The 69,974-nt window shown below is 49.8% G+C and overlaps 1 protein-coding gene and 3 long non-coding RNA genes across 5 annotated transcripts in view; 2 read left to right on the top strand and 2 right to left on the bottom strand.

Annotated features, from left to right (window-relative positions):
• LOC121136114 overlaps window positions 1-4,302 on the bottom strand; it is a 6,530-nt gene extending 2,228 nt beyond the window's left edge. Inside the window, exons 1-3 of the long non-coding RNA XR_005873240.1 lie at window positions 2,526-4,302; window positions 1,913-2,002; window positions 1-108 (exon numbers count right to left, since the gene is read on the bottom strand). The exon at window positions 1-108 is cut by the window's left edge and continues 2,228 nt beyond it. This is a non-coding gene — a long non-coding RNA (uncharacterized LOC121136114). The remainder of the gene's footprint in view (window positions 109-1,912; window positions 2,003-2,525) is intronic.
• The window catches only part of LOC110341451, a 20,616-nt gene extending 9,936 nt beyond the window's left edge, over window positions 1-10,680 (top strand). The window contains exon 3 of the long non-coding RNA XR_005873246.1: window positions 10,629-10,680. This is a non-coding gene — a long non-coding RNA (uncharacterized LOC110341451). The remainder of the gene's footprint in view (window positions 1-10,628) is intronic.
• LOC121136119 lies at window positions 4,499-6,734 on the bottom strand. Its single transcript, XR_005873249.1, has 3 exons — window positions 5,989-6,734; window positions 5,383-5,516; window positions 4,499-4,990 (listed from the first exon to the last, which is right to left on the bottom strand). It is a non-coding gene; the product is annotated as an uncharacterized LOC121136119 (long non-coding RNA).
• Window positions 10,681-19,280: 8,600 nt separating the features above from the next.
• Irf8 (interferon regulatory factor 8) lies at window positions 19,281-39,627 on the top strand. Of its 2 annotated transcripts, XM_013115719.3 has the most exons (10): window positions 19,296-19,361; window positions 22,029-22,098; window positions 22,694-22,868; window positions 26,414-26,597; window positions 29,081-29,169; window positions 29,902-30,007; window positions 31,102-31,149; window positions 36,481-36,861; window positions 37,222-37,337; window positions 37,828-39,627. In XM_013115719.3, the coding sequence occupies exons 3-10, from the start codon at window positions 22,695-22,697 to the stop codon at window positions 38,002-38,004; spliced, it is 1,275 nt and encodes a 424-aa protein (XP_012971173.1). In that variant the 5' UTR covers window positions 19,296-19,361; window positions 22,029-22,098; window position 22,694; the 3' UTR covers window positions 38,005-39,627. The 2 variants fall into 2 exon arrangements, with proteins under 2 accessions (XP_005073161.1, XP_012971173.1); XM_005073104.4 differs by lacking the exon at window positions 22,029-22,098 and having other exon boundaries at window positions 19,281-19,361.
• The last annotated feature ends 30,347 nt before the right edge of the window (window positions 39,628-69,974 follow it).

The following is a 69,974-nucleotide window of genomic DNA, read 5'->3' as shown; positions in this document are numbered from 1 at the left end:
CATGGTGACACAGACAGCAGGCACACTCGGTGACACAGACTCCAGAGATTGATTGCAGGAAGCACCTGGATGCTCTTGTGAAGTCACATGACAAGGATGATCGGAATGCTGTTTATTGTAGGGAAAACCAGAAAGAACTACATTGTCTGATATTAGGGGACTTGTTAAAGAATTATGGTTTATTTACACAACAGGACAGTAAGCAGTCTCTGGGACAGTTATGTACATAGAATAGAGCATGGTCATTCGCTGTACCAAGCTACAGGCAAATGTAATCTGATTTTCCTAATGTAATAAATTTTAGTATCTCTATCATTTATCTACCATCACTTATCTACTTATCATCTATTATCATCTCTCCTCCTCTCTTTCCCACTCTCTCTCTCTCTCTCTCATTTTTTCTCTCACCCTCCCTTTCTCCCTCATCACTCAGTCTACTCTGTGTATATCCATCAGCATAGCAAGGGGTTTGGTAAACCATTATCAGTGGATTTATATTGGACAGTTGACTTTCTAGAAAAATATTCTTTGCTTCCACATGTCTGTATATGTCAGAGACATTTCCTACATTAATATTTTATTTTTATAAAAAGACCAAGCCGGGTGGTGGTGGCACATGCCTTTAATCCCAGCATTGGGGAGGCAGAGGCAGGCGGATCCTTGTGAGTTCAAGAGTTAGTGTAGTCTATAAGAGTTAGTTCCAGGACAGTCTCCAAAGCCACAGAGAAACCCTGTCTCGGAAAACAAAACAAAACAAAACAAAAAAAAGTAAGACCAATTTTACTAGGGAGCGGCTCTAAAATAAATGAGTGGTGAGGAGTAGGGGACAGTGGGGAGGAGCAGGGGACAGTGGGGAGTGTGCAGGGGACAGTGGGGAGTGAGCAGGGGACAGTGAGGAGGTGCAGGGGGCAGTGGGGAGGAGCAGGGGGCAGTGGGGAGGAGCAGGGGGCAGTGGGGAGGAGCAGGGGGCAGTGGGGAGGAGCAGGGGGCAGTGGGGAGGAGCAGGGGACAGTGGGAAGGAGCAGGGGACAGTGGGAAGGAGCAGGGGGCAGTGGGGAGGAGCAGGGGGCAGTGGGGAGGAGCAGGGGACAGTGGGGAGGAGCAGGGGACAGTGGGGAGGAGCAGGGAACAGTGGGAAGGAGCAGGGGGCAGTGGGGAGTGTGCAGGGGGCAGTGGGGAGTGTGCAGGGCCGTGTGGGACCTGACCTTGCTGTTCTCTCGGTCTCTGAGCTTTTTTTTTTTTAATTTTTTTTTTTTTTTGGCTTTTCGAGACAGGGTTTCTCTGTGGCTTGGAGTCTGTCCTGGAACTCACTTTGTAGGACCAGGCTGGCCTCGAACTCGCAGAGATCCACCTGCCTCTGCCTCCCAAGTGCTGGGATTAAAGGCGTGCGCCACCAACGCCCGGCTCGGTCTCTGAGCTTTTGACAGATGGTGCTGTCCTTCCATCCTCTAACAGAGAGGAAATACTTTTACATCTAAATGTGTCGACTTTTTTTTCACAAGTTCCAGGAAATAGTAGTTTTGCTTTCCTGTCCTGCGGTCCCTGGTGGCTGCTGACTCAGTGTTTCAGGACTGGAGGGTTCTTTTCTGTGATGTTAATGTCTGCCATTTAAACTTCACTGAGGATCTGTTCCCTTCTGTCGCTGAAGTACTTTCCGTTTTCTGGCAATGCAGACCTAACGTAGCTGTGTGATCTTAGCCATTTTCAGTTCAGTTCTGTGGCATTCACTCCACATGCTCACATTGCTGCGCCAGTGCTACCTCGTGTCTCCAGGACCCTTCGTTATACTTAACTGAAACTGCCCCCATTAAATAATACCACCCCCAGTCCTCACAGCCCTCACTGCCCTCCCAGCACCCCCCTCCAGCCCCCAGCCCTCACAGCCCCTGCTCTCTTATTTTCATGAATTCACCTGTTTCCAGTACTCGAGTCATTGCAATGGGGGTAGTATTCAGTTTTCCTTTTCCAAACAAGGTCTTGTAGCCCAGGCTGGTCTAACTCCCTGAGTAGACAATGACGACTTAGACTCTGAACACCCCTGTCCCCAGCTGGACTGTGCTGGGGTTAGAGGCATGCAAACCCAGGACACTGTGCGTGCTGGGCAGGCACCCCATCAACTGCATCGCACCCCAGCCAGCTGGACTGTGCTGGGGTTAGAGACATGCAAACCCAGGACACTGTGCGTGCTGGGCAGGCACCCCATCAACTGCATCGCACCCCAGCCAGCTGGACTGTGCTGGGGTTAGAGGCATGCAAACCCAGGACACTGTGCGTGCTGGGCAGGCACCCCATCAACTGCATCGCACCCCAGCCAGCTGGACTGTGCTGGGGTTAGAGGCATGCAAACCCAGGACACTGTGCGTGCTGGGCAGGCACCCCATCAACTGCATCGCACCCCAGCCAGCCGGGATTTGCTCTTCTGCTTGACTTATGTCATGTGGCATAATGTGCTCCTAGAATAAGTGACCCACAGTCACCCTTGCTCGTGTGACTCAGAGGAAGCCCATCTCACCGGTCATGCTCACCCTGGCCTGGGATCAGCTCCCTGCTGGAGTGCCCGTCCAAGTCAGCATCTTTGAAGCAAGAGTTTTGAGAAGCAATGAAGAGAAGCCACACGGTACTACTCAAGGCAAATAGAGTGGGTTGAAAAGCATGAGGCTGGACACACCCTGCCAGTGCACCCCGGCCTCTGGACCTGTACCCCAGGAACCACTCAAGGAGGCATGCCCAGCAGGTCATCGTGCCCTGGTGACTCACCTGGCAAGTGACAGGTTTGTTAAGGGTAAATGTGACACCTTAATCATATGACAAATGGAGGAATGTTTTTCTCAGAAACAGTGTAATCAGGTATGGCAGCATGCTGGCAGTCTTGATGCTTGGCTGGTAAAGGATGGGCCAGCCTGGTCTACAGTCAAAGTCTTGTCTCAGAAAAGCAAACAAGGAAAAACAAAGGCAAGGAACATGCATGTAGCTCAGAGTGGCACATTGGACATGTGTGAACTCAGCTGCTTGGGGACAGTGACCAGGAAGGCTGTGTCACATTTGTGACAAGCCACTTCCTGAGAAGTCATGGCCTCCTCAATGTCTCCTAGTGCTGAGGATGTGCTGTGTCTTTCAGGGTAGGGATTGTCATCCTGCTGCCTTTCTTTGAAGCCACACTGGCTGAAGGCCCCCTGTGCCCACGAGGGTCTGACTTTACCAAGGTCTTGTTTGAGGTATTTGTAGGGATGCTGGGAAGCTCAGGTAAAGACACCCTGCATGCTTTCAGCTTATCATCTGGTCATGTGTGGGGGCTTACACAACGATGTTCACCCAACCCAACACCATCGCTGTCATAACATTTCTTTGGATAGCACAGAGGAGCCTCTTAGTACAATTGTACTCCAGGGAGAGGGCAGAATCCCACCCTCTCTCTCCAAACTGTCACTCGGTGGAAAGGCCTGGTTCCCTGATGGAAAGGGGTGGGGTAAGATGCAGCAGGGATGAAGGTTTCACTGTGTGCTGGATTAGGTCCCCTTCGCCAGCACTTCCGTCTCATCCTTTAACCACTGGTTCTGCTGACAGTGGACACCGAGTGGGCAGTGCTCTGCTGTTCCTGGGGCAGGACTCCCAGGCATCCAAGGACCCAGGGCTGGACTCTGAGACCCTGGTGTCTGGCCCCAGACCTGCCTTTCTGTTTCTGGGTGACTGTGTGGTCTCCATTTTCTCACCTTCAGTACGTGGCAGTGTCTACTCCACAGGGTGGCTGCCCAGATTAGTGAGCTGACTAATATCTACACAGCTCTCCAGAAATACACATTTCCCAAAAGCCATTGTTAAAAAGAGAAAACCAAAGGGTAAAACCCACGTTAGTACCAGAGCACCGCCCAGTCTCTACTATTATTAACGTAAAGTTGTTAGCCAGCCAGTTTACACCCTGGAGAGGTTGTCTGAAGGTTCCAGTAGAGGAGCACAGCTGCCTGCTTGCCCCTTGATGGAAGATCTGTCCTCGTCTCTCAGGGAAAGTCTTCCTTCTCCACCATGCACACAGCTTCAGGAGAGACACACATGGAGCCACCTCGACGGAGGAAGCGGGTACCCTCCTAATGAGCCAGATCAGTAGCATCAACCCTGGCAGTCAGTATGGTGACACACCTCCCAGTCGGACAGTCCTCACACCCCTGTTCTAGTCCACTGTGCTGGGACCAGCTGTGCTGCCCCATCTGGCTGGAGGCTGCCATATTGGCAGGGCAGGAAGACTTTGTGCCCAGGAAGGAAGCTTAGGTCAGGAGGCCTTTTTGCTTCCTGATTACTTCCTGTTGTGCATTTGTCATCCTTGTCTTACTTGGTCATGTGTGTGTGTGTGTGTGTGTGTGTGTGTGTGTGTGTGTGTGTGTGTGTGTGTGTCCCTGTGCAGGTGTTTGAACATAGAGGCCAAGACTGATGTTGGTGTTTCCCTTAATCATGCTGTAGAGTCATGTCTCTGGGGTGGGCCCCCACATGTCAGATCTGGCAGGATGCACCTCCCTGAAAGCCTTTCTCTGCATTAAGTGACATTGGCTTGAGAATGGTGAGGGATGAGAGAAACTTATGGACTTGCTAGAAGATTCCTAATCTTTGCTGTCAAAAATGGGCATTGTCTCATACTTTTGTCTGTCTTTTCATATGTGTCTCTGTGTGTGCACATGTGCACGTGTGTATGTACGTGTGTCTGTACCTGTACATGTGCAACACAGAGGCCCGAGACTGATGTTGGTGTTTCCCTTGATAACTCTGCACCCTATATAGAGAGGCAAGGTCTCTTGACCGAAACCCCAAATCTCCAATACGGCTAGTCTTGCTTGCCAGCTCGCTCAGGCATGCTACTCTCTTTCTCTTGAGTACTGGAATTACGGGCTACCTGTGCCCATATGGCACTTACGTGGGTCTGGAGATCTGAACTCTGGTCCTCACACTTGTAGCATTTTGTCTCCTGATGCTTCTCCACACCTCCATACTTGCAAACAGAAAACTGCAAATAGAAAGGTGATCAATCCCTGCCCCTCACCCCAAGCATCAGGATTACATGACAGCAAGGATGACAGGCGCCTATCTGACTCCCAGGGATTGTATCTCAGTCAAACCCCTGGCAGGACTGATTTGACATCTGTCTTAGTGACTTTCCTGTTGCTATTATAAAACACCCCAACAAAAGTATCTTAAGGGAGAAGTGGTTTAGCCGGGCGGTGGTGGCGCACGCCTTTAACCCCAGCACTCGGGAGGCAGAGGCAGGTGGATCTCTGTGAGTTTCGAGGCTCTGGTCTACAGAACGAGTTCCAGGACAGCCTCCAAAGCCACAGAGAAACCCTGTCTCGAAAAACCAAAAAAAAAAAAAAAAAAGGAGAAGTGGTTTATTTAGCTCACAGTTCAAGGTGCAGTCCATCACGGCAGGGGCCAAGGTGAAGCAGTTGTTCTTGTTGCATCCATAGTCAGAAAGCAGAGGACAATGATTGCATGCTGCTCCTTAGCTTGCTCTCTCTAGTTTTGGGTTCCGGACCCTGGTCAGGAAAATCCCCGCCCACAGGAGGACAGTTTTCCCGCTTCAATTGATGCAACCAAGACAATGCCCACAAAGCCAGGCATGGTGGTGCCAACCTTAATCCCATCATTCAGGAGACAGAGGCAAACTGATCTCCGAGCTCTAGGCTAGTCTGGTTTTCATAGAAAGTTTCAGGATAGCTAGGTCGCTATAGAGAGACCCTGTCTCAATAAAACAAAAGACCCCCCAAATAAAACCCATGACCCCCACAAACATGCCTAGAGGCAGCTTCCAGGTAATCCTAGATGCTGTTAAGCTGCTATCGCCAATCACCACATGACCTCTCTTAGCTCTCTTAGCGACAGGTCCCTTACACAAGGTTGCTTTGGTGGGAGGAAAATCCCTTGCTGCTGGGGATGATGTCTCAAAGCTCCTCTGGGTGGTTTTGTGTGAACCACTCTCAAGCCTGACATCCCTGCCTCCACACTCACCACGTCTCCTGAGACACTGGAAGCCACTGCTGGGTCACAGCAGACAGGGACTTTGTCGCCTCCAAACCACTTTCACCCATATGCCTGATGCTGTCAGAGGTGCTGGTCCCTCAGCTGGCACAGTCCACCTCTCTCTCATCTCAGGCCTCGGCTTCCGGCCGCCTCCTCAGAGCTGCGGCCACCTGCCTATCCCAGAGGCCTGGCGTGCGCTTTTCTCCTTTTCCCTCTTTTGCTGATAGTGTCTGCGGAGTGGGGATACAGTGACCTCAGTGTTTTTCGATGACATAATCCTTAAATTTCTTCAAGTAAAAACCAGAATAGAGAAGTGGGAAGCCTTGGGTGAAGTTCTGTGTAGTTCGGTAGCTTTGGAGATGGGAAAGCAAGATTCGATTTCAGTTTGACATGCCATCATAATTTTTTCTCTCTCTGTTTTTCTGAGACAGGGTCTCATGCAGCCTAGGTTGGCCTTAGACTTCCTATGTGACCGAGGATAACCTTGAACTCCTGGCCCTATTGCATCTTCCTCCTAAGTGCTGGGATTCCAGGCATGTGTCTTACTGGCTCAATTTTAGTTTTTGAAGTGACACAGTCACCAAAAATTAACCACAATCCTGCATGCTTTTCATCGAAGAACCACAACTGCTAGTTAGAACTCACCCTGAATGACAGTCCACCTGCCACGGCATTTCCCCATCTGGAGGGCACGGCTCAGTGCCTCTCATGTAGTCATAAGGCTGACCCACATGACACCCGGAAAGCTTGGCTGTGGTGGAGACTGAGTTTTCAGGTTTTTTTTTTTCTATGTAGAATTTGTGTAGTGTTTATTGTTACAGTAAGATTGAAGCCATATAGAATTGGGGGTGTGAGAGGGAGTATTTTCTGCACTGGGGAGCTGTCCTGTGGGTGAGGATTCTGGGTGAGGCACTGCCTGATGCCATGGGCCAGGCAGAGAACTGCTTCTTTGGAAACTCCCAGGGCTGCAGTCAGGGAGAGAAACTGCCACAGGAAATTTTTCTGAATGGTATGATGCATTCATTTGTCCTATCAGCAGGCAGGGAAGACAAGCCTCGGAGAGGATTCCATGCCTTGATGTTGGTGAGGGACGCTTGCCTCTGTGACTCCCCTGATGGTTCTCATGTTCATTTGCTCTTGTGGCCTTTCTTAAAGGTCCTTCAACATTGCCCACGTGTACCCCCGAAATGGTCCTCAAGGACACCTCATTTATGTCTTCCAATTTCTGCCCCAACAGCATGCTGGAACTCAGCCTGGTGGCCAGTAGGATTCCTAAAGGGAGGCAGTAGCACAGTCAGATAATCCACAGGTCAGGCCCCCTTCAGAGTCTTCAGAGAGGAGTGGCTTCTGCTTCTCCTTCTTGGTACGCAGGCCCTCAGCCCATGGAATGCTGCTGCCCAGATCACCCTCTTTGCATCTAGAACTACAGCCCATGGGATGGTGCTCCCACATTCAGGCAGGTCTTCCCTGTTCAGGTAACCCAGTCTGATAAACCCGCCATGCGACCCCCGGGAAGGGACCCCCGACCCGCGGGGGTGAGGTGATGAGGGTCGCTACTAATTTAGTGGGCCTTCACGAGCAGATCCGATCTGGAAAGTGAACTTCAAGAGGTTAATGGAAACAGGCTCAAGACAACGTTCGCTGATCAAGAGCCTTTATTTTTTGGGGCGCGCTGGAATTTATAGAGGAAGGACCTCAGGGGGTGGTACAAGCATGTCAATCAAGTCTCAATTCAAATATACACCAAATACGGTAAAGACAAAGCTGTAATTTTCCATCAGTCATTAGTTACATTCCACAAATGCTTGTCAGTGTAAGTCAGGTGCAGGAATTAGGGAGGGGTAGGAAGTATACAACAGAACACTTTAACCTTTTGTTAACAAAGACAATTACTCTGTAAGGGTACTTCCCTCTGGCTAGGCGGGTGGGCTGCCCTGTGTAAATTTAACTTTAATGGTTAGCCTTTTCCTTTGTCTCAAGGGCATGTGTGCTCGCAGTCACGTAGGCGGAAGGCCAAGAAACGGTTGACAGACTCCATTTTGTTCAAGGTTCTAGCAGTCCCCAACACCGCCAGAGGTTTGTCTCCTTGGAAATTCTTGGTCCTGTCAAGTTGACAGTCAATATTAACCAATCACGTGTCTATGTTCCGTTTTTGCTTATTTGTCTATCATTTGTTAGGCACTGTGTTGTTTCTATTTTTTGACTATTATTTTAAAAAGTTACTGCAAGAGTCATGTATGTTCTTGTGTGTGGACACATGTGATGGTCAGTTTTCATCATCAACTTGACACAAAGTAAAATTGTCTGGGAAGACAGTTTCAGCGAGGGTAGTCTAGATTGGCTGGCCTGTGGGGGATTGTCTACGTTAACTGAAGTGGGAAGATCTGTCCACTATGGGGTGGCATTTGCATGCACACATGCTTGCGTGCACGCGCGCGCGCACACACACACACACACACACACACTAAATATAAAGATACAAATTTTTAAAGATACAAATACAAAATAGTTGCATGACTTGGCAACTTCACTCTAAGAGGAATAAAACATGCTATCTTAATTTCATTCCGGTTGCTCTCATAAAATACCCTGACAGAAGGAAAGCTATTCAAGGGGGAAGGGGGCACTATTAGCTCACAGTTCCAGGTCACAGCACATCATGGTGGGGGAGTCAGTGTGTCGGGAACTTGAAGCAGCAGGTCACATGACAGCCAAGAGAGCGCACACACACACACACACACACACACACACACACACACACACACACACACACACACACACACACACACACAGAGAGAGAGAGAGAGAGAGGTGCGCATGCTGGGTTTGTGTGCTCTTCTCTACTACAGTCTGAGACCCAAAGATAGGGAGTGGTGACAGCTCTCAGGAGTCAGTTCTCTCCTGTCACCCATGCCTATCTGGGCTTTGAATTCAGGTCATGAGGCCTGTGTGCAGTTGCCTTTAGCATCTGAGCCCTCCTGCCTGTCCTCATCTGTACTCTTTGCACGTTTGTCAAGTGAATTGTTTGACTCGTGGGAATCCTCGTACTTTTGGGATAATAGCCTGTTTATACTATTGGTTGGAAACAGCTTCCAGGTCAGGGGCTTGTTCACTTTTTTTTCTTTTTTAATAGCACAAAAGCCTTAATGTGTCACTGATTTCCCTCATGGATTATGCCACCCTGAGTGTTTCTTGTCTGAGGATGTGGTTCCTGCTTTGAAGTTCTAGAGCTGTTGGCCCATGTTCTCTCCTAAGGATGGAGACACTCTGTTGCCTGTCCTTAGAGCTTTCACTGTGCTTTTGTTGTGTAGTGTGAACTATTCTCTAAGAATCTCCCCATGAAAAGTACATGATTGATTAATTAGCCTTTCTCTCCTCTGCTGATGTCAAGCACTCCTCTGCCATGACTAATGTGGTAGGTTTTGAGCCAATTCTGCTGCTCCTTCATTTTAAGCTTTTTAAAAAGAAATTTATTTTAAATTGTTTATGTGAATATGCATGTAAGTGTAGTGCCTACAGAAGCCAGAAGAGGGTGCTGGAGTTACAGACAGTTGTGACCCACCTTCTGTGAGTGCTGGGATCTGAACTCAGGTCCTCTGCAAGAGCAGTATACACTTAACTGCTGTGCCATCTCTCCGGCTCTTGTCTTAAGCTTTGAACTTTGACTGTCCTCACAGTTTTGCTTCCAACAAACTTGTGCTAAGACTGATCTTCCATATTGTCCTTTAAAACCACTTGAGCTCTTCCCATGTCCCAAATCTACCAAAGTAACATTCTCATGTTCCCCTAGAAACACCTGCTGTATTATGTGGCAGATTGATTTTCATATGTATATATATGTATATATATTAATACATATTGTATACACACACATACACACACACACACATACACACGCATGCACAAACAGGGTCATAATGTGTGACCCAGTCTGACTTCAAACCCATGATCCTCCTGTCTCAGCCTCCTGAGTGCAGGGATGGCAGATGTGTGCCACCACCCTATGGCCGCAGGTTTCTGTTCCACCTGGTCCCACCTTCCTTCAGCCCCAAATAAGCACACAAAAACCTTTATTAAATATAAACTGTTTGGCCAATGGCTTGGGCTTCTTACTAGCTGGCTCTCTCTTAATTATTAACCCATTTCTATTAAACTATGTGGCTGTGGCTTACCTGTAATCCACATGTTACTCCTCCAGCCACTACATGGCTTCTCTCTCTGCCTCTCCCCAGAATTCTCCTCGTCTGGTAGTCCCACCTATACTTCCTGCCTGGCTACTGGCCAATCAGTGTTTTATTCATCAACCAATAAGAGAAACACATATATAGAAGGCCATCCCCCATTACCACGCCTGGTATTTCTGTAGGGTTTTGTTAGATAACTTAAATCATAGTAAGCACTTGGCTTACCACATAGGGTTTTTTTTTCAACTTACCATATTGTGTCTTGGTCACAAGTTTTCTTGTGAGACAACCTTCCTGCAGCCCACTGCAGCTTCAACCCAGTCACTCTGTAAAAGCTGGGGTGTCCAACTTGATTTTCTGATATTTTGTTATAGATTTTAAAGTTTGCATTTATAAGTGATGGTGCATAATTTTCATTCTTAAAAAATCATTTTTTTTTTTTAGGTTGGAGAGATGGCTCAGCAGTTAAGAGCACTGGCTGCTCTTCCAGAGGACCCAGGTTCAGTTCCCAGCACACGCATTGTGCGGTTACAACTGCCTATAACTCCAGCTCCAGAGGGATCTGCTGCCCTCTTACGACCTCTTTGGGCCCTGCACTCACACACAGACACATAATCAGATAGAAACTAAGCCATATTTTTAAATATAAAAGCCCTTCCCACCACCCTTTTTTGATCTGGATTAATTCAAATATGGCCTCAAGTTTCCTTTTTCTTGTTGGAGTTGGTTTTCTCCTTCCATCATGTGGGTTCAAACACGAGTCATCAGGCTTGGTGTCAATCATCTTTATACCCTTTGACTCATGGAATGAGAGTCCCACTCTGCTTTCTATAATGTAGGCTTTCTTTTTTCTTTTCTTCTTCTTTTTTTAAGAGGTCTCTTACTGTGGCCAAGGCTGACTATGAACCTGAGGCAATTCTCTTTCCTTGTTCTCTGGAATCCTGGGGTTGCAGGTTTGTGCCACCATGCCCAACAGGTTCAAGGTCCTTGAAGGTGGCTAACTGTTGTGCTACTGCAGGAAAACAGAACGGACCTTGCTCCTGACAGGTGTACAGTGAGCAATTAACAGCTGAGTGAGACGTTTATGGAAATTTATATGTTGAAATAGTTAATAATAGGGTCTGTACAATGGTGAGGTCATAAGAGCTAAGAAGAAACTGGGGGAGAAAGAAATATGAGCCTCAGAGTCATGGGCCTGACCTAGTCAGTGAAGGGCAGGTTAGCTCTGGTGAGCAGCACACATGCTCACGATCTCCCTGTGCTCACAATTCCCCTAAAGCACCAGGAGTCCCTGGCAATTGTCTTACACAGGGATCATTCTTAGCCCTTGAGATCCAAGAGAAACCCCAGAGCTGTATCAGCCCTGTGGAGCAAAGGAGCTTCCCCGTCTAACTTCTGAGCAGAGGCGAAGCAGGTGTCCTTCGAGCATGTCTCTAGCTTGGCTCCCAAGTGACCATGCACTCATTTGCATGAGCGGGTCACAGGGGTAAGAGTGAGGAGCACAGACCAAGAACACTGCCAGGAAGCAAATGACTAGCCTGTCCTTGTCAGCCATGCATGTCCTGTACCCAGCCTCTCCCTACCTGGTATCCGGTTGGCTCCTTTTCTGTTTGTAGATGTTTACATACAACCGTAGGCTTCACAAAATTGCTGTCACTATTTTGTTGTTTTGAGATGGGGCCTCAAACCTGCAGTTCTCCTGTCCCTGACTCTTGAGTGCTGAGACAATAGGTATGTGCCACCAAGCCTGAGCAGACTGACGCTTTTAGACCTGACTGGCTCAACTCTTTCACTTCATAGAAGAGGAAACAGAGGTGTGAATTACACCCCTGCACACTGGGCTGCACCTGCATCCCCTGAGTGGAACATGGCGGAGGAGCGGAGAGCTTGGGATTTGAAGGCAAGAGGCTTTAGCAAAAGTTTAACAAAAACTTGCCTAAGTTTTAAAGGCTGCTCAGCACACCACTTCTCTTTTGTCTGCACTGAGTTCTAGAATGCTCACAGCCCATGGATTCCTCACAACCTCTGAACTTGGATGTCAGCTCTGCCCTTTGAGCCCTCCTTGCAGGAGTCTTTGGCGGGAAGTCCCCGACTGCAGTGCAGCTGTCCCTGTAAGTACAGAGAAAATCATGGAGGGGACAGAAGAGCTGCCACTCGGGGTGGCCGTGCTCTGTCCTTGAAGCACTCCCTGAAGACCCGCTAGGCAACAGTAAAGTTGACCTGGGGACACAGACTTGGAGGTGATGGCTGAATCATGGCCCCTTCCCCCAGCTGACACAGGGATACCGAGGTGGCCTCTTACTGTTGCTCCAATGTGAGTTTCTGCCAGGTGTGGTGCCCCGGGGTCTCAGGCAGGAGGACTGGAAGCTGGAGGCTAGCTTGGACTGTATAACAAGTTCAAGGCCAGTCTGAGATGCATAGTGAAATCCTGACTCAAAAAACACCCTGCAATCTCAGCACTCAGGAGGCAGGGGCAGGAGGATCTCTATGAGTTCAAGTTCAGCCTGCTTCACATAGAGAGCTCCAGTACAGCTCAAAATACAAAACAAAACACCCCAAAACAAAAAACAAACAAATAACCCCTCCAACTGCCCTGAAACCTAATACTACCCCCAAACAATGTCAGACTCTCTAAAATCCTGAAAAGCAACAAAAGAGACAAAACCAAACCAAACTCAGATGCACATTTCCAGGGAACTGCAGCTGGTGTCTTCTGAAGCCAAGATCTCTTTTAAAAGAAGGGTGTTCAACCCAGCTTACCAGTAAGTATATTGGCTTAGAAACGGGGTAAGCAATTCTTATCGGACCAAGCTACCACATGCTGACAGGGTCTGGAACGAAGATTCCTGTGTCCAAGCTGTCTTCCTATGAGAGATGTAGATTTTCTGTGTGTCTGATCATTTGTGCATAGGTAGGGACACATTGTTTGGAATTAGTAGAAGTTTCTGAGTGTGTGGTTCCCAGGTCTGTCCCAAGATGTTCTAGGTCCATCCTCCTGGGGTTTTGTGCCTATGATAAGCATCCTGGTTGATTCATACATACTAAAACTTAACACAATTATGTGTTTTATATTAAACACATATACATGTATATATCTATTGTGGTGGAGACAGTGGCTCACATAGGCCAGGCTGGTCTTGAACTCCAGATCCTTCTACCTCCACCTCCCAAGTGCTGGGATTATAGGTGTGCACCATCATACCCAGCAAAATCTGTATTCAGTCAACTGGTATTTCTTGCCAATAGTTCCTAATATTGCAGATGCTTCTCATCTATGCTTACAATCCTTTTACTTGGGAGGGCTGCTCTTTACTAGACTGTTCTAGGCACTTTCACTGATAATAAATACAAGCGAACACGCCCCCCCACACACACCTCTACAGTGTTTCTTTGTGTAACAGTCCTGGCTGTTCTGGAATTTGATCTGTAGACCAGGCTGGCCTCGAACTCACGGAGATCCTCCTGCCTCTGCCTCCCGAGTGCTGGGATTAAAGGCATGGGCCACCACTGCCTGTTTTCTCCTTTTATCTTAACTCTTCATTTGCTTTGCTGCATTTTGTGGGCATGCCCTGAACATGATATCTAGCACACTTGGGGTATTTAGTAAGCATCTGATAAATGAACTAACGATGCCCTTGACAGTTGTGAATTTTTGGCTACAAATAAACACAGGCAGATCTCAGATTTGACCTGTTTCCTCTCCAGAGCGCAATGTTATCAACTAGTCAATTATCATCCAAGTACACCTTGAGCAAATAGAACAGGTGGATCCAGTAAAAAAGGACTGGGGTAAGAAAACAGGGCAAAGGTCCTCCCTGCAGCACAGGTAAGTCTCACCCCAGTTCCGAATCCCTTCTTCTAGGGCCCTTGCTAAGTCCCAGTCAGCCAGCTTGAGCAATTTCACTTTTACTGGTAGGTGCGCGCGCGTGCGTGCACACACACACACACACACACACACACACACACACACACACACACACACACACACACGTATGGTATTGAGCGCCCTGATAAGCTGTGGTCCTGTGCTCTGAGTTCAGTAGAAGAAGGAATGAATATTTCCTTATCTTTTGGGATTAACTATAAACCTTGATGTTCTCTTTGCCTTTCCCAGATGAGTCACCCGAAGCCCTGCACCTGCTGCCTGGGACTCAGGTCTCCATTCCTGTCCTAGGAATCTTCTGCCCCTGCACCTCCACCAGTGACCCTCACTGTGTTTTTATGCCCTGCCAGCTTGAGTGCACACAGAATGGCTTTCCTGTGCATGTGCACCCCTGCTTCCACACCACTCAGATGGTCATGCAGAATGTCCCGGCTCTGCACAGCACGTCCCATGTTTCCTAGTTCTGGCTTTTAGATCTGAAAGAAACATGGTATGCCCAGTGGTCTCGATTCCCCTCCATCCTCACCCCCCACCCACAGAAGCTCCCTTCTGGCCTTCACAGGAGCCTGTGTGTCACTCTGGTGCCTCTGTCTGCATCCGTCCCCCAGCCGGTGTCAGAGGTCCATCCTGTGGTTGAACGCAGTGTCTTCTCGCACGGCTGGGCCACAGTGGGGCTGCTGATGTTTGCTGTTTGTCTTAGTCTCTGTTCGATTGCTGTGGAGAAAGGCAACTCTTATAGAAGGAAGCTTGGTTATCATCATGGCGGGAAGCATGGTGGCACACGGGTAGATACTGGAGCAGTAACTGAGAGTACTACATCCTCATCTGTAGGCAGAGAGGGAGAGAGACTTTGGGCCTGGGGTGAGCTTTTGAAACCTCAAATCCACCTCCCTTGACACACTTTCTCCGGCAAGGCTACACCTCCTAATCCTTCTATTCCTTTCAAATAACCACCCCCTGGTGACCTCTGGGGGCCATTCTTATTCAAACCACCACAGTGTTTGTGCTGACTCTGATTCCAGAAACTTTTTCTCCCTAAAGACTGTGTTTTTTTTTTTTTGACAAGGTCTTGCATATAAGCCTGGCCTTGAACTCATTGATATTACTAGGTGTGACCTTGAACTTGTGATCTTCCTGCCTCTGTCGCCTGACTTCGAGGATTACAGCATGCCTGGCTTACTCGGTGCTGGGCACCAAATCCAGGACTTTGTGTGTGGGTAAGAGCTTTGCCAGCTGAGCTATGGGTTAGGGTTAGGTGTGTGAATGCAGCTGTACGCAGACTTTGTGGGCTTCCTGCCTTCACTTCTCTAGGGTGTGTCTAGAAGCTGGCTTGCCTGGAGGTTCCACCGGTGCCAAAGTGCCAGTGAGGAATGCCAGTTCTATCACTGGACACCTTCCCCAGCATCCGAGCTGTCACTTCATGATTCTAGTCCTCCTGGGGAGTGAGCAGCATCACCTTGTTTCCAGCTTTAATCTGTGCTCCACTGGGTGCAATTTTGACCATTTTCACCAGGTTTCTAGGCTATTCTTAGGACGTCGTGGCTGTTTAGCCCTTTTTCTTCCTCTCCCTTTCTCCCCTACTTCTCTTTCTCTCCTTTCCCTTTTTATCCCTCCCCCCTCTGTTCCTTCCTGCTTGCTTGCTGGAGACAAGCCTATGCATTCAGGGCTTAGAAAATAAAGCCCATTTAATGCTGAAACTCCAGTAAGAGGGATCAACACAAAATTGGCATTTGTTTTGTGTCCCTCTCCTCATGAAGATATTGGAGACCATTAATGATCCCATAGTTGGTCATCTTTATGCAAATCTTGGAAAAAAAATCCTGAACGCTTTCCTGGGCTGGAGGGGATAAACCATGGTTGCACAGTGACTGCACTAGAGACAGAAACAATGGTCACGGACTCTTCAGCAACCAATGTCAAAGAAAGCTTCTGTAGCCAGGGTGATTAATCCTGCAACAGCCTGGGCACTGCTGAGCCTACAGTGCTCTGAGGAAGGAGTGTTCAAACAAACATGAACTGGTTTCTGGGATCTGGCCAGAGAGAAGGTCCACAGAGTCAGGAATTCTTCTTGGGAAGTGGAGGAATTAGCATGTGCTGGTTAATATGGAAGTTATCATTCTTTCATGGTGCTGACTCTGGAACCCAGGGCTCTACCACAGAGCTGTATCCAAGCTCAGTTTGTCTTTTTCTTATTGATTTACAGGGATTTTGAAAAGTATTCTGAATAGAAGTCCCTTCTTGCCGGGTGTTGGTGGAGCTCACCTTTAATCCCAGCACTCAGGAGGCAGAGGCAGGCGGATCTCTGTGAGTTCGAGACAGGCCTGGTCTACAGAGCAAGTTCCAGGACAGCCTCCAAAACAGAGAGAAACCCTGTCTCGAAAAACCAAAAAAAAAAAAAAAGTCCCTTCTTTTTCTTTTTGAGACAGAGGCTCAATGTGTAGCTCAGGCTGAACATGAACTCCTGATTGTAACGCATAAAAAAAGACCCAGAAACTGATATTGGGGTTCAAGCTGAAGATCAGGAAAGCAAAGCACCGAGCCACTAGCTCTCTCCTCTAGCTCAGGCTGAAAGGGTTGATCCATGTACCAGCTCTTCACCAAGTCGCAAACTGCTGCTTCTCCTCAGTGTGACTGGAGAACAGATGCCTCATACTGAATAAAAGATCCTGCTTCTCTTATACCTCTTTAGTGCTGGGATTAAAAGTGTGTGTTCCGTTACTCTTTCAGACTGATTCAATTTCGTGTATCCCTGGGTGGCCTTGAACTCTGAGAGATCCATCTCCTCTTAATCTTGAGTCCTAGGATTAAGGGCGTGTACCACCACCTCTTAGCTTCTGGCTGCTGGGATTAAAGGTGTGTGTTACCACTGCCTGATTTCTATAGCTTGAGGCTTACTTTGTTTGTCTGACTCCTCAGGCAATCTTTAATAAATCAAAAATAATATGTCACTACACCTGATGCTCTTGCCTTAGCTTCCTGGGTGCTGAGATGTCAGGCATGCCCTACCACCTCTGACTTAGGTGCTCTTTCTTGAGCACATATTACCTCCTCAGCCTTGCCTCCTCCCACACTCTGAATTCCAGTTCATATTTTAGTATTTTTATTTAGTGTGTGTGTGTGTGTATGTGTGTGTAGAGAGAGAGAAAGACAGACAGACAGAGAGAGACAGAGACAAGAGAGACAGAGACAGAGAGACAGACAGGGAAAGACAGATTTGGTGAGAATACTCATGCCAAGGACCCTCAGAAGAGGCCTAGGTAACCTGTGTGTAGCAGGGAGAAGGTCTCACCGGGACGGTGTGCCCTCTGGGTCTAGAAGACATGTTCAGCTGCCTCCCCTGGAGGAGCTGGGAGGTGGTGATGGCCTCTCCCAGAACACTTTGGGGGGCTCCTCTCCTGAGTTAGGCCCTGCAGATGCTTCTCCTATGTAGTGTTATGACCTAGCCCAACCTCTAGAGATATGCCTATGCCTCATCTTCCAAGGTCCCTCTGTCTCCCAGGAAGCTCTGACAGGCAAGATTCTACACCGAATCTCTCCTGAGTGGCCATCTCTGGCATGTAGGAAATTTACATGTGACTCACCCGAGACACCATCTTCATGGCTCCACCTGCAAAGACCCTGTCAATGTGCAAGCATAGTCAGTGCACATTGCTGGCTTGGGTTCTGTTAAGTCTGAGACCTGTGCTTTCAGGGGATATATTTCAGACGTCTTTGAAGACACTTAGCAAGAGCAGACTAGGCAGCGGCTCCCCCTGAGCACACATGGTGTCAGGACAGTTGTCAGGCAGGCTAGGCTGATGTCCTACAGCGTGTACAGTGACACCTGCTGCCAGGGCCACATTCTGGGACTGACTTCCCTTAGCTCCTTCTACCTTTGCTAAGACATAGGGTGCTCCTTTGAACTTTGTACCCCTGACAACATTTGTATGTAGGAAAATCTGCATAAGCTTATAAGGGGCATATTTGAAAAAAGATAGGAGTATAAATGTACATGGGGGTCTTTTGTAGGAATCTTCCTCAGGTCTCTGATTTCTGGGCTCTGCCCTTCACCACAGAAAACACATTAAAACTCTTCCACACTTCTCTTAAAGAATTTGAGGTTTTTTTTTCCCCTGAGACAGGGTTTCTCTGTAAGTTTGGAGGCTGTCCTGGAACTCTCTTTGAAGACTGGGTTAGCTTTGAACTCACAGAGATCTGCCTGCCTGCCTTCCTCCTTCCCTCCCTCTCCAGTGCTAAGAATTTGAGCTTTGAAAAATAATTTTCATTTCAAATTCTTTGACCCCAGGGAACTCCACTTGACTCTTGACTTTTGGACAATATTTATCAGTGAATTAACAAGTGACAATGTATCTCACAAATGCCCTTCAGGTATACTAAAATGCTCATCAGGATAAATTAGAGTTAGGAGGCTCTGTTTGGGAAATCCTTATTTGAATTTGTATTTACTTATTAGCCGTGCGTTTCTTGTATTTGGGGACCAATTTAAAAAAGTTCTTGTCCTGGTTCCAACGTTTTTCTGTCTTTGAAAAGCCAGATGAATGAGTTTGGTAGACGTGGCCACAGGTGTGTGATTGGCAGCAGGCAATAAAAGTCGATTACCTCACTTAAGGCTCCACACCCTCACGTACTATTCAGGCTGGGAACAGGCGCTGGCTGCGTTCCTGACATCACTTGGAGCACAAGGGAAGGGATGCAGCAGAGCCTTCCTGGGGGGCATCCCAGCCCCAACGCGTGCAACACCCCAGGTTTCCCGTGTCCCCAGGGCAGCTTCAGGTGGTCATCCTCCTTCCACTAGGGCCGGTGGAAGGTAGCTGTCGTCCATCACGCAGCTCTGGGACCGGCCTTTGCTCTGCAACTCCAACCCAGGCAGGTGCCACCCACGGCGCCTCCGGACACGTGCTCTAGACAGGAGCGCCCTGGAGCCTGAGCCATACCCCAAGGGTGACCTGTGCAGCACCAGCCACCTTGACCTTGGGCAGACGCCCCAGTCCCCCAAGCCATCCTTGGGGCAGCCCCCTCCCGCGCCGCCCCCGGGATAAAGAGAGAAAAGGGGCTCAATGGGGCGCTGGGAAGCGCAGAAGTGATTTCTCGGAAAGGCGAGTGCTTCAGAGAAGGCGGACCTGGCGAGCCGCGCTGATTGGGCGACGCCAGCACCCCTCCCGCACTCCATTGGCTTGCGCGACCGTCGCTCCGCGCACGGAACCCGCCCTCGCCCCGCTTAAAGGGGCGCGTGCTTCGCCCCAGTAGCCGGCGGCCGGTCGCCGAGGCGCGGGCAGCGTGGGAACTGGCAGCAGGTAGGACGAGGCTGGGAGGGCGCGAGGGCCGGGGTTGTGTCTCTCCCAATCGCTCTCAGAAGAAGTGTGCAGCACGTTAGCAGGTGCCTGCTCCTGCTGGCTGCTTACAGTAACCACTACAATAGCCCCCCACCCCCACCTTTGCCTTAAAATTTGCCTGGTGGGCAACTTCATGATGAAGAGAAATAGTGACCCTCTGTATTTTTGTAAGACCTGCCAATTTCCGCGCAGCAGCCCTGTTACCAAGAGTCAACTATCCAAAGCAAGCGAGTGGGCTCGCCCAGGGGCCAACAGGCTTTGATTTTGACTAGTGGTGGTCCGATTGCCCAGTGATGCTGGACTTCTCTGACTGCGCCCCAGCTGGCTCGGTCAGGAAAGTCATGTGGGTCACAGCTCCCAGGACCGGTTTGCTGTGAGCTTGGCTCCAGGCCGTAGCGCAGACTTTTCCTGGTGAGAAGGGATACTTAGCCACAGCTGAAGGATTGGGGGTGGTGGTGTAGAAACTAATTAGAAACTAGCTATAAATATTCTAGAATTTTGAAATTGTTTCCTGTAGCTTGCCTTTTGCTGCTGCTGTTGTTTGTTTTGAGACAGGGTTTCACTACGTAGCCCAACCTCGTTTGGAAAACCTGATGATCCTCCTCCTGCCGTATCTTCCCGAGAGTTAAGATTTCAGACTGAACCACCATGCCCAATGATCCCCACTTTTTCTTTTAAAGCCAAAGATAAGAGCAGTTAGATGACAATTCTAGGTTTGTTCTTTTAAGCTATGGCAGGCTTCTTCACGAAGATCTGGGAGTGATTCAGTGGCTTGAGGAAGCTTGGGGACAGAAAGAGAAATGGCTGTGATGAGTTTCCGCTTAGTGGTAGCCAGAGTGGTGTCCAGAGCTGAATGAAGGAGACGGTGTGGGGTGAGCCCTGTTACACACGGCTGGTGCAGATGCTGACATCTGTGTTGGGTAAGCCTCCAGACCTGCTGTCACCTGCTTTGTGAGAAGCCTGGCCCCTCACACATTGCTCTGGCCATGGGTTAACTCTAGACAGATCTGGGCCAAGAGAGGGAATGCTACATCAAAATCAAGAAGAGGAAGCTATAATCATGTGAGCGTGTTTATAAATCATTACTGTCCATAGCTGTAAGAGGGCCAGGCTCTGCCTGCCCGGGACCTCGGACGTGACTGCAAAGGGAATAGGAAGGTTGGTTGTCCGTGTGCGGAGAGCAGGAACCCAGATGTGACTTTTGTTACCTCTGAGAGCTGGGCACAGTGCTGACAGTTTGTGTTGTGCCCAGGGGATGACTGTCCCTCCAAGTTTCTCCTCTTTTGAGTGAAGAGGAGGCTGGGTGAGAGGATTCTAACCTTTGCTTTCAGTGACCTCTCCTTTCTCTGTCACCCTCTAAGACAGGGGCCCTTCACATTCTGGGGTGTTGGTCATCTGAGGAGCCCTGAAGAGAAAGTTCCTTTTCTGGGGAAAGCTTCAGCCCTGCCAGCAAATTCTCTTTAGATTTCAGGAGGCTTAGGTGCCAGGGGCTGTGGTTTACAAATCCATCTCCAGGGGAGAAGTTGAGATGTCTTTTAATTGGCATATCTCAAACACCAGTCCCTCTGTTGTATCCTGAGCCCCCCACCCCCCTGCTCCTGCCCACACTCATCAACAAAAGATATGGTCATGTTGGGAGTTTCCTCTTCCCTAGAACAAGCTGTGGGAGCCAGCACCCTACTTGTTTTTTGGGGAGTACCTGGTGGCATTTTATTTCTCTCCTCAGCACAGTGGCCTTAGAATTCTGGGTTTCTTGAGATTTCCCCTCTTCCCCTGCTTTTCTGCTGAGGGTCCTCAGACTGAGGATCAAATGGCTTCCCAAGGTGAAGAGCAGAGCCCTTGTGAGGTCAGGGTTTCCCAGCCAAAGTGCTTGGGATGTGGCGCAGGCGGCAAGAGCACTTGTCTTTAGCGTGCACAAGTTCTGGGTTTAGCCCCGTGAAGCGGGGAGTGGAGTCAGGAGGATCAGGAGTTCACAGCCATCTTCAGCTACCGAGGGAGTTGGAGATCAGCTTGGGATATGTGACCCTGTTTCAAAAATAAAAACAAAAACTGGACAGCGCCAACTCCACTTCAGCCCTCATCCATTTCCAAGCTCACAGGTGGCAGCTGGGGGTGTTGGGTGGTAAAGCCAGAGGCAGCCCTGGAGAGATCTGAGCTCCCTTTCTCAGGACCTGCCTGCTTTCTCGAAGCCCCTGCCATGTGCAGTGTGGCCTGGAGTTTGTGACCTGTATGCCTCTTACCAGCAATCCTGACTACCGTTTTGCTTTGTGGGACATGCTGGCTCTGGATGTGACCAGGTTCTTGGGGACATCATGTCTCCTCATTGCTGATAACTTCTTTCTTTCCTGTCCAAAGAGGTCACATTTTTAATTGGAAGACTAGAAATGCTGTGTTCTAGTTTTTGAGGTGGGCGTCTGTCCAACTGCCTTGGGGATTTCCAGGCTGTTCTAGTAAACTCTGGCTGCAAGTCTCTGGGCACAATTTTTTCTTTCCCCAGGCTGCAGGGAAAGCTACCCGACAGTGCTGGTGAGAATGTCCAAGGGTGCTGCCATTAGATGTCTGGAGACGGTAGGGCCTGGAAACAGAGCCCTTGAGTTGGCTTTGAACTGTCCCTTTGCTCTCCTCTAGGGTTGGTCACAAGAGTCCCTGAGGATCTGTGTTACTGACGGAGTCCTCTAGGGCACGGGCCCTGATGCAGGTACTTTACACATGTCACCTAAACTGAATCCCTAACACTCCAAGGCCAAATGGCTTTCGGGTCACCCAGCTGGAACATGACTTATTCCCAGGGGGAATATGACTCTATACTCTTTTTTATTCTTGTTACCACTCCAACTAGGAAAGGACACCTGTAAGAGGTAGCCTTGAGGGTGTCCTCTTTCTCAGGTGGTGCTGGGGTCAAAGTCTGCCAGGGACAACAGCCCCCTGGACAGCAGTAGTTAGACTCATTCTCAGAGCAGTGGGCAGCTCATAGCAAGGTTCAGCATTATATGAGAGCGACTTCGTCCCAGTAGGTGCCTCAGTGTCTGGAATGGGAGGTCAGGGGAGAGCTGGAACTCACAGCCAGAGCTGTGGGTGGGGCACATCTTTGGACAGGCAGCTCTGGATCCTTCAGGCTTTCAGTTTTCATTTAGGTTTAGGGTCATAGGGCACCACTGTTTTCTCTTGGCACTGGCCCAGATTTCTCCCAAGTCAGCACCTTTGTGTGGATCTCTGATCTTCCTGTCAGTTTTGGGGTCATTGTGACTCATGTTGTCACGTTTGATCTACTAAAAGATTTGTTTCGTTCCAAGGATGTGTGACCGGAATGGCGGGCGTCGGCTCCGGCAGTGGCTGATTGAGCAGATTGACAGCAGTATGTACCCGGGGCTGATATGGGAAAATGACGAGAAGAGTATGTTCCGTATCCCTTGGAAGCATGCTGGCAAACAGGATTACAATCAGGAAGTGGATGCTTCCATCTTCAAGGTAAAGGCCCCTGAGTCCCCACGCGGTGGTTTCTGATTTCGCTCTGGTTCTGGAGGTACTTAGGAGCGTCCTGATGACTAAACAATTAACCCAGTGTTTTAAGGGAAACACTGATTGAGGAGTGCTTGGATCTGGTATGCTCCCCCATGAAGTCAAGTGTGCTGTTCCCACCTGCTTGCACCCCTTTGCCTCGATGTACTGCCAGACTCTGCTCAGTGCTCCAAGGAAGGCTTCAGGCTTTACTCCTTCCACGTGTGATTCCTTGGCATGACAGGGCCAGCTAGGAGGGTGACAGCCTTCCATCATTGCTTCTGGGTCAGGGTTCGAAGGGCATCCTGAGCCTGTACTTGGTGGTTCCCTTTCTGAGAGGAGTAAGCGCTACCACTGAGGGCAGGCCAGGCAGCTGCGGTGAGAGTCAGCTTGAACTGTTCTTTTTTCTCATCTCCTCCTGTGTGGCAGGTGGTAAACCTGTTTGCATTCTGTAGTGGCACTGAGAAGAGAGGTGGCTTCTCCAGGGTTTCATAACCCCTGTGTGATATAGCCAGCATCTGGGATCAGGTGGTTTGAGGTCTTAACCCTTTATCGTACTGAGAAGTAGGGTGATTTCTCCCTAAGGATCAGCCCAATCCAGCTCTGTAGGCAGGTTGGGTCAGGAGATCCCCTGTGGGTTGTCATAGTCACCTAGGGGTGTTTCTAAGGTCCTAGGGATCTACATTCTACTCTGGAAATTTCAGAGCCGTAGGTGGTGGTCAGCCCAAACTTTACTGAGCAGCTGCGCTTTGGTGGTCTGACCCAGAGCCTTTAGTTCTCTTGTGTTCTGGGGAGCTGGGTGTGGGGAGGATTGAACTGCCGAGGACCAGAAGCTGACTAAAGACCGTGATCAAGTGGCAGCATAGTCTGCAGAGACTTGCACTGCCAACACTGTCCTGGATGCTGCACTCTGGGGCACAGCCTCCCCTTTGAAATGAGAACCTTGAAATGAGCTGGTGATGACTAGCATTGACACTGAACCTGAGGCACAGGGTATTGGCAGAAAGGCCATCATGATTCTTCCAGAGAAAGGGTAGAGTACTGGACCAGGGGTCTCACTTGTTGCAGGAGATAACAGGTCTCTCTTCAGCCAGTTCCCTGCTTCAGCAAACCAGAAGTCCTGAAATAAAGCCCCAGATTTATGTATCTTATGCAATATTCCTCACGGCCAGCAAGCCGTTTCAACAGCATTGAGAAGAATGCGCAAGATTCCCGATGTTTCCGTTGGTTACGCAGTCGCTCTGTGTGGCAATCTGAAATGAGACAACAATCTCGGCAGGAATGGTGGGAGACAAACGGGTGCCCACCAGATGGGGAGGCGAGCAGGGGTGGGGAGGGAGGGACAGCCTGGGAGGCACAGAGCAGAGAGGGGCTTTTCTAAGCTCTTCTGTGTGGGCTGGGGTGTCTCTGCATCATCAGCCAAATGCATCTTGGCTGTTGAAAGGACTCTGCATTGAGACCTTGGGTCATTAGAGCCATCTTAGGGACTTTTTGGCTAAGTAGGAAACATTCTATTCTCAGACAATTAAGCCTTTAAAAAATGTAGGTGTTAAGGAAAAAGTATATGCTTGCTTTTCTACTGGGGAAAGGGATTATACCAGAAAGCCCAGTGCTATCTGCAGGCACTGTCTTGAGGCCTGCTTCCTGTGTAGACCACAGATGGAGAATGAAAAAGACACTGAGCTTACATCAATCAGGCAAGGGCTGAGATTCCCTGGGCCCTGCTGGTGATAGGTCTCACTTAGTTACCCAATGCACAGAAGGCCTTGCCCTGCTGGTGATAGGTCTCACTTAGTTACCCAATGCACAGAGGGCCTTGAAGGAAGACATGGGAATACTTTTTATCTTATTCTATTTTGAGTCTGGGTCTTACAAAGTTCAGACCGATCTCAAACTGGCTACGTAGCGGAGGATGACCTTGAACTCCTGATCCTCCTGCCTCTACCTCCCAAAGGCTCAGATTACTGATATGGGCCACCATACCTGGTTTATATGGTGCTGAGGTACATTCCCAGTGTATCTCAGAATACTTCTTGACCATGGAGTCTGATTTGATGGTTGGGACTCCAGGCCTTCCTCACAGAGGAAGCATGCACACAGAATGAAGGAATGGACAGGTCAGCTCTGTTGAGGCACCGCAGTTCCCCTGTGTGACTGGGATGCTGCTGTGGCCTCTGTGCCTCCTCAGGTGCCACTGGAGTGTGGGTTCACTCAGTGATTTAGAGAGGCGGTCTTCACTCCCATGGTAGATGTTCTGGATTGCTATATCCATGGGGAGATACTGCTGGAAAATGCTTTAGGCAGTGTGTAGGATGGTCCTCACTGTGGGGACCACGCTCAGCATCAGAGGCAAAGAGGCAGAACCTTCTAGCAATTACAACCCTGAATCACTGTTACAGCCTGCCAGTTGTTCTTTTCTGATTTTGAATTCACAACAGTTCACAAGTCAGTATGTGGCCATCAGTGCAGTTTGTAATAAAGGCCAGAGTTGGAAAACATCTACTTAAAAAATACTTCTATAAGTGAGTTTGCAACTACATCAGAGAGGAAGTGTCCACTCAGGCTCAGTGGTAGGAATGTTCTTCCAGCTCTTGCTGAGCCGAGATACAGTATCTGGAGTCGATAGTTCAGAGAGCACTGACCTGGAACCTAAGTGTTTCCCGGAACTGTGCATGTGTGCTGTTCCCCGGAACTGTGCATGTGTGCTGGGTATGTGCCTTTGGAAGCCAGAGGTCCATGTGGGGTGTCTGTGTCTGTCACCTTCCAGGCAAAGGACCTGACGCTCACAGATTAGGCTAGATTGGCTGCCAGTGAGCCTTAGGGATTCTTCTGTCATCATGTCCCCATTGCTTGGATCATAGGCACACATACCCAGCTTTTTCTGTGGGTATTGGGGATTTGAACACGTTTGCATGGCAAGCACTGTATTGACTGAGCCTCTGCTTTGAATTTTTGGTCTATGCTTAGATCATAAGCTTTGGGCAGATCAGAAAAGTTAACTATTAAAATAAAACTATTTAGAAAACAGAGACACTTAACAGGGTGAACAATTTGTTGCTTTTTAAATGGCCAGAATCATGCAAAAAATGCAAAACAAACTTTCTATTAAAAGGAAAGACCTGTGATCATATTCAGACTTTTTCATATGTTCCTTTTTTATGCTCAGGGCTTTATTTGAAAAAAGTCTTTGTTTTGACCATTCTAGTGAAGCCATGCACACCTTCCTCTTTAAGCTTCATGACCTCAAGCCAGAGGAGGACTTTGCCAGAGATGCATCCTAGGGTGTGGGCAGCCTGGGGCCTGGGTTCAAATTCTGGCTTTGCTGAGAGTTGCTCTGGTCTGTTCGGATACAGTAGACAAAGTGGTCTTCCTGGAGCCCCATTGAGTGCTGACCTTGAACAAGGGTTGATGGCCAAGAAAGTCTCTGGGGAGTTGGGGTGTGCAGTCTTGTCTTCATGTTGAACTCTGTGGTTTGTGTCCCTCTGTTTTTACTGTGTTTCTCTTTCTTTCTTCAGGCCTGGGCAGTTTTTAAAGGGAAGTTTAAAGAGGGGGACAAAGCGGAGCCGGCCACGTGGAAGACGAGGTTACGCTGTGCTTTGAACAAGAGCCCAGACTTTGAGGAAGTGACTGATCGATCCCAGCTGGACATTTCCGAACCATATAAAGTTTACAGAATTGTCCCCGAGGAAGAGCAAAAATGTAACTATCTGTTGGGTCCAGGAAGCCTTCCAGGACCCTCCCTCAACTTCTCCCTTCTGCCCCGATGAGCCCTTGGTCTCCACAGAGCAGGCATGCCACCCACAGGGTTTGGGTGCCTGGTTTAGCTAAACAAAGTTGTTCTTTCTTGTATAAGCAGACACAGGGAGCTGGTCTGCTGACCTCACAAGCCATGTGCTGTCAAGTGGCAGCTTCCTGCAGAGGGAGTGGCCACATGGAGGCCGGGAAGGGTAGTCTGGGTCATGGCTCAGAGCATTCTGGGTCATGGCTCAGAGCAGGAGCCTAGCAGAGCCCCTGGAGCTCAGTGTAAACTCCCCTGAATAGGTGTGAAGCTCTGCCATAACATAGCATATGATGCAGAATTCCCTTTTGCTTTCTAGAAGTTTACAGAGGAGGCTGGGGAAGATCTAGTGGGCAAGGAAGGCTTGGGTCTCAGAGCTGGGTGAAACGTTCACCAGTTAGACAAGACTGCAGCAGTAACCTTACTGATGGCCGTGGTGTGTGACTGCTCTCAGGGATAACATCATTCCTGAGGTATCTTCCAGCAGTGAAATCCTAAAAGCACCTGTAAAGGAATGAAAGTAGGGACAGCACAAACCTGCCACACTGCATATGCCTGTGCTGTGGTCAGACATCACTAATCAATCAGAATGTACTGAGCTCAGTGCTAACCTCAGAATCCTTTTAAACTCATGTCCTGTGCAGAATCAGAGATGTTTAATCTCCGTCATGAGTTTGTGAGGTTCTTTGAAAGCCTTGGTTTTCACACTACTCACTTCACATGCACGTAAGAATATTGTGGAGTTGTGACTTTTTCTTTGGAAACTTAACAGCAGTCTGGTAACAGCCAAAACTGTGCAACAGTTCTTAGGACTGAACACAGATTCTGGGTTTGCCCTCATCCTTTGGTGGGGTTATTAAACAGCAGGCATGCAACTTTTTAAAAAGTAAAAATCTTGACTTAAACATATACACAGTGAGCTGTTGTCAGAATGTATGTCACACACCAGGGAACTGATATGGTGACAAAGCCTGTCAGAATATGAAGCACTGATATATTTAGTCTGTTAGGGAACGGAAGTGTGTTGGTGTGTGTGTGTGTGTGTGTGTGTGTGTGTGTGTGTGTGTGTGTGTGTGTGTGGTCCCAGGACTCAGGAGGCCAAGGCAGGAGGTTTGCATCCTTAAAGCCAGCCTGTCTCAAAAGCAAAACAAAAATCCCCCAAAGAGGAAGCTGAGCCAACTGATGCTTGACTGGTACAGGTGGTACCACTGAGGTTGGCAGTGTTGTACGATCTGGTCACTTGTAGTCTAGTCACCTGCAGATGGATATCTGGTTTCATTCACTCAGAGCCCTAACAGCTGACAATGGTAAGGCTTACACAGTGACCTTTCTTAGAAGAGGCTCATGGCTCCTGGGGCCTGGTCCATTCTGTGCTGCCTATGGAAGGTCGAACGGCATCAAACAGCTTTAATTACTGCCTGCTCTAGACTGTCTTCACAGTGATTTGAAGCAATAGGGAAGTTTCTCTTGGTGCCCCCAGGATCAGCCAGGCTTGACCGGGTAGATGACCCTGACTTGTTTATAGCGTGGGTGGAGTCCCATCACCTGCAGTGTTGGGGGTGAAGGAGCAGCAGGCTCTTGAGCAGAGGAACACAGCATTTGCATACTGTTTGTTCTGGTATACTGTACTATGAACTTGAGTGATTTGCCAGCCTCTCTGGGGGCCCTTCTTGCTCTCTGCTTGCTCCAGCAATGGCTTCTAAGTGAATCCCTGCATGTGCATGAAACAGTAGGGAGACTGTACAGGTCCCTGGGATTGGGGGGTTCTGTCATGGGTTTTGATCAAGCTGTCTCTCATAGAGACTAACCTTCCAAGGCGAATTCTGATCAGGGAAGAGGTACAAAGTGGGCCAGAAGCCATGTGGACCCATATGCTAGCAGATAAAAGCATTGGGTTCGCTGGGAGGCACGTGGAGGCTGTGAAACAGGGCACATACGTGACTTTACCATGTGGCAGAGGTGTGCACATACACACATGCATATTTGGAGAGAACAAAAAGATTTCCTGATGCCTGACTCCCCATCTGCCAGGATATTTTCCAGTAAGTCTCTGGATGTTTTCAAATACCTGGACTAGCAAACTTATCTTCAATATGTAGGCAGTGAATGTCTGCTATAAAATGTGCCAGGCAGATCTCAGATAGAAGGAAGAAAGCAAAGTCTGGTCCTTGTCCTTTAAAAGCCTGGTGTTTACAACCCCCAGCACCCACTTCTCTCTTTTGACTTGGCTGATCAGATGACCGGGCCATGAGAAGGCTCTGCTGAGTCTTTCCCAAACTTTCTAGCAGCTGCTAGTCAGAACCAGTGAGGACACTCACCACTTCTATTTCCTTAATTCAGCATTTTAAAAAAGGTTGCAATGCTTGGCTGCCCTGGGTCATGGTGTCCATCCCCTTTCCCATAGGCAAGCTGGGCGTGGCACCTGCAGGCTGCATGAGTGATGTCACGGAGATGGAGTGTGGTCGCTCTGAGATTGATGAGCTGATCAAAGAGGTGAGTGGGACCTCCCAGACATCTCCCCGGGAGGGGCAGACATCACTTTTACCCCTCACAGGCTTTGAGAGCCTTAGGCTCTCCAGGGATGTGACACTCCTACCTGAAGAGGCAGAGTGAGGGACTCTCTGGCCGCTTCCCCAGGCCAGCCTCCTTGTACTGGTCAGGCCTTGCGTGTCCTGATTCCTCCTGTGGGCCTCCAACAAAGCTTTGTTAAGCTCCAAGTTTACTTAAACATGTTGAATAGTGGCTTTGAAAGTCACCATGTGGTGTTAACCTTGCTTCTCAGCCCAGCTTCAGAAATAGAACATGACCTTCTCCATTACTTCTGGTCATCCAATTGGTTCTCATGGCATCTATATGGCTTGTTTTTTAACACACAAAGTTTATTCCTGAATGGGCCATTGGAATTGGATGACTGAGACCATTGGGATCCACTGATTGGGCTGGGGACTAACTAGTGACCCAGTGCTCACCTGGAATGCATGAAGTCTCCTGGTATCAAAAGACTGGAGCTTTTTGTATCCTTGACAATCCTGGCTAGACTGCCAGCCCGGTGGGTTTGTAGTCTGGGGTCTTATGAATTGCAAAGTGAAGTTCAGGTTCTGTCTCATGAGATAAAGGTGGCTTTAGTTGTTTATCTGATATTGGGTTTTACAAACATGGGCTTAGGGGAGGGCTGTGCTGGAGACCTGTCACTCAACCGTTATTTTCTGTCACCTGATCCTGCAGCCTTCTGTGGATGAATACATGGGTTTGACCAAAAGGAGCCCATCCCCACCAGAGGCCAGCAGGAGCCAGGTCCTTCCTGACTGGTGGGTCCAGCAACCCAGTGCGGGTGAGTGTGGGTGGCCAGCACTGCCAGCCATTAGGCACTTTGTGTTATAGTTGAGGGTACTTGACACTGTTAGGCTCTATGTCCTGTGGAAGGTCACTGAGTCCAGATGGGTGAAAAATTTAGCATGAACCGAGTTAGCCAAGCTGTAGCCTCCCAGGGAGGCACAAGTATCTTGGTCTATAACAGGTAGCTATGCATGACCACTCTCCTCCCATACCCCCAGGAAGTTGAGAGAAGGAGTCTGCTGAAATCCCCAAGACTCAAGAAAGGCAACAGCTCTCGGCCACCCTGCTTCTCTTTCCCAGCTCGTCATTAGGTTTGCTGTTCTGTTCAGACATTCAGGACATTCCCAGACCCAGAGTGACCCTGAGCTTCTAGAGAGAAGAGAGCCCAGTCAGGGCAATAGCTTGGAACCACATTGGGCAGTTGCATGTCTTGGTGGTGCCTCCATTTACTCAACCATAAATTGGGGATACCAGTACCTGCTTAGTGGAATTAGAAAGTTAAATGAGGGACTCACACTTTTGTTAGCATCTGGTGGGTATACACAGGCTGTAGATGTTTAGAGGATCATTCACCTGGTCCTCTACTACAGTGTGAGAGCAAATTCTATGGCTCATAGGCACCTTGGCTTCCTCCTTTGCCTCTTTCCTGCTAAAATAGGAGCTGCCAGAAGGTCTTAGTTGGCTCTGCAGGCCTATGCGGTTTCTAGGCTGTGGGTGTTAGTGTCTTGCAAGGGGCCCTGTGTTGAGCGATGCTTTTGGGAAAGCTGCTTGGGATCCCAGGCCCACATGAGACAAGCCCTGGTTGTTGTGTGTAGTCCAGTGGCATTTGGGCCAGGCCTTTGTGGTAGGAAGGGGGCATGATCCTGTGGATTGCTGGCACAAGGACAGGATCCCAGAGCGCTGAGAAAACCCTTTACCCTGGTGGGTTTATGTGTTTGTGAGCCTGCGAGCTCATATAGAGTGGGATCTGCCCATTGGCATCAACACCACCATCATCGGTGTCCCATCTATACCTAAGGTACATTTGGGTCACTCCCTGCTCATAGAACCAGCTCAGGTGAGAATATACTTTCTTTTCTCTGCCTATAGGCCTGCCACTGGTGACCGGGTATGCCGCTTATGACACACATCATTCAGGTACCAGGGTGTTCTGCATGGGTGGGCATGGCACAGTCTTTGTTTGAAAATAGTCTCATGATCTGGGTGGGGTCATGAGGTCCCATGGACAAGAGTGGCCTGGGGGTAGGCTTTGAGGACTGCTTCCTCCTCTTCATTCTGTGTGATTTGGGAGCAGGCAAGTGGCCCAGCTTTGTTGAACACCTCCCTGAGGTGGCCATAGTCAGCCCAGAGGATCTTCAGAGGCAGCGGTGCAGAAGAGAATGTAGGCTGCCCTGCTGCTTTGGCCTTTTGAAGCATCAAGTTCCTCATGTGTGAAATACTGTGAGAATCTCATGTGCTACACCGTCACTAACACTGTCTAGTAGGGATATGGCTGTTCAGTGTCACTTGTGCAGGGTCTTTGACCTCCTCTCACCTCCAACTCCATAGTGAGAGGTATGATGATGGTTGTCCTGATGCTGATGGCACTGATGGCTATGGTGATGATACTGATGGTGCTCAGTGTATGGGTGATGCTGCTGCTGCTGCAGATGATACTGATGGTGATGTTGTGGATCTTTGAATTCTCCACTTCTCTCTATGTGTCTTCTGATTGTCTTGTTGTCTGTGGTCTGCGTTACTTTGTCTCTCTGTTGTGTGGGTCTGATGCCTCTCTGTCCCTAATGAAGTGCTTTGCTGTGTGTTTATTTAAGGCACAGAAAACACAGCATGTGAAAAGACTGAGGGATTCTTTTTTTTTTAAACAGAGATTTTGAACAGAGTTTTACAAGGGAAGAAGTTACTTTGCTGACCCCAGCTGACCCAGAATAGCTGATATGTTATTAATTTTTGTCCTCATTTTGCTTCTAACACTTATGGGATATTTGTTTTGTTTAAGGTTGCTTTTAATCTTATGGCTGCTTTCAGCAAATGATTACCACAGCATGCACACTATTCTGGGGTGTGGTCATGGAGGAGTACATCATTTAAGATTAAAGCTATTATTTAGCATGGATTGTAAAAGCTGATTGCATGGAAAATCCAAGGCATAGTAAGGTTGGTTACATTGTTTTCTTAAAGGCAGGTTAAACAGACAGAACCCAGTAGGGAGATGGATGGACGTCTCAAGGCAAATATTAACCTTGTTGCAGGGCCTATTAACTGCAAAAGTTCAATTTCTGAAGGCAAGAGGTGTTTCCAGAAAAAAGCTGTTTTCACAGGCAATGCTTCTGATGGTGGGATGGTACTGGCACTGACGATGCTGTTGGTTATGGTGCTAATGGTGATGGTGATGATGGTGTTAATGGTGTGATGGTGCTGGTGCTAGTAGTTCTGATTAGTAGTGATGGTAATAATGCTGACAATTCTGATAGTGATGGTGCTGAAGGCGCTTATGGTGATGATGCTAGTAATGACGGTAATGGTGATGATGGTGGGGGGGGTGTTTGCAGTGCAATTTTGGGTGCCAGGGTTAAGTCTGACACTCTTGTGGGCTCTTTTCCACCCATGCCTCCAACCTCCTCTAGGTTACGGGGATAGGTTATTTCCCATTTCACAGGTTCTGGGTGGTGAGGCTGATAGGCCCCAGAGTGGGGATCTTGCTCCTGGTGTCCCATCCTCACTGCTGCTTGCTGTGGGACGAGTGGCATCTCTGTACATTCCCAGGAGCCACCATATTGTCTGGTTTCATGGCAGACTCAGTAGAGCTCAGGAAGAAGCATGCCCTGGGGACCATCATGGGGGCAGAGGCAGGTGCTCACCAAGTAAGAAAAATACAAAGGAAATGATGCTCTATCTAGTACCTGCCTGTGTGCTGGGGTCCTTCTAGATCTGGCCATACATAGAGACTCTAGCTTGTTCAGGTTTCCAAAGGCAGCTGCCTCCCAGCCTGTTCTCAAAGCCATCTTAACCCACTCACAGGAGGCCCGGGGTCATGGGCTGAGCCTTTGGCCTTGTCAGTCTTGGGTTGTGGCCCTTGCAATCTGCTGACCAGTGCATTCTGGGGACCATGTTGGCTGGGTCCAGACCTCTGGCCATCTGAGTGAGAGGTAAAGTTAGGCTGTTAAGAGGAAGTGTCCTTGAGCCATGAAGAGCTGTCTCAGCATATGTGAGGAAAGCAAGGAGTCCCCGGCCACTGCTGGGAACCTATACTCTGAGCTCCTCTTCCAGAATCCAGGTCACAAACCCTGTCTCTGTAGATAAGCCACAGGCAGGGCTCCTGGTTTCCTGACTACAGACACACCAGAGAGTGAGATGGGTGGAGAGGAACAGCAGGGAGATTGTGGCGCACTGTGGAGAGCCTTGGCCTTAAGGGCTACCCCATGCGTGGTAGCTGCCTCCCCGTGGTAACCAGTGTTCTGGGCCTTCAGATCTGGCTAGGATGGACTTCGTACTTATCAGAAAAATCTAGAGGTCTGGCTGTTAAAACTTTTTTGTTTTTTGAGGCAGTCTTAATGTATAGCCTGGGATGGTTATGACTCTCAATCCTCTTGCCTTAGGCTTTGGAGTGCTAGGGCGGGAGCCACCTCTCCTTATTTGCGTCCACCCCCAAGTCTCTCTCAGTGCCCCCTGCTATCCGCCCTCCCGAGGCTGCCGGTTCGTTCCCAGCCTGTGTGTATCCAATGAATGGGTCAAAGGCTTTTTGACTTGTCTTAGCATTTCAGAGTGAGCCAGAGCCTTCCTGCTGTGGGGAGCAAGACCAGGCTCCTCACAGAACAGCTGGACTGGCAGGGCCTGCACCTTCCTCTCCTCAGCCTCCCTTCCTCATCTGCAAAATGGCTGCAGTGACCTGTAATACATGGCAGGGGTTCAATGTGTGGATGGGCCCAAAGCACCTGTCTCAGTTCCTGTTACAATCCTTGCAGACCAGGGTTTGTGGTGCACGGTCTCAGGGGACTTATTTGTGGACCATGTTTCCCCAGCTCCTGTGGTCTCACAAAAGCCCCCCACAAAGCTGGTGCTATTGCCACCTCTACCTTGTTGATGAAAAGCAGACACAGAAGGGTGAAGTCCCTTGCCTCAAGTCACACAGTTGTAAGGAAGCAGTGCTGGAATTCTGTACTGAAGTTGATGCTGCTGATGTAGATGGTGCTGATGGTATACATGGTGCTGATGGTGTAGATGGTGCTGATGGTGTAGATGATAGTGCTGATCCTGATTTTATGATATTAATGGTGGGCCTGGGATCACCCATGGGGTGAGCTCCTGGTGTTCTCTGTGGATGCATCTGAAGCAGGCTTAGGCTGCATCTGGATTCTTAGACTTGCATTGCAGCATGGAGAGCATTGGCCAACTGCTTCTCCTCTGCATCTGCACTTGTCACTTGTGAGGTGTGGCAGCTTGTCACCCACGCTCCTTCCACCCATCCCTTCTCCAAAGTGAGAAGGCGTGGGGTCGCTGAGCCAGTCCTGTCTGCATATCTCTGAGACATTTTGCCGTTCCTGGGGGTGACCACAGTGTGAGCACAGGTTGCATAGTGGACACAGGATGCCGTGTGAGCACAGGGTACAGAGTGGACACGGGGAACATAGTGGACAGAAGGCACGGTGTGGCACAGGACACAGTGTGAGAGGCAGATGCAATGCTGGGAGCTCCATTCACTTGGAATGCATTCCTGAATTGTGCCAGGGCTCAGAGGGGATGTGTCAGTTTGTTGGTGATGCAGACACAGAGGGCACTCACATGGCTGGTGGGGAGTACAGGGAGTAAGGAATACGGACACTAGTACTGCCACCTAACTGCTGACCAAGCTAATTTGGGCCTCAGTTTCCCCAAATGTGAACTTGGTGACCTGAACCAAAACAGCTGACTCAGGTGACTCTCTCACACCACGTAACTGCAGCAGGGAACAATGAAGTCTGCGGACAGTGGTGGGCGCTCTAACTGATGGAAGGGTCTGAGGATTCCACATGTGCAGCAGGGTTAGCCCTGGCACCCAGGCCCAGGGTCCTGGTGACTGTACAGCTCTAGGACACTAGAGGTTTGGGGGCTATCAGCTTCTGTGGCTCCAGAGCGAAGCCTGGGCTGGTGTGGTGAGAAGCTGAGGAAGCATAAGGCTGCTATTGGTGGAAAATTCTGTTTGAAGCAGTTGACAGCATCTCCCGCGTCCCACAGCTCTGGAGTGTTCTCTTCACTCCTGCAGTAGCTCAGGGTTTCCCTAGCTCCCGTCATGGGAGCCCCACCTCCGCACTGGCTGTCAGTCAGGGACTGCGGGGCCTCTCTCTGCATTGTCTCAGTTCCTGTTACAATCCTTGCAGACCAGGGTTTGTGGTGCACAGTCTCAGGGGACTTATTTGTGGACCATGTTTCCCCAGCTCCTGTGGTCCCACTTGTCTTGTCTTTCCACTATGTCTGTTTATCTGGAACGCTGTGCCTGTAAGAGGACACCAGCACCACCTGTTATACAGGAAGCCAGAGGTGGAAGCAAATGAAAGTCAACAAAAGCAAACTACAGAGTTGGTAAATTTCCAGCCTCATGGCTCAAGTTCAAAGTCTTCCTCCAAAAAGAGTGTTGGGACTATTATGGTCTGTTGGTGCCAAAATGAAGCTTTTCTTTTTCTTTTAAATTGTATTTATTTGATTAGTTTACATTTGTGGTGCTGAGGCTGTAACCCAGGACTTTGCATGTGTGAGGCCAGCATCCCACACTGAACTGCTCTCTGGGTCTTTAGCTGACAGAGTGAAGGGATGGTGGAGGTGTAGCCTGTCACAGCTCCCTCCTGTGTAGCTCCCAAGGACAGCACTTCCAGGTCTTTCTAGAGGACAGGCTGTGTGCAGCATTTTACAGAGGGTTTCAACCTGAATCCGGGGAATCCCAGGTCACCATGTGTTGTGAAGATGATATTGTGATGATCATACCTTCACAGGTGGTATTTCTTCCCATCGTGAACGTAGGCCACTGAGTCCAGGGTGACAAAGGAACCAGAGCCACAGAGCACTTCATGAGAAATAACATAGGCTATGCCTGCATGGCTTGAACTTGGTGCGGTTCCCAGGCTTTACTAGATCTTGTGTGCATGAAGGCATGTTCACGTGTTGTGCTTATGTGTGTATAGATGCATGCATATATGAATGCATATTCATATGTGTGTGTTCATAGGTGTGTGTGTATACCAGAGGCCAGTGTTAGGTATCATTTCTTGGGCACTGTCCATCTTATTTTTTGAGACAGGGTCTCCCATTGGCTTGGATCTTACCAAGCAGGAGAGACTGGCTGGCCAGTCAGCCCCTGGTGTTGGTCTTCCTCTGCTACTCAGGTGCTGGGATTACAAGCAAGCAGCACTTGGAAGGGGGGATAGAGCCTTTGGGAAGGAGAACCTGGGGCTCCCCCTCTGCCAGCCCCTGACTGCCTTGTGTTGTCCTCCCCAACAGCCTTCTCCCAGATGTTGATCAGCTTCTACTATGGGGGCAAGCCCGTGGGCCAGGCTACCACCACCTGCCCTGAGGGCTGCCGCCTATCCCTGAGCCAGCCAGGGCTTCCCAAACTGTATGGGCCCGATGGCCTGGAGCCGGTGTGCTTCCCAACAGCCGACACCATCCCCAGCGAGCGGCAGAGGCAGGTGACCCGGAAGCTGTTTGGACACCTGGAGCGCGGTGTGCTCTTGCACAGCAACCGCAAGGGTGTGTTCGTGAAGCGGCTGTGCCAGGGCCGCGTGTTCTGCAGTGGCAATGCCGTGGTGTGCAAGGGCCGTCCCAACAAGCTGGAGCGGGATGAGGTGGTGCAGGTCTTTGACACCAACCAGTTCTTCAGAGGTCAGTACTGAGTCTCCTGGCTGCCCTGGCCCTAACGTTCACACCCACCCATGATCCCACCTCCATCGTGGACGAAGTTCACTCTTGCAGGGGTTGAGGGCTTTGGCAATGGGGAACCTTTTGAAGCCTGACCTGCACATTCTCCCTGAGCAGCCTTGGAACTGCTTAGAAATGCAGAGTCCAGGGCCTCAACCAGCCCAAACTCAGCTCGTTTACCTTGGCAGGGTCCTTGGGGAGGTGGCACGATTTAGTGTGTCTAGTCCTCAGCCTGTGGGCTGCAGGTGGCTCCCTTCCAAGTTCTGCAACCTATCCCGGACCCTGACTACCGCTCAGAGGCTCACTGGCTTCGCATTCTTCCAGAACTGCAGCAATTCTACGCCACCCAGAGTCGCCTTCCTGATAGCAGGGTGGTGCTGTGCTTCGGGGAGGAGTTTCCGGACACAGCGCCCTTGCGCTCCAAACTCATTCTGGTGCAGGTGAGAGCTAGTGGCGTCTGTCCTGTGCCCAGGCATCCTCACCCTCATTTATATGGGGCCAACTTTATCCCAGGGTGAGAAGAGACAGCAAGGGCTGCTAATCCCACCTTTGTGACCAGGGCCGAGGCGAGAGAACAAGACCGCAAAGGGGTCTTATCATCTCTGCATTTTGTCTTCCTGTGTTGGGACTATCTTCGTCTGTGTTTTCCTCCCTTTCTCCTGCTTTCCCTTCCTCCCTTCCCCTGTTCCTTCCTCTTCAGAAAATCTTCATCTGTCCAGTGGCCCTAAGGTCTAAGTGACAGATTACAGTTTTGTAGGCCCTTATTTGATTATGATCAGAGCAGTCCTGGGAGAACACTCAGCAGCGTTCAGAAGTGCCGTCTGTCTGGCTCCTTCTTGTCACTGAGGGGATCAGAGGGCCTGTGGTGGGGTGGAGGAAGGCCCCGTTCTCTTCCCACCTCTTTTCTGACTTCGCACATGGCCCTTGCAGGTGGAGCAGCTGTATGCCAGGCAGCTGGTGGAGGAGGCGGGCAAGAGCTGTGGTGTTGGTTCCCTGATGCCAGCCCTGGAAGAGCCCCCGCTAGACCACACCTTGAGGATGCTCCCAGATATTTGTGCCTCACACCAGAGACCCTTTTTCAGAGAAAATCAGCAGATCACCGTCTAAGCCTCACCCTGGGCACTTGTCCGAGGCTCAAGCTTCACAATTCTGTGCCTGACAGGATTCTGATAGGATGGTACCCCCCCTGGCTAGGGTGGGCAGTGTCCTCCATGGGGCCTCCAGAAGCCCAGAGATGGACATGCTCCTGCCCAGGCAGATACCGGAAGTTTGCAGGGGCTGTGGCTAGAACCTGCGATTAAAACATTGGTTTCCCGACTTTTCCCTTTACCATTAATGGTTGTTCTTTCTGCATGTTGAAGTCACTTTGACAGTTTAAATTAGTCTGTGGCAATAGAGTCACCTTTGTCCTTCTCTGGCCGAAGGTAGAGATTTCTGACTTCCTCTGCTTGATTGTACACAATGCATCTTTTTACTGTTTAGCCCTTTTCTTTTTGTTTTTGGCCAGAAGGCTGAGAAAATACGTTGATACACTTTAAAAAAAAAACAAAAGAAAACAAAACAAAAAAACTTCTATAATGAGGTGGTCCCGGGTAGCCTCTGTCTCCTTTCTAAATGGTTTTCACTTTTTAAACAATATTTGTGTTTTCACATGCCCTACTTTGGACCTTTCCTGTAAAATGGGCAGATTATAAATATGAGTGTAGACACTGCTTGTGAACGTCATATGAATTTTGGTTACGGCTCATCAATTCACATGGCTCTGTATTAGCAGGGGTTTGTGTGGACCATGGTAGGACCAGGAACTATGGAGAGGACCCATCCATAGGCATCTCTCCCTTCTAGTGTCCCATTCCACACCTGGTCCTAAGACCCAGTGAAAATCAGTGTCCAGATTGCACGCTAGGATGGGTGCTCTAGGAAGTGCCCACCCACATACCAGAGAAAGGTACATGTCCTACATATCGCAGAACAGAATGCTCACCTGTAGCATGCTGAGCAGAAGCCAGGGTGGAAAACTTAGGGCATGGCTCGGCGACTGAAGCCCGTTTGTGCCCCCAATCTGGCTGTCCAGTCTAGTATCTACGTAATTTAAATCATGGGCTGGGGTGCCTCCAGAGCTGCTTTCTGTGGGAGTGAGCCACTGCCAAGGATTTAGTGTGGCTGTCAGTGCACAGCAGGTGCTGGTGCCAAGCCAGCACATGTGGGTGTAGAGAGCACCCTCTCCCTTCCATGCCTGTCTGGGCACAGGAGAGGCTTCCTCCATCTGTTTTCCTTTATAACCAGCTTGGGTCCCTCCTAATGTGCTCAGCATTCCACAGTGAGGGGCAGGGCTGTCGTTCTGAGAAGTGGGGGAAAGCATGAGGGTTCGAAAGACAGTCCCTGCCAACAAAGGGCTCGGCAGGCCATGCCTTACAACCCGAAAAGTCGAAGAACACGGAGAACTTCGTGGCTGTTGTGTGAAGGTGATGGAGGTGGGCCAGCTCAACAGATACGGTCGCCAGAGTATGTGACACCTGCAAACAGAACCTGGGGATGGCTTTTCCCCCTCGACCAAAGCCAGGAACATCCCTTCTGAAGCTAGGACAACCTATTTGCTGGCCACTTGTCACACGTCACCTCCTGCCTCAGTGAGTGCTAATGCACAAAATGTAATCCAAATATTTATTTTTGTATCCATTTAAAGTGTTGATATCATCCTTTATTAAAGTAAATTACTCTTTCATAAAATTGATATCTCTTTTTTTGTTTTTAAAAACCACTCTCGAATATAATTTTCATTAGATTGATTCCAGAATTTTTTTTATTTTGATTTAAAAAAAAAGACAGGATATGATTTTGTAGCCTAGACTTTGAGCTCATGGCAATCCCCTGCCTCAGCCTCCTGAGTGATGGGAGTACAGGCATGAGTCACTATGGCTTTGAGGATTCTTAAGGGAGGACTTTAAAGGAATAATGGACTGAGACTTTTAAGGATTTAGGGGGTTTGTTTTTTGTATTTTTGTTTGTTTTGGTTTTTGTCCCCAAGACAATGACAGAAATGTCTGGAGAATGGGACTGATGTGTCAAAGACCCTGGAGAGCATAGTGGACAATGTGTGCTGTTCAGTCAGAGGGCTGGTTGGGTTTCAGTGAGCCCAGGCTGTGTGAAGTGTGGGAGGCCATGGAGGAAGGAGATTGCACTGGTAGCACCCTTCTGGAAGTTTCTGGAAGTATTAGGGGGATAGTTACCAGTCATAGTGATGAGGTATGACCTTCCATTTATACACACATACTCATAGGGGACACAAGCCCAGTATGGCCCCTCACTGATTCTCTGTCCAGCCCAGGGGCTATTAGAGAAAAAAGCTCCCACTGCAGGTGGGCAGGAGCTGCTCCTCAGGGGGGCAGGGGCTGCTCCTCAGGGGGGTGGTTGCAGCCTAGCACATCCTGTCCCTGAGGTAATGCATACTAGCTACCTCTGCTTTCCTGGAATCCCTCAGAGACAAGGCCTGTTAGTCACAGCTCACAGATGTGGAAAGTGAGGCAGAGGTCCATGCTTGGCTGGCGTGAAGCCTTCTGGGAACACATTGAGAGGGAGGAGCCTCTGTGCAAGACCCTTGACCCAGAGGACAGCTGACCCCAGAGCCAAGGACAGCAGACAGTTCTACCCTGAGTCATGTTAGCTCCAGAGAGCTCCAACCAGGAATTCTGTTTATAAGCATCTCTTCTCTGAATGTGGAAAGCAAAGCCAGTCCAGTCCTAGTTTATGTCTCTCAGAGTTCAACTCCTGGGCAGAGAGCGGATGCTGCCTCCCTGAAGTGAATGAGGGAATTGGAGTCTCTGAAGGCTGGGGCCTCCAGGGACAAGACCTGGGTCCTCAAAGGAAAGTGACTTCCTCTGGATGGAGAGTGTTTGGCTCTGAAGGGAAGACCAGCTACCCTGACTCTTGGGATCATAAAACACTTAGGAAGCTGGCGTGTGTCATTGCCGCTTAGCTTACTAATGCCTGTGGGATCCATGGGGGAAGCAAGACAGTGACCCTGGAGACAAGCAGGGAGGGGCAGGGCGGGAAGGGCAAGGCCGGGGTGCACCTGCCGTATGGGGATTGGTTGGGCAGCTGGAGGGTAGGGGTAGACTATGTGGCCACAGGACAGGCTACGGTTCCACCCACTCAAAACTCACCAGCTGCTCATGCTTCTGACCCTGGGTTTCTGGGATTCAGTACCACACACCACGGAGCAAATGCCCTGACGCTCAGTAAATGGCAAAAAAAAAGTGCATTTCCATATATCACTCGTTTGTAATTAAGCTGTGAGTGATTAAATAGTTGCACTATTAATACTAAATAGTTCTTGTCAATGAACTATAATGCCAATGGTCAAACATGTGTGTCAATCAATAAGGTAATTGTGGGGTGTGGTGGTGCATTCCTGTAATACAAGCACTGTCAGAAGGTTGAGGCAGGAGGATGGTGAGTTTCAGATCACTCAGGGCTGCACATTGAAACATTGTCTCAAGAAACCAAGCCAAACCAAAACAATAATAATGGAATACTCAATTTTGCGATAAAGCAATGTATGAGTGTAGAATTATATGGTTTCCTTTAGTTATGGACACTGATTTAATTGTATATGATATTAGTGTGGTCATTTCAGAAAGCTGCAACTGTAAACAGTGATGAAATTGCTAAACTTCTCTCATGAAGTTACTTGCACAGGGTCTCAGCTAGCCTGGTGGGCCGCCTTGATCCCAGCTTCCTGCCCAGAGCCTTGAGTACTATAGTAGTTTTATTTTTACTTGTTTTTGAGAGAGGGTCTTAGTCTGTAATCCAGGCTGGCCTCAAACTTGTGTCAGTCCTCCTTCCTCAGCCCCAACTGCCTGTGAGGTAGGATGGCTCTGATGGTCACATGGAGGGGGTGGAAGGCCTATGAGGTGCTGCCTGTGATCCACATGGAAAGAAGGGTCCAAGGATGGTTCAGAGCTGCTGAGAGATGGGAGATCCTGGCTCAACCTTCTCCCAACAAGCAGCTGGAGCATGAAGGCCGTTCCACAGGTTTCTTTAAGCGGTCAGATGGACTTGCGCATTCTGCAGGAGGAGTTGCTGTGAGCGCCCCCCAGTGTGCTTTAGGCCAGCCTTTCCTATGTAGTGGAGGGAGAGGGGCAGGGAGGGAAGGAAGGGCAGAATCTGGGGTCTAGGATCACTTGGTGAGGGAACAGCTTTTGTGGATGCTGCCCAGTGAGCAGGGTTGGAGCACAGATAATAAAAGCCCAGAGACAAATACGGGGATTCATGCTGAAGATCAGAGAAGCAAAGCAGCCAAGCCACTAGCTCTTAGTCTCTACCTCAGACTGAAATGGCAACCCTGTCTTGAACAAGCCTCAGACTCCAGTCACAGACTGCTGCCTCTCCTCAGCATGGCTGGAGACAAATTCTCTCCTGAGACCCTTTGTTTCTCCTCTTAGACCTCTCAAATCCCAGGATTAAAGGCACGGCATCCCAGGAGCTGAGATCTTTGTGTGAGCTGTTTCTCTTTTAGATTGGATGAATTTCATGTGTGACCTTGAACTAACAGAGGTCTATCTACCTCTTACTCCTGAGTCCTGGGATTAAAGGTGTGTACCACCACCTCCTAGCTTCTATAGCTAACTAGTGTGGCTGGGTTTGCATGCTGAAATTATAAATAATATTATCACCACACAGGATCCTCCTGGTCCCTCCAGCATGTGCACATGGAGGGCTGAGTTCTGGAGTGACACTGACTCGGAGCTGTGTTACTGAGTGGGCTGAACTCAGAGAATTATGGGTCACACCCTTGTACTGAGGATCTGGTGACTATAACAACCCCTGATTTGCTTTTGTCTGAAGTATACGAAAAAGGAAATTTAAAAATTGCCCAAACCCCCAAAGGGACACAAGGGATCCCCACGGCAGCTCCTTGGCCAGCTTTGGGGGCGAAAAATCAAAGTCTCAGCTGCCCCAGCTGCCCCTTTCCTTCTTGCCCATAGGAAGGGTCTTAGTCTCCACAACGCCCTGTCTGTCTGTTGTGAGGCATTGAGCAAAGCAGGTTAGAGATGCCAAGGCCCGAATAAAGCTACTGTTGCCAGGGCCCCTGCGAATAAGACAGACTCTTACGATGGGAGCTCCTTCTAGATTTCTATCCAGGCCAATGCCCCAGGGTTGAGTTGGAGTCTGTGGAGAGGGACACAGACATTAGAGCCAGAAAAAAACAAATGATACCACAGAACAGGATTTAGTCAGGCTGAGATAGCTTCAAGATGGAAGCCAGGCCATGAGCCAACAAACGAGGGACTCTGAACGCTGAGAATGGCAGGGAAACAGGAGGAGGTTCTAGGAGGAGCTGCCATCCCACTTTGTGGTTTTGACCTTGAAGACTGTAAGTGCTCTTTTAAGGTACTAGTATGGCCATTTGTCCCACAGCCCGAGGAGAGCTGCACAGAGCCTCGATGCTCAGTGGAGACAGCCAGGACTCCCAGGATGTGGATTAGGGCCCTGCATTTCATGGTGGGTTGGACCATTCCCCTTTCCTCAGGACTCAACTTCCTCACAGCTGATTCTCTTTCATTGGAGGCAGCCTGACCTTCTCACAGGGGAGCTACTCTGCCCCAGTACTTGGGGACCCTGGGGTGGAAACCCCAAGGTTGAAAATAGCCCTGCACTTTTCTTGGTTAGGTTTCTTGCTATCAGCTGCCTCGGGGCAGCGGGCCGAAAAAGCCACTTCCTCTGCCAGTCTCACTGTCCATGCTGGCAACTCTCGTCTGTCCTGCTGAATTTCCAGTCATGTGGGCCACCCGGGCGGGGCTCTGTAGAAAGATTTCCCCAGTGTCCCTGGTCTGGCTGTGTAGACGTTTTGGGGACAGGGGTTGCTGCCCGTTTCTGTCTTTTTGTTCTAGGGTCTTCTTCGTCCTCAAGTTCGAGGTGGTGTTTCCTTTCTGGGGGTGTGAGCTCTGACCACGGTGGTGTCATGGCCAAGAACTTGTTTCCACTCAAAACCACGGGCAGCATAGGCCTTTCTCAAGAAATTTCTAACCCACCCACCCTGAGTTCTCAAGCTTGACCTCAGGGCTGGTTGGCGCTAGAAAGTGTAAATGACACCATAGGACCCAGATCACCGTTAGGTGTGTGGGAGGAAAATGCCAGCTTTACAATTTGCCTCATTTCACACAGGCTGCTTTTTAAATGCCAAGGAGGCAAACAGTGTCCTGCTCACAGTGACTGAAACATAAAGCTTCCTGTGATGGCCTGCCACTCCTCACCATCACGGGACAGCCTGAGATGTTTGTTGAGGGAAATGGATGTGTGTGTGAGAGTGAACCACACAGGTTCTGGCGTGACTGGAAGGTTCTAGAACATATGGTCAACCTGTTCTGTTAAGTCATACCCACATGCTTCCTTGAAATCATTCTCTGGGTGGGTGCTGATGCCCTTGGGTGTCTTCTGGACTGGACCACTGCCTGGTGAGGATAGTGATCCATTCCAGTGGATGTACCCCCACTATCCTGAGTGGCATGCCCCAGTGATGTCCAGGCCAGGTCCCCTCAGTCATGATCAGGAAGATTCCGTGATGACGGTTGGTAGTCCTCTATCCTATCTCCTTCTGCTTCATGAGTATCACTCTCATTATTCAGATAGAGAAACTAGGACCCAGAGATGGGGTTTAAACGACAGAGCAGCTGGCACTGGAACTGGCCAGGAGGTGATCCTGTGGCGGAACTGCAGCCTGGTGGTGGGACTGCAGCCTGGCAGTCTCTTACCTGTGTCAGCCACCCTGTTTTCCTCTGTGTGTTTCAGGGGAGGATCCCATCCTCACCCAGCTGTGGACCTTGCTCATGTCTGAGACAATGGTTCTTCCAGAAGGGTCATGTGACTGGCTAACAGCCAGTGACATATAAGGGAATGATCCATTGGGCTTCTGGGAGGCTCTCCCAGCTCTCCCTAAGCCGGCAAACAGCTACAAAGACTCTCCAGCCTTGTGTAGCCATCCTCACTCACCACACAGGAAGCCCCTTCTTGCTTCTGCTTGGCCTCCTGCGTTGTGGGACTCTCCTGCACGCGCACAGATAGAGCAGGAGGTGTGGCATATGCAGGGAGGTGAGTTCAGAGAGGCCACCATGCTGGGAGAGGTCGGGTGTCACCCAGCTCTCTTGCAGACATGATTCAGACACTGGTATGGAACCTAGTTTCCTGGAACAGAACAAAGCCAGCCTCACACCTTGTGCATCAGCTGAGGTGACTTCTTCTGGTTCTTCTAGGCTGGGCTTCAGAGTTCCCGCTGGTGATGTCGCGGTGCTGTCTTGTTAGTGAGCCCCTTGTGGGAGGATTTACCATCCTGGCTCACTTCCTTTAGCTGTTCAACAGTGTTGTGAGATGTTATCACTGCCAATGCAGGGAAGCAGAGGAACGGCAGGGCTGCATGGCTTGCTCAAGGCTACACAGAGGCTAATTGGTGGCACTGTCTGAAGCCAGGTTCCTGTATCCACCATCGCCATCCTCCATGGAAGCTCACTGCAGAACCCAGGTTGGTTACAACCTGAGGGTCACAGCAAGCTTTTGACTCCCATGTTGATCAGAAGAGGCAAGCTTGCTTGTCGGGGTAACCTTGGCAGCTCAATCTCAGCCTGTGTGTGTTTATGGAAACTAGAGGCCAAAGCCCAGGGTAAAATGTCTTGAATAGAATCTTGAGCCAACTCAAGGTGTTCATGGTCCCAGCCCAGGGCAGCCCCTCCTCCTGACATGACTAACCCCTGCAGGGAACTAGCCAACCATAATACATTTTTGTTAATTAAATCCACTGTTTTCTGATATTACTTAAGTGTCTCCTCTCCCCTTTTCCTATTCTGGAACCCACCATGATCCCATATCCTATGGTGGTCACATCTTTTTGGTTGTGACTTCCTCAGACTTTGCCTGACTTACATGGCCTTGACTGTTTTGAGGTATTCTGTAGAGGACCTCCAGTTGGGGGGGGTCCTCCTGTTTAAAGGAGGATGCTGAGGTCAGACACTGAGATGCACGCCTTTAATCCCAACGTTCAGGAGGTAGAGACAGGCAAGTCTCTGTGAGTTAGATGCTAGCTTGGTTTACAGAGTGAGTTCTAGACCACCAGGGATACACAGTGAGACCCTGTCTCAAATTAAAAATAAAATAAAATAAAATAAAAATATGAGATGCTGGGTTTCAGACAAAGGCTGGGATGTCAGATGGTTCCTTTGTGGGTGCTGACTTTGGTCTCCTAAGAAACTGTCCTCCCCTGCCCACAGAAGATTCTCCAAGTCCACTGGTCCGTGACAGTGGGGGCAGCATATGCTTCTGGAACATGTGTTCAGCTAGGGGACAGAGGTTGAGGTCTCTTTGTGGTCCTGTACGTCCCAGTTCCTGGGGTCTCCAGCAGCTTCTACCTACTGGTTTTTAAGTGTTCCTCAGCAAGTTAACCTGAGTAGTTTTCCCGAAGGCCTAGTAATAATGTGGCCTGAGGCACTCTGGAGCCCTAGCCTGCTCTCTGCCTGAGCCCATCTCCTTATTGACAGCTGGGCTCCAGCCATGTGGCTTCCTTCCACTTTTTCCAGGGTCCTCATTCTCTTCCAGCTATCCCAGAGCCAGTGCCCACCATTTCTTATGCCTGGAATCTGCTTCCTTCCCAGGTAGCCTGGTCCACTTCCTCTTGCCGGGAATCTGCTGCTTTCCCTGGTAGGCTGGTTGACAGTTTCTTCTTTCAGACTCAACTGCCAACAGTCATCTTGGGAAAAGTTCTCCTCCACCCTCCAGAATATGAGGTCCATTTAAACTGACAGAACAGGGGCAAGGACATCCACATTTGGCCCTTATCCCTTCTGTTAGTGAGTGTCCTTGACGGTACACTCAAGGAGGGCAAAACTCTTTCCATTTGTATTCCCTGATGCATCTCCAGGGCCTGAGTCCAGAGCCAGATGGATTACAAAGGGTCCAGGGCCTCTTGTAACTAGATCCATCCACCTATAAATCCATCTGTCACTCACTCATCTATTTACTTAGCACGTAATCCATGTGATGGTCCACTCATCCATCTGCCTGATCATCCATCCATTCATCCTCCCAAACATCTACCCATTCATTTATCCACCCAATCATCTATCTACCCACCCAAACATCCACCTATTCATCCATCCACCAACCATCTATCCACCCACTCACATATCTATCTACCTACCGTCCATCCATTTAGCATCAATTCTCACTTATCCATCTGTCCTCCCATCCATCCATCCATCCATCCATCCATCCATCCATCCATCCATCTATCCATCCATCCATCTCTTCATCTATCATCTACCAGCCCATTTATTGAGTCAAGCACAGTGACAGGTTTCCACACAGAGTCAAGAGAGAGCCCTATAGTTTTGGTGATTCTGTAGGGAATGATCCCGTCTACCGATGGATCTTTAGGCCTTTGGACTTGGAATTCTCTCTTTAGGTCTTGGACACTTTGGGGTCTCTGTGGCTGCCTTGTGCTGGGTGCAGACGATGGCTCAAAACAGGGCAACCACATTTGCATTTTTTTTTACCATTTTGGTCTCAGATTTGTAGAGGAAACATTTCTGGAACTCTTTTAAAAACCAGAAAGAAAAAAAAAACACAGGAAATCATGTCTTGTGTTCTTGGTAGCCAAACTGGTGCTAAGTTTGAACACAGCTTTCATTTTTTTCCTTCCTTCCTCCTTTTTCTTTTTTCTTTCTATCTTTCTCAAGCGTGAACTGCTGCAGGGAGGTAGCAACAGTAGCTCTGGCCTGTAGTGGAAGTGTGTGTGTGTGTGTGTGTGTGTGTGTGTGTGAGTGTTTGTGTGTGCGTGTGTGTCCGTGTGTGTGAGTGTGTGTGTGAGTGTGTGTGCGCACTGGGGTGAACACTAGAGGATGCCCAAGGGGAAGATGCCTTTGAAACAGGATGGTTGAAGTGAGGGCAAAGGGTGGGCAGAGAGGAGGGATGGGGTTAGTCTCAAGATGGTTCAAAGCAAACAGCCTTACTATGCTGAGGGAGCCCAGAGATGGCTAAAAATGGCCAAATGTCATGGAGGTGGCTACTGTGAGTGCTGGTTGCTGGCGTTATGCTCAAGAGGCTGGAACGGTGGCGGTGAAGGCTGCTGGGTGGCATGTGGTGGGGCTGGGATGGAGGGAGAAGAGTGATTTCTGTTGCTCCAGCTGTGGGCGGAAGCTCCGTGGTGGGTGCTCTAGCTTCCTCCTCTGTAAGCCAGGACCTGGGAGTCCTGTTTCTCATATTCATGTGAAGACGAATGGAGCATGTTCACATGCTAGCCCCGGTGTGAATTCCCCACATTGCTGACCCTTGTCCAGGTAGCAAGGTGGATGCAGATGGCCAGAGAAAGCCATTGGCTGAAGGAATAAGGCATCCAGCTTGCATTGGGGCCACTGTGGACCCCACAGAATCAGCCCCCAGATTCAGAAATAACCCCTTTAGCACCTTGATCACCCTGATATCTGCTGTGGGTTTGGCCACCTGGAGTGTCTCTGTCTCTTTTGAGCTCTCTTCTAGGTTGTGATCTGAGATTTGGCTTGGATGCCCTTTCATGAGCACGTCTGCTCCCACCACAGAGCCACCAATCTGAGCTGACAAGATCCAAACCTGGATCTTCCAGCACTTGGAGTTGGGCTGTGTGGTGGGATGGTCATGAACTCCAGGGGGCAATTGCACAGGAGTTGGGGCAGCATCCCAGCTGGTCTCCAGACTTCAGGCTCCTGTTCTGCTTGGGAGCAAGAGCAAGAGCAAAACGTTTTCTAGCTGTTGTGAAGTTAGTGCCTGGCTTCTATCCTCGGCTTTTCCTTCAGTGACCCCTCAGTGGCTCACAGTGAGCCTTTTCCCTCATTGCATGGCTCCTTCCCACCCTCGAGAATCCCCTTCTCTGCTCCATGCAAAGTTTCCTCCAGGGCTTTGTGTTGGTAGACCTCCAAGACAGTTCTTTTGTGAGCCATTGGGTCTGCCTTGCACAAGACCCTCAGTGCAGGGGCCACTGGAAATACACAGGGGTTAAACATCAGTGTTCTTTTCTTGCTTTCCTTACCATGTATGATGCTAATTTTTCCTCTATCTGTCTCTTATCTCTCTCTCCTTCCCCCCTGCCTCTCATCCTTCCTTCCTTAGGCAGGGCTTCATGTAACCATGGCTGTTCTCAAATTCCCTACATAGCCAGGGATGACCTTGAATTCCCATCTCTCATGGTTCCTCCTGAGTGCTAGGTTTGTAGATTTATTCACCGTGCCAGGTTCATGCTATCCTGGGGGTGGAACTCAGGCTTCTTGCATGCTAGGCAAGCACTCTACCAGGGAGCCACAGCCTCAGGCCCCCAGTCTGTCTCTTAAAAAGGAACCTCTTTGGATTTCTGAGCAGCAGGGCCCTAGACTAGGTTCATTCTGGGCAGGCCACTTGGCCTGACTACCACGGTTTCCCCATCTTTAAGAGAGGAACAATAGGGCAGCGATTGTATCAGATTCAACATAGAACTGGGGCAGCCTTTGGACAGCCATCTGACTGACGTATAAAACAGATGTGCCTCAAAAGATTCAGATACCATGCAACAGTTAATCTCTACCCTAGTGGGGTCAGTATTATTGTGCCTCACTGAGGCTTGATAAGGGAAGGGACAAATGTGTGAGGCAGCTGCCCATGGGTCCCATCTAAAGGAACAGCTCCTCAGGGCCATTGAGAGAACAGAAGTTCCCAGGAAGATAAGAGCTGTCCTGTGTTAAACATTCTTGGAATCAGACTTGAGGCTGCTTAAAATTTCAGTGATGGGGGCTGGAGAGGTGGCTTAGCATTTGGGAATACTGACTACTCTTCCGGAGAGCCTGGGTTCAGTTCCCAGCACCTACATGGTAGTTCCCAACTGTCTGTAAATCCAGGATCCAACACTCTCACACAGCCATGCATGCAGGCAAAACACCAATGCACATGAAATAAAAACAAGTAAGTCAGAAACTTCAGTGATGGGCACGGGAGAGAAGGTTGAGTGGTTAAGAGTACTTTCAGAGGACCCAAGTTGGGTTCCCAGCAGCTCACAACTGCCAGCAACTCCAACTCTGGGTGATCTGACACTCTCTTCTCACCTGCTCAGGCACTGACACACCCACAGCAGAGACATACAAAGTAAAACGTATCTTAAAAACCACTTTCGTGACTATGGACACCTGGAATGTTGCAGAAGAGCCAATTGTCTCGTGCTGTCTCAGCCCCTAACCAGCCACCATTGCTCACCTCTGTGAGCGGCAGAACTTGCATCCTTGTAAGTAAGTTCTTTGGACTGTACAAGCAGAACCCGGTTCCCACCAATCCAAAGGCTAAGAACGTCATTAGGTGGCATCTGGAGTCTACAGTGGAGACTCCCTTACTTGGCCCTCACCCCCCCCCCAGCCATATGTTTCCACTAATGGATTTGAAAGATGCTGTCGCTTAGCCCTTTCTTTTTCCTGCTGATATAAAAACCTGAATCTGTATTTCTGGCCTGTGGTCATTCATTTTTGGCTCCAGAACAAACTAGCTCTTGTTTGCCTTGAGGTAGGAGCTGTGTTTTTTGAATCATGCAAAGGAGACCTTGGCTGGGGTGGAGAGCATCATCCTCGGGGGCATGCAGTCAGCTCCCCCTCCATCCCCAAATCTTCTTGTTTCTATTTTAGCTTCTCCTTCTGAATTTCAGTTTGGCTCAGGTTCCCACCTTGCTGCCTACCCCGGATGGGAGCAGGGTTTCAGGGATCCTGTCCATCGAGGTGGTTCCACAGCGCCAGCTCCAGAGATTACTCACACCCCTAACTGATAAGAAAAGTGAAAGGTGAAGTCGGACCCTGAAGACACCAGCCACTTCCTGAATCCCGCAGTCCTCACCCTGCCCCAAGGAACAAGTGACTCCCCAAAAGGAATTGCTGGAGGAAATACTGAGTTTTCGATGGCCCTGGAAAGGGAACTAGCCAGGGGCAGGTCTGGTTTCAGGATTTCACCTCACCTACCAGTGGGGGGACAAGGTTGGGGGAACCAGCAGGGCCTGAGGTAGGGTATCTTAGCGTGCTTTGCTGGGTAGGGCATCTTAGCGTGCTTTGCGGGGTAGGGCATCTTAGCGTGCTTTGCTGGGGCTCGGTACTCCTCCACCACCTGCATCTGGCAGCCCTTGCTTCATGGCAGGGCCGTGAGGTTGCAGCATAGCTGCTGAGGTTTCTGTGGCTCTCCAGCTAAGGCTGGTCCAGGTGCCGAGGGAAGGGACATGTGGGAGACAGAATTAGACCCCCGTGGAAAAACCACACCCTGCCTGGTGTTTTTAGGTTTCACCTCAGGACCCACACACTGCAACTGACATTGGAGTTTGATTATGGACTGAGTTTAAACTGCTTCTTGACCTTCGGTTTATATCAGGTCCCTTCAAAGTCGAGGGCCAGATCCGGGGTGTGGATTTGTCTTTTTCTGTTTTTGTTTTTTGAGACAGGGTTTCTCTGTGTAGCTTTGTAGACCAGGCTGGTCTAGAACTCACAGAGATCTGCCTGCCTCTGCCTCCCGAGTGCTGGGATTAAAGGCCTGCGCCACCACCACCCTGGGTGTGGGTTTTGCTTTCTCTCCCCTCAGACCGGGATATCTAGGCAGTTGCTGCCCTCGGTGACTAGTTCTCTCTCCCAAAGCCCTGGGTATCTTCAGGACTTGCCTCTTCTGCGGCCTCTTGGGATGGAGAGTCAATGCTTGTGCAGTGCTCCTCAAGATGACAGGCACAACATGGGAATAGAGGGAGCACATATGCACTGAGTGAAGTGGTGTACAAGAGGCCCTAAACCCGACTCACATCACGGATTAGATACATCCTCTGCAAGCATCACGTGTGTGTGTGTGTGTGTGTGTGTGTGTGTGTGTGTGTGTGTGTGTGTGTGCCTGTCTGTCTGTCTGTCATGGCAGGAAGAAAGTGTAGGATTCCCTACATCTAGAGTTATAGGCAGTTGTGAGCTATCCAACATGGGTGACGGGAACTAAACTCCAGTACTTTGCAAAAGTAAGAACTACTCTTAACCACTGAGCCCCATCTTTCCAACCCCAACATGCAGAGATGTTGTAAGACTAGTACAAAGGACACTGTCCTGGTCAGAGTCACCAGCACCATGTTGTAACAGTCTTGTTGGGTTAGAACTCACATCCCCTGTAACTTACCCATCTAAAGTTCAGTCCAGTGGGCTTTAGTACTAGGCAGACAGATTGTATCAGGCTTGGAGCCATTGAGGACAGACCCACCCTTCCTAATCCGAAACTTTGAAAACCAGGAGCTGGAGCTGCAGGACTCAGATCTGGCAGAATGAGATCTGAGTTGTTATCTCTGGCCCTGGGTGGAGACATGGATTTCTGAACTTCCAGAAAGATCGAGGATTTCTACCCAGCAGAGGCTTCCTGGTAATGAATGAAGACACACCTAGCCTGTCCCTTAAGGATTAACCCAGCTGCCTGTCAATCACCTCACAGGAAGGCACCTCTCAGGAAAGCTGTCTGACCAGACTTCAGTTGCATAGCACTGCCTAAACGTGTGGGGCAGCACGACCAGCTCTCTGGTCACTGTCACACTGTGTTTCCCTCCATAATGGTCCCTTGGGCCACTGGCCACTCTCACCCTTGAGTATGATCTGCATCATAATAAAAGTCTTTGTCCTCTAGGTTACCTCCACATCTCATCTGTGGTGTTTCTTTCCCCTGAAGAGATAAGGATTGGGGAGTTGAGGAGAGACCAGAGTGGGAGTGACTGGCCAATTTTACTGTATTCATGGAGTTGTGTGACCTTCCCCATAGGCAACTTTCGGACCCAACCAACAACTCACTTTGGTTTCACCAGAAGCATCAGGGGTTGGGGTGGGAGCTTGGTGCCCTGTCTGCAGACTGTGACAACTCCTGCCATGACTTTATCTAAACAATCCAAGCCAGCTGCAGACTCTTGGTTGGTGGGTTTTCCAAGTTAGATTAAGTCTCAGACCTGGATGCTCTCTGGAGCCACCTGGGGAACCCCCCCCCATACACTCTGTCTCTTGTGCTAGGCATGGAACCCAGGGTCCCATACATGCTAGACCAGTGTTCTGCCATTGAACAGAACCCCTAACAGTCAAAAGATGTCTGCCCACATTTAGGAATGAACCAGAAGAGCAGGTTGAAAGCCTTTGTCTGGATCCTGTGCTGAGGGGATGGCCCAGGCTTCGTACTTTCAGATCTACATAGCTTTTCTGAATGAACCATAATGGATGGCTCTGCGATCCCTCCATGGCCTGGCCCTGCCTTCTGCCCCAGGCCTCTGTGGAGCTGTGTGCCATGCTGGCTGTGCCTAAAGACCCTGGGCACTGTAGGGAGATGGCTGTCACTGAGCCCCAAGTCACTACTGTAGGTGACAAAAGTAGCCCTTGTGGGAGAAGAGGTTCTATATTAACTGTGGTCCTGTTCGAAGCAACCAGGAAAGGAGAAAGCCTTACCACATTTGTTTGTTTTCCTATGCACATGTCACGGCACAGCCGTGTAGGTCAGAGGGCTACTTGTGGGAGTCAGTATTCTCCTTGAAACCTATGGGTCCTGGGGATCGAACTCAGGGAGTCGAGTTTGGTGGCAAGCAGCTTTACCTGCTGAACAATCTCGATGGCCCGGGAAAGGAGATGCTCAGTTTTTTATTTAAAAAGTATTTATTTATGTGTGTGTGTGTGTGTGTGTGTGTGTGTGTGTGTGTGTGTGTGTGTGTGCACCATGTGCATTTAGGGGTCTGCAGAGATCAGAAGAGGGCATCTGATCCCCTGGAACTGGAGTTACAAGATTGTGCGTCCTGGGAATCAAACTCAGGTCCTCAGCAAGAGTAGTGTGTGCTTAACTATGGTGTCGTCCCTCCATCCCTGAGATATTCTGTTAGCAGGAGAGGAGAGGTTCTAATGGGGGACATGAGCTCCTTCCTTCCCTTATAGTCGCATTGTCTTTTTTGTCACTTGTGAACTTAGTGTGTTTAACAGGCAGGAGTCGGAGCTTAAGGCTGACCTGCAAAGGAATTATCCACAAGGTTTCCACAATGGACCCATCAAAGGAAGGGACTGGAGACAAAAGAATTCTGCCAGTCTTGGGGATGGGAGGGACTCTCATACCCTTTTCTTCTCTCCTGTTTTTTTTTTGAGACAAGGTTTCTCTGTGTAACAGCTCTGGCTGTCCTGGAACTTATTTTGTAGGCCAGACTGGCCTCAAACTCACACCTCTGCCTCCTAAGTGCTGGGATTAAAGGCACGTACCACCACCGCCCGACTTCTTTTCTCTTTTTAAAATGGTGTGCTTTAAAGATTCATTTTCCTTGGTCTGAACTTGAATCAATCGATCAGTCAATCAGTCAATCAAACAGTCTATGTCAGAGAACCTGGAGCTGAGACTCGTTACCCTGGGAAGGGCCTGGTTAACCTGCCTATGTTTAAACGTGCATCTGTTCTAGTCTTTGTCTTATGGTTTTCTGTAAAGTGACCACAGGCGTGGTGGGGGTGGGTGTTAGACTTTTTTTCTCCACCCCCTGACTTGGTTTGGCCAAAACTGAAAATAAATCTACTTTCTTTACTGATTTCAGTTGGCTAATTTCTTTCTTTTTTTTTTTAATTGAAAATAGATCCCTCCTCACACAATATATTCTGATTATGGTTTCTTGGCTAATTTCTTTAAAAATATCAAGGGGGCCTGGAGAGATGGCTCTTGTAGTGGACTTGAATTTGGTTTCCAGTACTCACGTGGTAGCTCACAAACACCTGTAACTCTAGCTTGCAGTGGTTCTCAATCTTCCTAATGCTGTGACTCTTTAGTACAGTTCCTCATGCTGCGGTGATTCCCCCAACCATAACATTATTTTTGTTGCATAAGAAAGCTCCCTTTGCATCCTGGTGGCAGAGAGCTGTCAGCAGTCACTGGCCTGGGCCCACAAGCACCTCACGGGGAGGGCGGCCTGCGTGGAAGGCAGATGGTGGGGAGCAAGGCCCAAGTGAGGCTCCCTGGGAGCTTTGCTCTGTGGGAGGTTCATGTAGGGTGTGGAGCCCTGGGCTGCCCCTGGCTGTGGCCTGCAGTTTGGGATCCTCACAGGGGGCCTGGGACCTGGCTAGCTCAGGGAGGGGAGGGTGTGGGCCTTGGTTCTGACTCCAGAGTCTCAAATGCCCTCAGGGACCTGGAAAGGAGGGGGCTCCATCTGAGACGAGGGAGCGCCCTAATAAACAAACAGTCCTCAGATGGCAGAGGCCAGGGTGCCTTTGGGCTGCAGTTTTGTCACGAGTCCTGTGGAACACATTTCCCCCCACCCCCACCCCCATGCCAACACTGGTGTGAACTTTGGGCAGGGGGCTGTTCTGGTCAAGATGCCCTTTCTGGAGAATCCAAGGGCTGCAGCAACTGGCTGTGCAGCCAGAGGAGGCTCCCTGTGGTGTGGAGTCCCTGCGGCTGGCTCACTTTCCCCAGCAGTGGTGAGGGATCCTGAAACACAGGTGGGAGGTCACCTCACAAGGAAGGGAAACCAAACTGGGTTACCACTCCTCTCTCAGTCACCGGTTTGTTTGGAACATGTCTTCCCTTGATTTTTTAAAAATCAATTGTAAAAACACTGCCAAGTAAACACATTATATAAAATCTGAAAGGGGGAACAGGAACTATTCCCTGCTTGCCCATCCAGAACCCAGAAGATGTGCTGCCTTCATCCTGGGGCCAGGCTGTGATCTGAACTGTGATTCTTTTTTAATGTATTGTATCACGCATGCTGGCCTCAGAGCTACACATCTTTAATTGTCAATAGGAGAGTGGCCAGCGAGAGTCATCGATAGGTAGTCAGGCTGTGTGCACAGGGATGGCTCTCAGGATCGGGCTTCAAATGAGCAGACATGTGGGTATTCTCATCTCTTAGGGACTGGAATTGCTGGGTGGCCAGTGCTGTCTGGTCCTTGCCCACTTTCCCAGCGTTCCCTTCGGCCCTGCTTGCCGGGCCCAGGTAGCCATACAGGGCTCAGACCCTGCACGCTATTGTCCCTCTAACTGCTCCTTGAGAGGCTTTCTTTTCAATCCCACTAAGCTCCAATGTCACATCTCTAGAGAAAGCCATCTCCCTGTCCCCTCCTCAGTCAATGTCCAGCTTGAGAGTACTTGTCTCACCTGACCACTGAGCTTGTCATGGTAGACGGTGGCCTGTTTAGCACACAGGACTAATTCTTAGTATCGACCAGCTCTCTGCCACTTCTCCTGTGACACAGACTCTTGGAATTCATTACTATGTATGATGGCATAGACCATAACACCCAGAGGGACTCAGTCTCTGGCACCTAGAAAGACAGACCCTAGCACCTGGAGGCAAGCCTGTTCTTGGTGGTTTGGGTCTGAACTGGCAGTCTCTTACTAGAGGTGCCATGTGGCTTATGCAGCCATTTAATAATTCTCATCCTGACAGTGGGACAGCAGCGGTCCTGTCTCACTGGACGGCTATAGATAAACAAAAACATCTCCAAAGTCGCTTAGGACAAACAGCAGGCATTTAGGACCTGGAGGACTTGTTTAGAGGGAATCCACCTCCTGGATGCCATTTCTAAAGGCGGAGGGGAGCCCCTCTCCTCTTTAGTCCTTGTGGCTTAGACTGCTATAGCCCTCAGTGCTGTATACTTGGTGTTCCCTTAGTGCTGGGCACTCAGTACTCACCTGGTACTTGAAGCCTGGGCTCCACAGCATTGGTATTCAGTTTTACGCCTCTCATTCCCAAGGACCGAGGTGTAGGGAATCACTGTTCCCAGGAGGTAAGGTGTGTGTGTGTGTGTGTGTGTGTGTGTGAGAGAGAGAGAGAGAGAGAGAGAGCAATGTTCTTTGTCTAGGTGACTGGGAGAGAACCTGTAGGACTCGTGTAGTTTTTCTGTTGGCTTAGTGGCTGCACCTGAATCCACTGATATTTTAACTGCTATCTACTCCCCACAACCCTGAAGTCAGCAGTCAGCACCCTGCCAGCACCGGCTGCCAAATGTAGGTTTTTAAGTCTCTATCGTTTTATTTACCAATAAAGACTTGGGAGTCAAATGTTGGGGTGAAAACCTTCTGGATCAGAGAAGCTGAGAAGAAACTAGCTGACTTTTGTGGCTGGAGACCCAGAAAGAGAAGCGTCTCTCCACTTGTTCCAAACCAAAAAGGACTATGAATCTTTAAGTCCCTTCCTATTCCTTCCTGTGTATTTCTCTATCCACATTCCTAGGTCTTCCATACTCTCTATGGCTAATTCTTGTCAAGCAGTCAGTGGCTCTGGCCCCTGATCCAAGGTTAATTTTATTAACACAGTCTCGGGGTTTCACAGTGTGATCTATCAAATATTCTGCATCACTCAAGCAGGGGTGTGGGGATGCCGCAAAGCACAGGGCTCCCACAATTGTCTGCTGTGTGTGGAGGCTCACAGCTTACCATGCTGCATGCTTATCAATCACAGCTTACCATGCTGCATGCTTTATCACAGCTTACCATGCTGCATGCTTTACAGACTAGGGGTGTCATGTAATGTAATGTATCTGTCCTTTGGGTGTGAAGAGGGGTCCTGGCAGGCATGAAGATTTTCTAAAGAGACCCTTGAGCCCTCCCTTTGTCAGATTCTGGAGACAACAGATGTTTGCTGGAAAAAAATGTTGTGCTACAGGAAGGCAAAGGCTAAAGCCAGGTGCCAGCCAGAGGGGGAGCTTGTCTCGAAGGAAGAGATTTCACACAGTCCTGACCTTGTTATACCTTTCTGGGGAGACTGGAGCTGAAACAGTGATGGTCAGGGCCCCAGCTGGACCAGGACAGCTGATCTCTGCACACCTCTGACCTCTATTTTAACATGAAACTCATCAGAATCCCGAATACACCCTTGCCGGGGATGGAGGTGCGGTCACAGCACCTTCTCCCATTGTGGACACACTGAATGAATCGTTCTCTGCCTGTTTGCTCCTTTCTCTATTTACTTGGTCTATTAAAGATGGGTGTCTGAGAAACCCTCAGATTCTGGGTTGTTAGGGCTGCTGGAGCCCAGGCTGAGACCCTCACAACATTAGTAACACAGGTCAAAGATTATTACCCTTCCAAGTCACAGCTGGAGAAACCAAGTAGTAACTGTGGGGAGGGACCGGCAGGACAGTTAGCTGGGAGGACAGAGACGGGCATCCTGTATTCTTCTGACCCTCTGGGGACAGCTCCACCCGCACAGAGTAGAGACTCCAGCCTGGCCCTTGCAGTTCAGCTCAACAGGTCCTACGGAGGACCCAGCTCTGTGTCTTGATGCCTCCCAGGTGCCTGAAGACACCTGGAGGAACCACCACCCAAAACTTCCATCCACTTCTTCCCCAAACCTGACCGCACGGTGAAGACATCTGCCTGCGAGGGTGCGGCACCTGCCAGCCCGCAGCTTCTTCCCTACCCAAGGAGGAACCGGTCCCAGGACTGGCCACTTTCACTAGTGCTAATTAAAGCCAGGAGGCAGGAGGAGGGATAGGATCTGGGGTCTGAAGGGACACCTGGGGCCTGGGCTGTGTTCTGGGTCTTCTCTTCTTCTGAACATTTAAAAATAAACTGTATTTGGGATGGCAGTAAGACAGTAAGCAACACAAAGGGTTCCTGTATGCCTCTCCTCCCCACCGCATCTCCACAGACAGATCCTTCTTGGCGTACTCCACTCTCTAGGGACTCCAGTCTGTGTGGACATGTCATTGTCATGCCTGGATGACAGCAGATGCTGTCTTGGTGGTGGACATCCCTTGGTTTGAACAAATGCGCTGCTCAGCTCTGCCCGTGTAGGCTCCATCCTTGGGGTGCAGATTCTTGTAGTCAGAGGCATCTAGCTTCAGTGGAGCATGGCTCCCGACCTAATGGATGAAAGATAGTCTGAACAGGGGCCGGTTATGTTGAGGCAGAATAGAAAACAAAGGGGGCCCGGGAAGGCAAAGAAACCCCTCACCCCAAGATTCCATCTGCCTTTAATGATGGGCGTGAGTCAAGAAACATCAACCTAGCAAAGATGTTCAGAACAAGAAGTGAACTGCACTCAGTAGGGCCAGGATGTGTGGCCTTGAGTTCTGCTGAATTAGCATTGCTCTCCCACCCTAAGGCCACACAGTAGACATCAGGGGAATCTTAAAGAAAGATAAGTAAACCAGCTTTATTTAAGCTTTGCCTAATCTTTATACCTTAGTGTAAATTAAATCCCTGAAGAATATGCTTAGAAAGTCACAGGGTCATATGTGCAGCCATTGTCAAGACACCTCAGTGTCACTCTTTCTTGAGGATTTTGCACCCGTTTTAAAATGTCCCTCTCTATGATTCCTTCAAAATAGCTAATAAACTCAGTACCTTTGTTTCTCTGGCTCATCCTGAAATTCTTTCTGTGGCAAAACTGAGGATCCAGCTTTCTCTGGGTGGAGGTCCCTGTGAGGGGAGGGAACTCCTCAAGGCTGTTGGTGGCAACATCGGGCTGACCCCCCACTACTGCTAACAAGGCGGCTGACCATTTAAAAATGCCCCAGGAAGTAAAGAATAATCTTAACTAGGTGTGGTGGTGCATGTCTATAATCTCAGCACTCAGAAGGCTGAGGCAGGAGGATCTCGAGTTTGAGGTCAGCTCATATGTGAGCCCATATCCCCCAAGGAACTAACAAACGTTTTGTGGATAACTGAAAAACATATGGGATTTTAAAGATAAAACCCGATGCTTTAAGGAAACCTGGGCCACCTAAAGTTTCACACTGAGAGAAACTTAGCAGCCAGGGCCCCTGCGATGGGGAGGGGGAAGTGGAGAGAGGGTTCTCGGTTTCTGTGGTGTAATTCACCGCCCAGGTGCTCTTTAACTGATGGAGTGATGTGACTGGGGGCTCAGAGCAGATAGCACAGTTGGTTCTCATGAGGGGGTCAATACAGGAACAACATAGGTGACAGCTAGGAACAGTGAACCCAGGTTTCTCTGCAGAACACAAGTTCAGGTTTGGATTGACAGGCTGGAGAAGGGATCAGTGACCACAAGTCATCTGGGAGTTAAGACAAGTTAGAGTCAGCATCCCAAGCTGCAGGCAGTCTGTGCAGGTTGCTAAAGAATGGTCCAAGTCTCCATCATATGTAAACAACCATTGATATCAATACAGTGACTCAGGCTGCAGAACAGCAGGCAGGGATTTTGAAGTGATAGTCTCTGCTCATCAGACCCTGATTCTCCTATTTATGGACCAGGCAAGGACAGTTTCAGCTCTACGCCAGGGAGTCTGTTCAGCTCTGGGCCACACAAGCTGTAGTGCTGTTTACTTGAGTCCTCCAGTGGGACTCAGGTGTGTGTGTGTGTGTGTGTGTGTGTGTGTGTGTGTGTGTGTGTGTGTGTGTTCAAGAGGAGAATGAGGAAGAAGCAATGTGCAAATCCAGACCCAATGATGCTCTCTGGACTTTTCTGTGGGTGCTCCACGGCTGATGACTCATTCCCAGGCTGAGGAGCTTCAGAGCACGGCTGGCTCCCGAGGCCTCGGCTCCCCACACGGCTGGTGCAGATGTCTCTGTAGCACAAGCACACAGTGCAGTACATGGATGCTTAAGCAGGGTAAACTGGTCTCCTCACAGGGATCCCAGCGATGGCGGGATTGCATGGGCTCATCCGATCTGGGGACTGGGATTGCTATACCACCGTCATCACAAAGGTTCCATGGTGAAGTCTGATGGTTTGCAAAGGATCCGAGCTGGCTCAGCTGGCTCAGAACCATGGATGTCTGGGTAGAGGCAACATCAGGGCACAAGGTTAAATTTGGCCAGTATAAGTTGTGTTGTGAGTTGTCTTGTGGAATGTCCATCTATGTACCTCAGTTTCCCCATCTGTACCATGGGTATTCCATGACTTATCTGCCCAGGCTACTTTGAGGACTGGAAAGGTACTGGAGGCACACACTAAGACTTGATATCAGACAGGCTTAAGCAAACACTCAGATTATAACCGGGACCAGAGATATCACTGAAGCAAAAAGTTTTATCAGGCTGATGACAATGCTGTGGAGACCCTGGAGATCTGGACACTATGCAGGGTTTTGCTTCTTATATGAGGAAACTTGGAACAGAGAGATGAAGTAACTGATCCAAGTGAGCCAGAGAGTACCAGTGTTGAAACCCAGCCTGGGGCCACAGGCTGGCCCAATGATGTCAGGTTCTGCAGCCCCTGGGCAATGTGAGGGATCTCTCTTCCAGGATGGGCCCATTCTCTCTTTCAGACAGAGTAAAGGCTTTCGGCAGCCAGGAAAGCACTGGCCAAACTGTCACGTTCTGTGCATCTTTAGCAATGGCTACATATTTACAGATGCTCTCTGTATGCCAGGGTGGGCCCTGTGTCCTTGGCACACATCGTCTTAGTCCCACCAGGCCTTTTGTTGTCATTCCCATTGTTTGGTGGAAAGGCAAAGGACGAGAGAGACCAAGTCGCCTGCTGAAGGTCACCCAGTGGGAAACAAGCAGACAGTCTGGCAATCCTGAAGCCTGGATTCAAGTCTTCAGTCACTTCCTTTGTGGTTCTGGATGTGAGCTGGGAAAGCTCAGTGTGGCTGGGAAAGGCAGGGAGTGAACACACTCATGGCCCTCCACTTCTGGGTCTTCGAAGGTTCTGCTGGGCTCTCCATGACCCTCTGTGCTCTGGCAGTGTACGCCAGCCTGCAGGGAAAAGGAAACAGTGCTGTCTCCCTGCCAGAGTGAAAACAGAAGCCAAGGGCCCTGCTGCCTCTTGCTCAGCGCTCCAGGGTTCAAGACCAAATTACGTGCCTAGCTCATGAACTTCATCCTGTCCTGGGTCTTCTGGGCCCTGCGGACATCCCCCCACTTCCTGAGCCACTGAGGCCCAGCTGGCCTTTGGAGGCCAACGGGGCAGAGGTTCTGAACCAATTTGAAAACATCTGTCTCCGGAGGCCATTTCAAAGAAACTTGCATCTGTCGCTGGTGTGGTTCAGATCCTCAGCCGGCCCAGCTGCCTGTTGTCAGGGGATCCCACAGGCAGGTTGGTGTCCCAGATTGCATCATGGGGTGCACAGGGTCTCTTTAGTTGGAAAGGAAGGGGTGGGGCTTGAAACTACATTTGAATAAGAACCCATGACTTTAATGGAGGATGAAGGCTGTTCCCAGCCCTGGGTACCACTGTGAACTTCTCAAAGAATCACCTTGAGGAGATGGGATGAGTTCCTCACCTTGCCAGGTGCATTGGGCTGGCAGATGGCACAAGGGTTACACACGGTCCCTGGTGACAGCTCCGTGCGGGGTGTGTCCTGAGCAGGTTCCTGGTGTTGAGGGAATCTGTGTTCTGTACCCACGCTGAGTGTCATTCTACAACAGTGGTTCTCAACCTCCGGTTGAGACCCCTTTGGGGTTGCATATCATATATTTACATTATGATTGAGACTAGTAACAAATTACAGTTATGAAATAGCAATGAAATAATTTTATGATTGGGTCATCGCAGCATGAGGAACTTCATTAAAAGGTCACAGCATTAGAATTACTGATCTAGGGGAAGGGACTCCTGGCTTAGGTGAAGCAAAGGTACTGTATGGCCTCATTGTCTGGGCATCTGCCAGTCACAGAAACCAAGCCCTGCAGTGTGTGGCCCTGCAGTGTGTGGCCAGGGCAGGCAGCAATGCAGCTGTAGACTGGCCAGCTCCATGCTCGGTAGCATCTTTCATGTCCCAGGTCCTTCCCATATCCCTGCTCTGGACCCTCGACATTGCTTGTGTCCTTAGGACGGTGGCAGCAGTTCCTGGTGTCCTACTCCTAGGACATGGTCTGCAGAGAGAAGGCTCCAGCTCTTCAGGGCATCCTCCCAGAAGCCCCTGACTGATACTGTCTTGTATTTCATTGGCTAGAACTGGGTCACATGGCCATTTTAGAGCCAGGGACTTTGCAGGGGTTGTGATTTCCTGATTAACTTGGACTGGGTGCTGATAGGTGACCTGAGCTTGCAGAACAGGTGTCCTTTGCTGCCTTTCTTCTTAAGTCCAGGTCTGTGGATCCTTCTGTATTGTACCATATACCTCCAAACACAGGATATTCCCTGGGGTCTCCAGCCCCAGGAGCCCAGCTATGCCTCTACACCCGAGCTCTCACCAGCTACCCATAGCCTCCGCAGTCAACACTGGCTTAGCTGAGCACATCCTCAGGTGACTGACAGTTGCCACCTCTGTGTTGCCCCACTTGTCTGGCTGTGGCTCTGGAAAGGCCCCTCAACACAGTTCTCCCCTCCCCATTCCAGGCTCCACGCCTGGCTGGATGCCCAGGTAAGGTGTCCTTGCTCCCATGAGCCTCTCACCCAAGGATGCTCCCCAACACCACCAAATCGCGTCTTGGGTAAGGGTCAGTCAAACTTCCTGGTTTGTGTCACCATCTTTCATTGTTTCTGAGCTTCACAACTTTTTATTATGGAAACTTCACCCTTACAGAGACTGACACCAAGACGGCCTCCTCCCCACCTTCAGCTGCTGGTACTCTGGGCTGTGTCTTCTTTCTTTATCTTTGGTGCTACATTTACTGACCCATGTGAAGGTGAGTTTCAGGCAGGTGGCTTGGCTACCCACGAAGATGCTGGGGGCATCTATGAAGATGAGAGACTCTGTCCACCACAATCCCGTATTTGTCAGTGCACAGAGACTCAGGGTCAGGTTTTACATCTTTGCGTGTACGATATGTGTATATGTGCATGTGCTGGTATGGATGTGTGTTCATATGCATTTGTGTGTGCTTGCAGGGGCTGGCCTGCCATGATGCACAGACGGTCAGAGGACAACAGCCTTAGGTGTCTGTCTTTGTTTCCCACCTTCTCTGAGGCAAGCTGTCTTTCTTTGGAGGTAGAGTATGATGGGCTAGCTGGCCGTTGAGCTCTGGAGGAGTCTCCTGCTTCCCATGTCACTGTAGGAACACTAGAATTTCAGACACACACTACAGTGTCTGCTCAGCATTAAGCGGGTTCTGGAGGTTTGAACTCAGCTCCTCATGCCTGTGTGAGCCACCCCCCAAGGTCTTGGTATTGTTTTTTACTATTGACCCTTTGATGATTCTGTCCTTGGGATTTTAACACCAGCCTCCTAGGTGTTAATAAGATCTCTCTAAAATGACCTGACTTGGTGGAAACAGAGCTCCTAAACAGGAGTCCTCCTCCTCTATCCCATGTCCAGTTGCTTCTCTGGAAGCAGCTCCTCAATCACACTCAGGACAGACATCAGATTTCACTGTCTGCAGTTCAAACACTCTGTCTCCAGAAGGTTCAGGTGTTTGGCCAGAGATAATATATCTCAGGATGGCCCACAGCTTGAGGGGCAAGGGTTCCGCGCCTCCTCCTCAGCCCTGGCTGTCGACCCCTTTTAACACCCACTGACCATGTCCTGGTCATGTTAAATCACACTTCCTTTGGCCCATGATGACACCTTTCAGGGAAGTGGCCATGGTGGGGTCTGTGGCCACACAGTAGAGGAAACTTCCATGCAGACAAAGAGTGTGTGCATCTGTTTCAAAGTCTCTGTGAAAGTCATTGTTGTGCTTCTTCTACTCTTGGAACTAGTGGAAACAGTAACAATGGCTCCCTGGGCATCTTCCTCTCCTGTGACCCGGAACCTTGGGTACCATGTAGAACCACACCATTATGAAAGTAGCTAGAATTATGGATCACGTACCCCGTGCCAGGATCAATGCAACCTGTCTGTGGTGGTATTCCAAACCCAGAAATGGCCCCTCAGAGAGCACATCCCAACCTCAGAGCCTAGGAATGTCACTTTATAGAGACAAACACAGGACAAAATCTTTGCAGGTGATGCTTAAATATGGACATGGGTGTGGAGAATGATCCAGGGTGGGCCCGGATGTCAGCCCAAGTGCTTAATGAGAGAAGGCTCCATATAGAGGGGAGGGATGACAGTGACTATAGAGACCACCATCCAAGCCAAGCCAGTGGCCACCAGAAGCCAGAAGAGGGAAGGAGATGGACTTACCCAAGGCTCCAGAGGAAGCCCAGCCTTGCTGACACCTTGGTTTTGTTCTAACATAATTAACTTCTGTATTAGGCTCTCTTCCTGTTGCTGCAACAAAAACCTGACAGAAGAGACGTGGGAAGGAAAGGTTTATTTGGCTCTTGGTCTGAGGGTGCAGTCCCTCAGACTTGGTGGGAAGTCACAGCAGCAGAAGGCAGCCTGGAAGCAGAGATGAATGCTGGTGCCCAGCTCATGTTCTCCTCTTCGGTCAGTCTAAGACCCCAGCTTAGAGAATGGTGTCATCTGGATTTAGTGTGGGGTGCCCCACCTCAATTATAGCTAATCTAGAAACTCCCCCACAGATCTGCCTGGAGGCACTCATTGCTCAACCCTTTGTAACTTTTATTTTGAGCAAGGTCTTACTAAGTTGCCCAGGCTGGATAGAAGCTGACTTCAGACTTGTAGGTTCTGGAACTCTCAAAAGCTAGAACCCTGTGGTAAATTGCTGAGTTTGTGGTGATTTTTATGGCAGCCACAGGGCAGGGACAGCACACATCATCCCCATTTTACACACAGAAAAACTGAGGCCCAGGAGTTTAGTCTTGGCAGTGAGTGGCAGGGTCTGCTGATGTCCCTGTGTCTTTGTGTTTCATATTTCAGACATGTCTTCCCCAACATTGCTGTTGGGCTTGAGTTTGGGAGTTTGGGAGTATGGAGCCTCGATCAGAGATGAGCCGCAATACAAATACATGCAAATGACCTCACGTAGATCAGTCTATCAGCTAATTCCTTCTCACCTTAGGAGTGCATTGCCTGCAAATAAGAGTTCTAGATGGGTTCTGACTGTGTACATGAGGGAGAAAGAAAGGAGCCCCTTAGAGAGGTAGGGGGGAAATGACCCAAGAAGAGTTTTAATTGCTTTCTAAATCAACAAAAGATGGCTGATTAATGAATTCTTCTCTCAGTAGAGTGGGACCATCTATGGGAAGCATCCGCAGCAAGGCAGGGAGTCCAGCAATGGAAGTGTTCATTAGTTTGGGACAAGCTACATCACAGTAACAGACCCCATAGGTTTAATACAACAGGAGTTTATGTACTGTGCCGACTTCATTCCCATGGAAAGAATGGGCTGGCAGGCTCTCCCCACTGTCCGCAGGTTCTCCCCGCTGTCCGCAGGTTCTCCCCACTATTCACAGGTTCTCCCCACTGTCCGCAGGTTCTCCCCGCTGTCCGCAGGTTCTCTCCGCTGTCCGCAGGTTCTCCCCGCTGTCTGTGGGTTCTCCCACTGTCTGTGGGTTCTCCCACTGTCTGCGGGTTCTCCCACTATTTGCAGGTTCTCTCCGCTGTCCGCAGGTTCTCCTCACTGTCCGCAGGTTCTCCCCACTATTCGCAGGTTCTCCCCACTATTTGCAGGTTCTCCCCACTATTCACAGGTTCTCTCCGCTGTTTGCAGGTTCTTTCTGCTGTCCGCAGGTTCTCTCTGCTGTCTGCAAGTTCTCTCTGCTGTCTGCCAGCTCTTCGACTGTCCACAGGTTCTTTGACTGTCTGCAGGTTCTCTCCAATAGTCTGCAGGTTCTCTTCTATTAGTCCACAGGTTCTGTCCACTGTCCACAGGTTCTGCCCACCCTCTGTAGGTTCTCTCTACTGTGCTGAAAGTTCTCTCCCAACATCTGCATGTCATAGCCTCTCTAGCTAAAGTAGCAAGAGGGAGAGAGGCTAGAGAATCTCATGGAGGCTTTGCATTTCCTCCTCCAGAAGGGGACTTGCATCACCTTGTATCTCTGTGTTGTTGCTACAACAAAGTACCCAAAACTTTACAAGCACATATGCTTGAACACATATATATGCACGCATACAAATGCATGAATACACATGCACTCATAAACAAGCACACACACACACACACACACACACACACACACACACACACACGAAGTCATCACAAGAAGCAGCCAGAATACCAAATAAAACATTTCACTTCCTCCAGGAAAAGCACTGCCAATGGTCCCATGACTTCCAATATGACACTGCCTCTTAAGGGTGCTGCCACCTTCCACAGTGACACTTTGAGAACTAAGCTTCCAGTACATAGATCTTTGATCGAGAAGCCAGATTAAAACCATAGCTCCTCCTCACCCTTTATGACATATTTAGCCATTGGCTCTTATGGCTCTTCAGGTCAGGGGACCTCAGTGCAGAACGCTCAGGATCTTCACCGCAGACCAGCAGTTTCCAATTGACCAATGGACCATCTCAGCAGTGAACTTGATCTGGGATCTGAGCAATTTCTGCCCATCCTTTCACAGCACACTGACACCCAAGAGTCATGAACTGTGATGTTGACGCTGTTAGACATCTCCACAGGCCACAGTTCTAGGCATGACAAACTTTGTGGATACCACTGGGCTGAGCCAGTAACTTCTACTCAGATATGTGGGTCAACTGATTGTCTATTTATCTATTTCTTTCTCTCTCTCTCTCTTTCATCTTTATGGTTTTCTAACCTTCTTTCCATCATTCATCTACCATCCATTCATCCATCCATCCAACCCATCTTTCTGGTCCACCAATGAGCATTTGCAATCTTAATTATGGGTTCTGGTTCAGATACAGCTGTGGCAGTGAGGGGTTGGGAAAATCCTGGCTGGATACTGGCTGGAGGAGAGTCTGTGCAGGAGAGGTCACCACAGGGCAGAACTGGCCGGTGGAGGGGAAGTGAAGAGGAGTTTGGGAAGAGGAAGCTCAGACAGCAAAGGCAGGTTCTGAGCATCATGAACAGCTGCACCTACTCACAAGTGGGGAGGCTGTGGGACAGCTAAGGATGAAAAGGTACCCCGGTTAGCAGATTAGCTGTGGCCGGGAAGAAGGACTCACACCACTGTTAACTGGTGTATGTGGTGGGGATAAAAGACTTGGGAAACAGGGCAACAGGAAAGCAAGGCCAGAGCAGGTCCCACAGATGACGGCTGCAAATGAGGTTGCTGCGGGTGATGGAGGTGACATCGATGAGCAAGGTCACAGCAAGGGTCTGAGGTGACACTTGACAACTGAGGTTACAGTGGGTGATAGAGGTGACATCGATGACAACTGAGGTCACAGTGGGTGGTATTAGTGACACTGATGACTTAGGTCGCTGTGGATGATGGAGGTGACACCAATGACAGAAGCCATAGTGGGTGCCCAAGATGACCTCAAGGGCTAAGGTTTCAGTAGGGCTTGAGTCACACTGACAGTAGCTCAGTCTTGAATGCTGAGGATAGAGCAAGGTGCTGCTAAGGGGTCAAAGGTCCCAGCTGAAGTGGACAAGGCAGAGGCGAGGGTCAGCTAGACAGAGTGGCGTCAGGTGAGGTCGGGAAGAAGCGTTGGCCTGCAGGGTCTGTGCTTCCTGCGGATCAAGGCCCACAGTGGATTTCAGGAAACTTGTGACTACTGAGTTCAGGGCTGAGTGCACCAACCAGCCCTGACCTCCAGGAATTCAGCCTGCAGGAAGGCAGGTGGGCGGGAATTACACCGGCTGTTCTTGGGGTCTGAGTGTAGGCTGCCTGGTGAAGGGCTGCATGGTTGCTGTGTCCTATTCTGGAAGATTGTAACCTACTCTGGGGTTAGCCTTATGCAGAGGAGGTGCCCCCTGTAGTGTGGCACCCTCACTAGTGTCCCCCTTTGTATCCTCTTGTCTCTCCTTGTCCGTGTGTTCTGTCTGAGCTCTGTCATCTCTTTTCTGAGCATGTTTCTCCCATATTCAGCAGAATAGAGCTAGGCCCTGCCTCCCGCTGCTTCTGGGGTTAACCTCAGGGACCATGAGCAGGCAGCAGGCATACTGGGAGACTGGACCCTGTTACTAGTAGCCACTGGCTTTTTGTTACTTGGGAGCTGATGTGGCAAGCTCTGTGGGTCCAGGGGCAGTGTCTTCATTCCAGCTCTCCCTACTGACTGTGTGAGCAGTGCATGCCGGGTTGCAATCTGCCCTAGTTCCTCGAGCTGGCAGAACGGAAGCACAGGTGCAAAGGCTGTGTTCTCTCCCCTCTCCTCCGCCCTCCCCCTCCTCCTACCCCTCCCCAACTCTTTCCCATTTCAGTGCTCTTGTCTTTTCAGCAGCTTCCTCCCTCACTGCCATGTCCTGTTATTAAAGACTTCAGGGTCAGCCATTTGTCTCTGGCTGTGGTTTAAGTCTCGGTGGCCTGCCCTTCAGAGCCATGGCAGCTGGCTAGTTCCGGAGTGCAGAGGCTTAAACATGCTTTGGAGCTACTCTTGTGGTACATGCTCACTCATCCTGTCACCGTTGGAGGGCTACAAGGGTGGGGTAGTGGAAAGAGACCTCAGGGTGGCCCCTGTCAGCGTTAGGAAGGGTTTGTGACCAGCGCCCTGTGAAAGATCCCAGCTAGCTATGACTGCCAGGCAGAAAACCAGAGGGCTCTCCCTTCCAAGCCCCAGCCTCCCACCCTGGCTTATCTCTCTGTGTTACACCATGCCTTGGTGTTTCTCTCCCTCTGCCCATAGTATACTGGGGCGCACTGCCTCTCCCCCATCCCACAGCCCTTCCAGCTGAATCAATCATAAAGAGCTCATGGGCTATCCCTGGGGAGTAAGAGATGAATTAAATGGGAGTGCTCTGGGTGTGAGCACACCTTCAGGCTCAGGGTACGGCAAGCTAACTGTTCTCCCAAGACAGGGCAGCACTGCAGCGGTGGCTGTGGCTTGAGAGCCTGGTCCTCTGTGCAGCGCACAATCTGAGCTCCTGGATGCTACGTGTGCAGCTCATCTTCAAGCCCAGCTCATCAACCTGGAGGGCTCAGTGACCTCTCGCCAGCTGTACAGTTGTCTCCCCAGTGCTCACATTGATAGTGCGGGGGCAATAAAGGCCAAGTCACAAAGAAGACCAAGGGCATTTGTTCCCCAAACTCCATTTTCCTCCCTCCCTCCCTCCCTCCCTCCCTCCCTCCCTCCCTCCCTCCCTCCCTCCCTCCCTCCCTCCCTCCCTCCCTTGCTTTCTCTCTCTATTTCTCCTCCTCTTCCCCCCATGTCACCAGCAACATTCTTTTAATCTAGAGTGGTTCTGAGAGAGTTCGCTTGCTTCTGTGTCTGAATGGAAACAGTTATTCTGCAAAAGGGTAAAACTGAAAAAAAAAGTTTTGAAGCGCTGCA

The sequence above is a fragment of the Mesocricetus auratus genome, unplaced genomic scaffold (assembly GCF_017639785.1).
Source record: "Mesocricetus auratus isolate SY011 unplaced genomic scaffold, BCM_Maur_2.0 Super-Scaffold_6723, whole genome shotgun sequence".
In the NCBI taxonomy this organism is placed as follows: Eukaryota; Metazoa; Chordata; class Mammalia; order Rodentia; family Cricetidae; genus Mesocricetus; species Mesocricetus auratus.
Note: the sequence above shows the minus strand (reverse complement) of the source record. Positions and strands in the feature narration are given on the sequence as shown.

Excerpts from the sequence above, each read along its gene's own strand:
- Irf8 (XM_005073104.4), top strand. The coding sequence starts at position 22,695 with ATGTGTGACCGGAATGGCGGGCGTCGGCTCCGGCAGTGGCTGATTGAG. Across the intron at positions 22,869-26,413 it reads TGGATGCTTCCATCTTCAAG|GCCTGGGCAGTTTTTAAAGG; the intron begins GTAAAGGCCCCT and ends TTCTTTCTTCAG. Across the intron at positions 37,338-37,827 it reads CCAAACTCATTCTGGTGCAG|GTGGAGCAGCTGTATGCCAG; the intron begins GTGAGAGCTAGT and ends TGGCCCTTGCAG.